The sequence below is a fragment of the Artemia sp. Qi Xiang Cuo genome, chromosome 4, assembly GCF_049724085.1.
Source record: "Artemia sp. Qi Xiang Cuo chromosome 4, ASM4972408v1, whole genome shotgun sequence".
Classification (NCBI taxonomy): domain Eukaryota; kingdom Metazoa; phylum Arthropoda; class Branchiopoda; order Anostraca; family Artemiidae; genus Artemia; species Artemia sp. Qi Xiang Cuo.
The window spans coordinates 60,500,488-60,572,576 of NC_142797.1; the positions used below are offsets into that span (position 1 = coordinate 60,500,488).

The 72,089-nt window shown below is 34.3% G+C and overlaps 1 protein-coding gene across 1 annotated transcript; it reads left to right on the plus strand.

Moving 5' to 3' along the window:
• Window positions 1–7,602: 7,602 nt before the first annotated feature.
• On the plus strand, window positions 7,603–44,089 carry LOC148953295 (uncharacterized). The gene is made up of 7 exons (XM_089088469.1): window positions 7,603–7,753; window positions 28,719–28,809; window positions 33,069–33,194; window positions 37,313–37,596; window positions 38,354–38,444; window positions 41,455–41,580; window positions 43,589–44,089. Exons 1-7 carry the CDS (start codon window positions 7,661–7,663, stop codon window positions 43,897–43,899), a joined length of 1,122 nt encoding a protein of 373 aa, XP_088944595.1. The 5' UTR covers window positions 7,603–7,660; the 3' UTR covers window positions 43,900–44,089.
• The last annotated feature ends 28,000 nt before the right edge of the window (window positions 44,090–72,089 follow it).

Here is a 72,089-nt window from a genome sequence, read left to right on the forward strand (position 1 = left end):
CTGGGGGCATATAAGGTTTTTATAGAAGGCATTGTCATAGAAACTTCAAAACAGGCACATTCGATTGAACATTCATAGTGCTAGTGCTCCCTTTAATAGTTGAAAGTGATTGGACAGTAACGAACCCCCCTCTCATGCCAACCATTTTCTCAAACACATCAAATCAAAATTTTGAGACAGCCATTTTGTTCAAAGCAGTTGAATGTTATGGAAATTATGTCTTTGGGGATGACAACCCCCTCAGATCCCTCAGGGCAAGGGTTGTAATTTATGCCCTTGGAGCATATAAAGTTTTTACAGAAAGTGTTTTCGTAGAAACATCAAAAAGGGTTCATTCGATTAGAAATTGAAATGGCTTGTGCTTTTTTAATAGTCATAAGTAATTGGGAGGCAACTAACACCCCTTCCAATCCCACCCTTTCCCCAAACACATCCAATCAAAATTTTAAAATAGCAATTTTGTTCCACGCAGTTAAAGTTCAGGAAATTATACCTTTGAGCAGGACACTCCCCTCACTGTCTTCAAAGCAAGGTTTATAAGTTATGCCCTGGGGCCATATAAGTTTGTATTGAAATCTTCGTCGTAGAAACTTGAAAAAGGGCTCGATCAATTGGAAATTCAAAGGTATAGTGCCCTTTTTAATAGTCGAAAGGGATTTGAGGGCAACTAGCCCCTCTCTCTCGCCCAACTTTTCCTCAAACACATCCAATCAAAATTTTTGTTCAGTGTTGTGGATTTCTAGATAGAAATTATGTTTTTGAGGAGGACACTCCCCCACAGCCCTCAGGGCAAGGGTTGTAAGTTATGCCCTTGGGGTATATAAGGTTTTTACTGAACGCGTCGTCGTAGAAACTTCAAAAAGAGCTCATTCGATTCGAAATTGAAATGGTTAGTGCCCATTTTAATAGTCGAAAGTGATTGGAAGGCAACTAACACCCCTTCCACGCCCACCATTTCCCCGAACATGTCCAATCAAAATTTTGAGATGGTTATTTTGTTCCACGCAGTTTAAAGTTTAGGAAATTATACGTTTGAGCAGGACACTCCCCCCACAATCTTCAGGGCAAGGGTTATAAGTTATGCCCTGGGGGACTATAAGGTTTTTATTGAAATATTTTTCGTAGAAACTTGAAAAAGGGCTCATTCGATTGGAAATTCAAAGGGCTAGTGCACTTTTTAATAGTCGAAAGTGATTTGAGGGCAACTAACCCCCATCTCACGCCCACCTTTTCTCAAAACACATCCAATCCAAATTTTTAGATAGCCATTTTATTAAACACAGTTGAAAGTTTTGGAAATTAGGTCTTTAAGGATGACTACCCATCCCCCCCTAATCCCTCATGGCAAGGGTTTTAAGTTATGCCCTGGGAGCATGTAAGGTTTTTATTGAAATTGATGTTGTAAAAAAATCCAAAAGGGCTCATTCAATTGAAAATTGAAAGGGCTATTGCCCTTTTCAATAGTCGAAAGTGATTGAAGGGCAACTAATCCCCCTCTTACGCCCACCTTATCCCCAAACACATCCAATCAAAATTTTGAGATATCTATTTTGTTCAACATATTTGAAAGTTCTGGAAATTAGGTCTTTAAGGATGACAACCCATCCCCCCCCCCCCACCCCTCCGGGCAAGGGTTGTAAGTTATGGCATCGGGGCAGATAAGGTTTATATAGAAAGTTGTTGTATAATTTTCAAAAGGGGCTCATTTGATTGAAAATTGAAATTGCCCTTTTTAATAGTCGAAAGTGAGTGGAGAGTAATTAACCCCCTCTCTTACGCCCCAAAAACAGTCAATCAAAGTTTTATGATAGCCATTTTATTCAACGTAGTTGAAAGTTCTGAAAATTATGTACTTAAGAATGACAAATCCCCCAGAGCCCCAAGGGTGAAGGTTGTAAGTTATGCCCTTGGGGCATATAAGGTTTTTGATTGTAGAGTTGTCGTAAAAACTTCAAAAGGGGCTCATTCAGTTGGAAATTGAGAAGGCTAGTGTCCTTTTTAATAGTTGAAAGTGATTGGACAGTAACTAACCCCTCTCTCACACCCACCATTCCCCCAAACACATCCAATCAAAATTTTCAGATAGCCATTTTGTTCAACGTAGTAGAAAGTTCTGGGAATAAGGTTTATGAGGATGACACCCCCCCCCCCCCGCCCGCAGGGCGTGGGTTGTAAGTTATCCCCTGGGGGCATATAAGGATTTTATTGAAAGCGTTGTCGTAGAAACTTCAAAAGGGCTCATTTGATTGGAAATTGAAAGGGCTAGTGCCTTTTTTAATAGTTGAAAGTGATTGGAGAAAGAATAACGCCCCTCTCACGCCCACCATTTTCCCAGGCACATCCAATCAAAATTTTGAGATAGTCATTTTGTTTAACGTAGTTGAAACTTCTGGAAATTACGTCTTACAGGATGACAACCACCCTCAAAGGCCTTAGGGTTGTAATTTTTACCCTGGAGGAATACAAGGTGTTTATAGGAAGTGCTGTCGAAGAAAATCAAAAAGGGGTCATTCGATTGGAAATCGAAAGGCCCAGTGCCCTTTTTACTATTCGAAAGCGATTGGAAGGCCTGATATTTTTATAGGCAGCGCGCTAGCGCTGCCTAAGTAAAGAACGATGTGGGCACAATGTATTGTTTTTTTGTTTTTTTTTTGTTTTTTCTCTATACCCGGGCACTTCGTATCGAAGGAGTCGTCGCAGAAACTTTGAAAAGGGCTCATTCGATTGGAAACTGGAGTGGCTAGTGCCCTTTTTAATAGTCGAAAGTGATTGAAGGGCAACTACCCCCCCCCACGCCCATCATTCCCCCAAATATATCCAATGAAAATTTTGAGATAACCATTTTATTCAGCGTAGCTGATTTCCAGATAGAAAATATGTTTTAGAGGAGCACACTCCCCCAAAACCCTCAGGGCAAGGGCTTTAAGTTATGCACTAGGGGCATATAAGGTTTTTATAGAAGGTGTTTTCGTAGAAACATCAAAACAGGCTCATTCGATTGGAAATTCAAAGGGCTAGTACCCTTTTTAAAAGTCGAAAGTGATTTGAGTGCAACTAGCCCCCCCCCCCCCACTCCCTTCATTCCCCAAACAACATCCAATCAAAATTTTAAGATAGCCATTTTGTTCAGCGTAGTTGATTTCCAGATAGAAAATATTTTTTTGAGGAGGGCACTTCCCCATTTCCCTGAGGGCAAGGGGTTTAAGTTATGCCCTGGGGGTATATAAGGTTTTTAAAGAAGGCGTTGTCGTAGAAACTTCAATATAAGCTCATTCGACTGGAAATTCAAAGGGATAGTGCCCTTTTTAATAGTTGAAAGTTTGATTGGAGGGCAACTACTCGAAAGAAGCCTCATTTCACCCACACAGTTTGGATTTCATAGGCAGCGCGCTAGCGCTGACTAAGTAAAGAACGATGTGGGCACAATGTGTTGTTTTTTGTTTTGTTTTTCTCCATACCCGGGCACTTCGTATCGAAGGAGTCGTCGTACAAACTTCGAAAAGGGCTCATTCGATTGGAAATTGGAGTGGCTAGTGCCATTTTTAATAGTCAAAAGTGATTACAGGGCAACTAGTCCCCCCCACGCCCGTCAGACCCCCACCCAAATTCCATCACAATGTTGAGATATCCATTTTGCTCAGCATTGTTGATTTCCGGATATAAAATATGTTTTTGAGGAGGACACTCCTCCCCAACCCTCAGGGCAAGGGCTTTAAGTTATGCCCTGGGGGCATACAAGGTTTTTATAGAAGGCGTTGTCATAGAAACTTCAAAACATGCTCATTCGATTGGAAATTCAAAAGGCTAGTACCCTTTTTTATAGTCGAGAGGGATTGGAGGGCAACTAGGCCCCCCTACGCCCATCATTTCCCCAAATACATCCAATTAAAATTTTGAGATAGCCATTTTGTTCAGCGTAGTTGATTTCCAGATAGAAAATACGTTTTTGAGGAGGACACTCCCCAATAACCCTCAGGGCAAGGGTTTTAAGTTATATCCTGGGGTATATAAGATTTTTATATAAGGCATTGTCATAGAACCTTCAAAAGGGGCTCATTTGATTGGAAATTCAAAGGAATAGTTCTATTCTTAATAGTCGAAAGTGATTGGAGGGGAACTAACCCCTCCCCCACGCCCATTATTCTCCCAAACCCATCCAATTAAAATTTTGAGATAGCCATTTTGTTCAGCGTAGTTGATTTACAGATAGAAAATACATTTTTGAGGAGGACACTCCCCAACAACCCTCTGGGCAAGGGTTTTAAGTTATATGCTGGGGTATATAAGGTTTTTATAGAATGTGTTGTCATAGAAAATTCAAATGGGGATCATTTGTTTTTAAATGCAAAGGGCTAGTTCCCTTTTTGATAGTTGAAAGTGATTTGACGGTAACTAGCCCCCCCCCCCCACGTCCATCATTCACCCGAATACATCCAATCAAAATTTTGAGATAGCGATTTTGTTCAGCGTTGTTGATAGAAAATATATTTTTGAGGAGGGCACTCCCCCACAACCCTTAGGGCAAGGGTTTTAAGTTATGCCCAGGGGGCATATAATGCTTTTATAGAAGGCGTTGTCGTAGAAACTTCAAAAAAAGCTCATTCGATTGGAAATTCAACAGGCTAGTGCACTTTTTTAATAGTCGAAAGTGATTGGAGGGTAACTAACCCCCCCCTCCCGCGCCCATCATTGCCCCAAACACATCCAATCAAAATTTTTATATAGCCATTTTGTTCAGAGTAGTTGATTTTAATATAGAAAATATGTTTTTGAGGAGAATACTCCGCCACAGCGCTCAGGGCAAGGGTTTTAAGTTATGCCCAGGGGGCCTATAAGGTTTTTATAGAAGACGTTGTCGTAGAAACTTCAGAAAAAGGCTCATTTGATTTGAAATTCAAAGGGCTATTGCCCTTTTTAATAGTCGAAGGTGATTAGTAATATTTTTTGTTGTTGTTGTTGTTTAGACAAGGGCACTTCGTATTGAAGGAGTTGTCGTGGGAACTTCGAAAGGGGCTCATTCGATTGAAAATAGAAAGGGCTGATGCCCTTTTTAATAGTCGAAAGTGATTGGAGGGCAATTTATCCTCCTTCCACTCCCACCCTCCCATTTTCCCATTATGTTTAAAAACTAAATGTTGCCTTATGATTAAATCAAAATGCACTGTGATAATGCTAATTCCCAATAAGGCATCTCAGCAGTATCCCAAGAACGACTGAGGGTATTATGCTCAAACTTTCGAGGCTACTTCTGCTCTTAAAATTTAACCAAATCAAAATAGTGTAAGTGTATCAAAGCTGCCAAAGAAAGCAAATAGATTTTTTTGGCGAATGGTATCAAGTTTTCCATTTCAGGTCAAGTAGAGGAGGTATGAAACTAAGTTAAACATTACTATCTGTGTCCAGATTTTTAAAATGGTGTATGTTGTTAAAAATTGCTGAAAATTTTTCTCCAGCATACAAATAGCAGGCCAAACTATAAAGTTATAAAAAACGAACAAATTTAAAGTGTTATTTTCTATTTCCCTGAAAAGATTATGTCAATATAAAACGAACAGAAATTAATTAAAAAATTTTTTTCCACAAAATAAGGTTTTCAAAGAAAAGCAAAGTACTCCATTAAACCAAAAATGAGCAAAAATAAAATCAAATAATCCACCAAGGTAGAAACTACCACAAATCAGCATCAATGAATAAATGAAACTCAAAACGAACAGAAATTAAAATAAATAACCGAGTCAAACTCAAAACGAGAAGAAATTAACATAAGTTGGGCGCAAAACCCTTATGCCTTCCCAAGGCCAGAACAAAATTTGCACTTTCCTGAAAAAATTTACATATTTTTACTTTTATAACTTTAATAAATCAAATGATTTTAACATTTTGATTACTAAATAGCAGTACATAAAAATTAAACTGACAATGCACATTCATTTGTATTTTTTTCAGTAAAGTGCAAATTTTGTTATATATTTTATTTTGATATAAATTGAAAAGCACTGGGACATCCAGTATAGTTGACCACCCAAAACACACCACAACATTTTCAAATTTATGCAACAAATCTCGTCGAAAAACACACACTTCATTAAAAGTTTATTACTCTTATTCAGTCAAGAAAAGACTGTATATGCTGCTGTTATTTCAAAACATAAAATTCTTATATATATATATATATATATATATATATATATATATATATATATATATATATATATATATATATATATATATATATATATATATATATATATATATATATATATATATATATATATATATATATATATATATATATATATATATATATATATATATATATATATATATATATATATATATATATATATATATATATATATATATATATATATATATATATATATATATATATATATATATATATATATATATATATATATATATATATATATATATATATATATATATATATATATTTATATGTTGTTATATAGCCTATTCGTGGAAGCTTAGTCTCAGAAGTAAGGAGTACGAGTCGATCTAGTTTTGTAATTAGAAATTATGCAGTTAATTTGTGGAATGCTTTCCCAGAGAGCATTAGGGAGTCAGAAAACCAGTTTCAGTTTAAAATTAGATTTAAAAAGTTTTTGTTGGGTTGGAATTTTTTTTTTTTTTTTTTTTTTTATTTAAAAAAATATTAAATTGTAATTAAGTTGTAAAATAAAAAGTTAAAAAAAAAGTTAAATTGAGTTAATTTGTATTGAATGGTATGAAAAGAGTAGAAAGAGTGAATGAGTTTTGGTTTATGATAAAAGATTGTGTGACGCTGCTCAAGTAACAATAGTGGCTTAATAAAACGTCATACGTTCTTACTGTTTCTACGTTTGTTGATAATGTTATTCATAAAATGTGTTGTAAGTGCCATTTAAGTATGATGTATTATGAGTTGAAAATAAAAGTAAAAAAAATATATATATATATATATATATATATATATATATATATATATATATATATATATATATATATATATATATATATATATATATATATATATATATATATATATATATATATATATATATATTTATATGTTTTATTTTGCTGCATAGTCCTAGCCATGTGGTTAGTGTGCTGGGCTACAAATCCTTTGTTTGTGAGGACAGGGTTCGAGTGCTGGTGTGGCTGGTTATTTTTCTTGGAACGCGGGTCAGCGGTGTGACTCTGTAAGCTCAACTGAGAGTCAACCTATCTCTAGATGTTTACCAAAAAAATATGGGGGGAAACACGGGAAGCGTCGGATGATATGCCCCCAGCCACGCATTGCTTTCCCGGCAAAAGGCAAAGAATTTGGAGATCGGTACCTGCGCTACGCAGATCATTAGTCAGATTGCGAAAATGTTTTTTAAAGTTCAAGCATCCTAGTTGTTGTTGACATTACCATAAACGTTTCCAGGAATGAAGGTAATGTATTATTTACTTACCTCGGTGCAAATATTCTTGCTGTCTTAGGGATTATAAGTAGTATTTCCTAATATCTAAGTTTATTGAAATTTATTGTTTAGGGTGTAATTAACGTCGTTGCCGCAATAGCCTTATCTGGAGATAAAAATTTAGACTAGAGTGACTGTGCTTTTAATATAAAAGAACACTCACAATTACTGGGAGTACTGCGTTAAAAATGATCTGTGGGTGGATATTCAGTGCTTTGATTGCCTTAACATTGGCTTTATGTCCGGATGTTAAAACAAAGCCAGATTTTGATTTAACCATGGTACGTACTGTAACAGCCAGGCGTTAGCTATTTTATTGACTTCTTTTTTCACTGAAAGTTTCTAGCCATTACTTCAATCGAGAACTGTATTAATTTTTTTTTTTCGGAGGTGTGGGTTTCATGAAGATTTTTGTTTCAAGGGAGTGGCTACCAAAACAATTTTGGTTGGTAAGGGATTAAAGTGTTTGTTTTACCTTTTTAAAAAGACCAGTTAAAAAAAAAAAATAATAAATTTTTTTAAGGCATTTTTAAATATTTATAAAGGAATATTTTTACTTTTTTTTTATATTTTTCTTATAGAAGACATACTCCTCTTATCTGTATTTTGGCGACAAATCTACAAAATAGATTAATTTTTTGGGGGGAAAGGTTCAAACCTGAAGCCCAGCCTCAACCCGCCTGGCTTAGCACTGCCTCGATAAACGAATATTTATTCAACAAGCCTTATAGCTTTGATGATATGACTTCAAATTAAGAGGTGAAAAAATCTTACATCAGACTTTTTCTCATTGTTGAAAACAATGACAAGTCCTATTTTCTAACTTAAATCTTCTTTTCAAAGTTTCATATGTATATTTAACCTTGAGATGGAGCCCTAAACTCTCGGATGCTAATATTTTCGGATCCAAAATGTACATAAACTAAATTAAGCCCAATATTCTTTTATTCGATATACTTCCTCGGTTCTAAATCCTTCTGAATTTGGTTAGTACCAATTTGTTATTCAAGTTAAACATACTAATGCCCACACAATGTTAATCTCTAAAGGACAATTTAGAACATCACAAACAAAACCAAAAGATAAATTATAAAAACAGGCTGATCCAAACTTACACAATTATAGCTTTATTTGGCATAGGAATCAAGGCTGTAAAAGGTCCTGTTTAACACTCAAGAATTACGCAGCTGCAATATCCTACAAAAGTTTTGTGTATCCAGTTGAGAATTTAAAGGAGTGCCGGGACAGGACAAACTTATCTAAAACATTCATTTGGGGGAGGGGGCAGAGGAGAAGGTGTAAAGATTTTAGTTTCCAGTCTGTTAAACAATTTTGAATCCTTAGGCCCCTGTATGACTAGAGCCTATACCCGGTAAAATGTTGAAGTAAACAGAAAGACACTACGTGAATCCAGATTATTAAAACAGCGTATCTGCAATAGGTCAAGATGCTAAGATAAGTCGAAAGAGCCTGTACGTCCAGGCTATCGAAATAATATACAAGGAAAATCCTGGGGAGGTGGAACTGAGCTGAAATTTCCGAGTGTGGGCAGGAAAAGTGGTAAATTTATTAGTATTTCGTGTTTAGAGAAAGGGATTTCATGGGCTGAGGGCAACAAATCTTTATCTCTAGTCTGCCTAAAAATTTTTGTACTGTTAATGATAGTGCAACTTCGAATATGTTCTCAGTGAAACAGCGAGGTAAATTGAACGACAAAATTTGCACATAGGTTATCAAAGTAATGTATCTGTAATATCTGAGGAACAAATAGATGGATTCAGTTACCACTTCTAGGGTAGTGTTTTAGGGAAGGTTGGGAGTGCTTAAAAAGGGAAAGGGGTAAAATAACTTCATATTCTGTGTTTAGAGGAATGTGAATGGAGTTGGGGGAAAGGGCAGATTTTCGTCCCTAGTCCTCTTAAATTCTGGGCATAGTTACAATTTACTCTGCCCAATTTAAGTTACAATTTAGATTTTGTAACTTACAGGACATGTGGACTGGGCTATGAAGACCACAATGAAAACAAAATATTTTAAAAATAGGTTGCCTTGATATGTGACACCTGAAACTGGGCCAGTAAATTTCGCTTTATAAGAATGGCTTGAACTTACAAAAAATGTTGACAAAGATGAAAAGATCTTAAAGTGCTTAGGAAAAAATTTAGATGCAATTATTTAAAGAAATAACACAATTACAACGAAATATAGCATAAAATGATTATTTAAAAAAAATAATGGGCTAAGATACGTGTTTATTAAAGGGTGTCTAGATGATGGGGTCAGAATGGCTTCAGCCCAATAAACGAACAAAAACAACGGATTTTCAATTAATATGAATAGTTAACACCTCATGATCCATCTAATATTCATCGAAAATCATTATAATTGATTATTACATAATTATTAAAAAACTAATAATGATCGAACATTTCGACTAAATGCTAAAAATTTGTCCATAATTAAAATTACAGACAAATATTTGAACTCTCTTGCAAAAAAAAAAAAACACTTTACAGATATTCTTAATATTATCCAGTAATAAAACTATGTCAATTGAAAACCAACAGAAATTAATTAAAAAAAAATTAATAAAAATAATTAATAAGAAAATAAATTAATTTCTAACAGAGAAGTTTTTCAGCGAATAGTAAAGAACCATATTAAAGACGAGCAAAAAAAGAAATTCAAAATTCAAACTTAAAACGAAAAAAAATTGCTATGAGTGAATAAATCAAATCCAAAGCAAACAGAAATCCTAAATGAATAATCAGATTAAACACAAAGATAAAAGATGCTCCTATAGAAGAACAGATGAATTCTTAAGAACATTAAAAAAAAAAAATTTCTGAGGGAAGTAAAGAGCGAAGTTGAAACTTCAAACAAACAAAAAATTATTGCCTCACAGTCTATCCAACATATATCGATAAAAATAGTGCAGATAAATAAACTGATGATACTTGATTATAGAAAACTTTCGCTTTACTAAATCAATGTACTAAATCACTTTCGCTTTACTAAATCTATAAATCAATGTAGTACTTTTTCGAAAAAAATTTTAATTTTTTTTTAAAAGAACACCTTTTCAAAAAAAAAAATTCAGCCTTTTAGGATTTTTCCCTTTTTTCGTTTAATTTGGTATTACTTATGAATAATACAATCAATCCAATGATTGGATCTTGTTTTGGTTCTGAAATGAACAATTTAATGATTAGTTTTTAGACAAGTCCGAAGTGAAGCCATCTTAATAGTATAAAGACCATAGACTAGCCTTAGAATTTGTATCGAAACTCGAAATTTACCGTTGTATATAGAGAGGAATAGCCGGGTTTCCAGAGATCATATTGTGGTTTATTTGTTTCTCACTTCAAGTAACTAATTTAAAAAACGATTTCCACAAAACAAGTTTTTCAAAGAAAAGTAAAGAGCTCGATTAAGCCAAAAATGAGTGGAAATAAAATCATATAATCTTCCAATCATAAATCTACCACAAATCGCTATCAATAAATAAATGCAATTCAAAACAAGCAGAAATTGTAATAAATAGCTGAGTCAAACTCATAAACGAGCAAGAATTAACATGAGTACGGTTGATAACCCCCATGCCTTCTCAAGATCAGAACATAATTTGCACTTTACTGAAAGAAAAAAACAAAACAACAAATGACTGTGGATTGTTAGTTTAATTGACATATACTGATATTTATTCCTTAAAGTTTTGATAATTTTTTGTTTCTGAAAGTAAACAAGTGAAAACATTTAAAAGGTGTTTTGTTCTCAGTAAAGCGAAAATTCTGTTCTTGTCTTGAAAAGAAATGGTGGTTATCATCCCTAGCCTACTCATGTTAATTTTTGCTCGTTTTGAGTTTGACTTGGCTATTTAATGTAATTTCTGTTCGTTAAGAGTTCCATTTGTTTATGATAGTGATTTGTGGTGGTTTTATAGTTGGAAAAATTTTACTCTTTATTTTTCTTTGAAAAATCTGTTTTTTGAAAAAAGTTTTTATATTAAGTTCTGTTTGTTTTTTATCGACATAGTCTTTTTCATGGAAAATTTCTTTAATCTTTTCAGTTTTTTTCTATAAGAATCCTTCGTTTGGGTAGCTATTTGTATGTTGTAAAAACTTTTCCAATAATTTTAAATCCTGACACAAACAGTATTTTTTTTATATAGTTTTATAGCTCCTGAAGTCGACCTGAAAAATAAAACTTTATATAATTTCCAAAAGATTCCAAAAGACAAAAACCAAAAGATAATTTTTAATCCTGCCCCAAATAGTATTGTTTAATTTAATTTTATAACGCCCAAAATCTCCTGGACTTAGATTATGCTGATGATTTATGCATCCTAGATGAAAGTGTGAGCAAAGTGAATGAACTTTTTGAGGTTTTGCAAGTTCAGGGTGCTAGAATAGGTTTGGAAATTAATGTTAAGAAGACTAAGTCACTAAGACTATGAATAAGTGAAGGTGAAAAGGTGACGTTGGGTAATGAATAGATTGATCAGGTGGGCAGCTTCACTTACCTTGGTAGTATTAATAGTAAAGACGGTGGGAGCAGTAAAGCTGTTAAAAGTAGAATAGCCAAGCCTCAGGGTGTTTTTTACAGTTAAAATAAGTTTGGAAGAATAGGAAGATAAGACTGCTAACAAAGATTATAATACTAGAAGAAAGTGATGACAGGGGTCAATATGGCTCTGAAGCAAGGGCGCTCCAAAAAACGGATGAAGATTTGCTAAATGTTTTCCAGAGAAATTGCTTACAGATTGTTCTGGGCATTCGGCTGACTCACCATATTTCAAACAGCAGGCTGTACGAAAAATGTGGTTTAATCCCACTTTCTAGGGCTATAATGAATGAAAAGCTGAGATGGCTATGACACGTTGTGTGGATGAAGAATGACAGATTACTGAAGATTGTCCTTTTTGGACAACCGTCTAGGGATAAACTGAAAGCAAGTCGTCCTCGTCTGGGGTGGGAGGCCGTCATAAAGAAAAATTTAAAAGAAATAGGAAGTTCCTGGCAGGGTGTTAAAAGGTAGGCTTGGAATAGATTTGGATGGAGGAGGAGCGTGTGTAGCTGTGTTTGCCTCAGGTGGCTTGGTGCTGTGGTGAATTGTTAGTAGTAGAAGTAGCAGTAGTAGAAGTCGACCTGAAAAATTAAAGTTTATATAATACCCAGAAGATTCCAAAACACAATTCCAAAAGACAATTTTTAATCATGACAAAAATAGTATTGTTTAATTTGATTATATAACTCCCGAAGTCGACCAAAAAATCAAACTTTATATAATTCCCAAAGGATTTCAAAAGACAATTGCAAAAGACAAATTTTAATCGTGACCCAAATAGTATTGTTAATTTGATTTTATAACTTCTAGGGTCGACCTGATAATTCCAAAAGACAATTTTTAATCCTGACACAAATAGTATTGTTTAATTTGATTTTATAGCACCTGAAGTCGACCTGAAAAATAAAACTCTATTTAAATTCTGAAAGATCCCAAAAAACAATTCCAAAAGACAATTTTAATTAGGACACAAATAGTATTGTTTAATTATATTTTATAACTCCTGAAGTCAACCTGAAAAATAACACCTTATATAATTCCCAATAGATTTCAAAAGACAATTCCAAAAGACAATTTTTAATCCTGACACAAATAGTATTGTTTAATTTGAATTTTTAAGTCCTGAAGTCGACCTGAAAAATAAAATTTTATATAATTTTCAAAAGATTCCAAAAGACAATTCCAAAAGACAATTTTTTATTCTGACACAAATAATATTGTTTAATTTAATTTTATAGCTCCTGAAGGCAACCATAAAAACAAAACCATAAATTCCCAAATGATTCCAAAAGTCAATTACCAAAATGAAAGTTTTTTATTCTGACAAAAATAGTATTGTTTAATTTGATTTTATAACTCCTGAATTCGACCTGAAAAATAAAATTTTATATAATCAAACAATTCGTGGTAACGAATTGTAAGTAAGGAGCGACCCGGCTCAATGGTAACCGAAACTCTAGAAAACGGTATTTTGATACAAATAGATGCATCAAAAGAATCAGATTTTAATACCAATTTTAAATATATAAGTTTCATCAAGTTTAATCCTTCCCATCAAAAGTTAGGCAGCTGAGAAAACTTGGCTGATTTTCGAAAAAAGGGGGAAAGACCCCCTAAAAATTATAGCACCTTAATGAAAATCACACCATCATATTCCGCGTATCAAAGAACCCTACTGTAGAGGTTTCAAGCTCCCATCAACAAAAATGTGGAATTTTGCATTTTTTGCCAGAAGAAAGATCACGGGTGCGTGTGTTTTTTTCCCCCAGGGGTGATCGTATCGACCCAGTTGTCCTAGAATATCATGGGAGGGCTCATTGGAATGGGAATTGAAATTTCTAGTGCCCTTTTTAAGTGACCAAAAAAAATGGAGGGCAACTAGGCCCCCTCCCACGCTCATTTTTTTCCCAAAGTCACCTGATCAACATTTTGAGATAGCCATTTTGTTCAGCATGTTCGAATACATTATAAGTATGTCTTTTAGGATGACTTAATCCCCCGAAGTTCCCGGGGGGAGGGCTGAAAATTATGAACTTTACCAAATGTTAACAGAAAGTATTGGTTATTTGGAAGCCCACAGACGGTTTCAGGGGGTAATTTTACGAGGAGTCGGGGGGAGGGGGGGGGGGGTCGGGGATTAGGTGGGAATATCCTTCCGTGAAGGAAGTTTTCATGGGGGAAGGAACATTGCAATGAAGGGGACGCCGGACTTCCCATCATTATTTAAAAAAAGATCAGAAAATTAATATAAAAAAACAAGTATTTCAACTGCAACATTGAAACTTTAAACGAACAGAAAATATTACATATATAATTGGGTTCACCCCGTAGTCAATGCCTCGCTCTTTAAGCCAAAGATTTTTAGTACTTTCATAAGAGCTATTTATTATAATTAACGGCCTTTGTGATTAAGGGGTCATTTTTGAAGAATTGGAACAAAATTCGAACTTTAGCTTAAAGAACAAGGTATTGACGAGGGGATGAACCCCCTAATATACGTATTAAAAATATATGAATATAGAAGTTCGTTACGTTAGTTAATTCGTAAGTTACGTATATTTATTACTAATAAAAACGTTCGTAAATAAAATTAAACAAGTTTCGAGAAAACCATTTAACTAAATAAAAGTAAATTAATATGAAAATTTTGATTTAATTATTCATGTACGGTGAGCCAAGATCAAAACCTGCATTTATTAAAAAATGTTCAAAAATTAAATAAAAAAAAACAAGTTTTTTAAACTGAAAGTAAGGAGCGACATTAAAACTTAAAACGAACAGAAATTATTCCGTATATGAAAGGGACTGTCCCCTCCTCAACGCTTCGCTCTTTACGCTAAAGTTTGACTCTGTCTCAGAACTATTTTTTAAAACAATAAAAAAGTTTAGCGTAAAGAGCGAGGCGTTGAGGAGGGGACAGTCCCTTTCATATACGGAATAATTTCTGTCCGTTTTAAGTTTTAATGTCGCTCCTTACTTTCAGTTTAAAAAACTTGTTTTTTTTTTATTTAATTCCCAAAGGATCCAAAAGACAATTTTTAATCCTGACACAAATTGTATTGTTTAATTTAATTTTATAACTCCTGAAGTCAACCATAAAAATTAAACTTTATATAATCCCTAGAAGATTCCAAAAGACAATTTCTAATCCTGACACAACTTGTACTGTTCAATTTAATTTTATAACTCCTGAAGTCAACCATAAAAATAAAACTTTATATAATTCCCAGAAGATTCCAAAAGAAAATTCCAAAAAAACAATTTTTAATCCTGACACTAATTGTATTATTTAATTTAACTTTATAATTCCTGAAGTCATCCATAAAAATAAAACTTATATAATTCCCAGAAGATTCCAAAAGACAATTCCAAATATATATATATATATATATATATATATATATATATATATATATATATATATATATATATATATATATATATATATATATATATATATATATATATATATATATATATATATATATATATATATATATATATATATATATATATATATATATATATATATATATATATATATATATATATATATATATATATATATATATATATATATATATATATATATATATATATGGCCTCCCCTAAGACACTCAGCGTGTCCGCAGGTGGCGATAGGGAAACGCCCTACAGATATGTAGGGTACCTCCATAGGAGGCACTGGCCAAGGAGGGGCCTTGTCCCTGGGGGTCCATAATAGAAGCTGGGGCACCTTCACCCGGGGCTATAAATACAGGTGTTGGAGGAAGAAGGCCCCTCAAACGTACACTAAAAAGGGCCCACTGGATTGTCCACAAGTCCCATGAGCTACAAACCTTCTCCCAGTAATGGGTTAAATTGCATGGTGATGCAGAACACCATCGTGGGAGAATCCTCTATAGGAGGACAACTGCGGCAGGGCGTAAGATCCAGATATATGGACAATGGCCTCTTCAAAGGGCTGCCTCGGCTCTTTTGGGGTACCTGCAAGACTAGGGACCTTGCGGTAAACTCTATTCCCACTTGAGGAGTGGCGCCCCTCAACGAATTTATAGCCTAGTAAACAACACAGCATTTGCACAGGATTCTGACTAATGGCCAGTTCTTCTGGGCTTGTTATGTTTTAACGGGCGTCTTCGGGCTGAAAGAACCTCTTCCTAGCTAATTTATCTATTATAGGCTGCCTCCCTGTAGTAGCATAATATTTATAGACATGAATGTATAACGAGTCGGAGGTAATAGGCTTGAGATTGTATGTGCACGATTTCGACTCTTGTTTATAGAAGAGCATCGCCAAGCGCTGAAAACCATGTTGTGACCAAGATGGGCCCAGGATTGCACAAAGTCTCCATTCATGGAGGTCCCAGGGACTTCTTGCTGTCCGGTTCTAAGCTGGACTTGAGAAGATATGTGATCCCCGTCCTGCACTGGTATTTGGGATCATTGCTTTTCCTGAGGCGAAAATAATTTCAATGATTTAAAGAACATGAAAATTGGAGCTTGGAATGTTAGGACGTTAAAAAATGACCATCGTATCAACATTTTGACTGACGAATTCAGACAATTCGAACTGGACTTATTAGGTGTTTCAGAAACTCAAAAGCCAGGGGTAGGAAGCCTGAAATTAGGTGATATAGAATTTGTTTACTCGGGCAGGAAGGGTGGGGTACATAGACAGGAAGTAGGGCTCGTGATGAATAATGAAGCTGCTAAGTCTTGTTTAGGCTAGGAAGGTATTAATAATAGAATACTAATTGCTCATTTTACCACTAAAAAGTTCAGGGTATCAGTTATAGTAGTATATGCCCCTGTAGAACCGACTGACGGAGATACTAATGACTCAGATGAATTTTACTTACAGTTACAGGAGCAAATAGACAGGGTCCCAGGTAGAAATATGATGTTTTTACTAGGAGATTTAAATGCCCAGGTCGGTAGAAATAGAGATAGATGGTATCCTCGCCTAGCTTAATTTGGTGTAGGATAAGAAAACAGTAATGGATACAGACTTTTGCAATTTTGTAGGTATAACAATCTAGTTATAACCCATACGGTGTTTGGTCATAAAATGGCTCATAAGCTAACATGGTATTCACGTGATGGTAACGCAGCAAACCTTATTGATTATGTTATAGTAAACCGAAGACTGGCAGGATCAATACAAGATACTAGGGTATATAGGAGTGCTGTTATTGATGTTAAAAGTAAAGATCACCATCTAGTAGTGTCAAGGGTTAATTTAAAGCTGAAATATCGGAAGGGTAACTTCCTCCCGGGAAGTTATGATGTTGGAAGACTCCAGGATGAGAATTGGAGAGAAACGTTCCAGGAAAAGTTGAATACTAATTTTGAGAGTTTAAAATTTGATAATGTGGAAGATGGTTGGAATAATTTTAGAAAAAAATTTTCTGAAGTTGCTGAAGGTGTCTTAGGGAAGAAAGATAGAACTGCAGCTAAGAATATAAGTGAAAAAGCTTTATGATAAATAGAAAGGATAAAGGACTTGTAGAAGAATTATCTGAGAGATAGATCATATGAAAACAAAATAAATGTAAAGAAAGCGGAGAAAGTATTAGAATATGAATTAAGGACGTGTGAAGTGGAGGCCATGGATCAAATTGTCGAGGATCCGGAAGATACTGCTTGATGGCATACCAGTAGAATATTGCACTCGCATGTTAACAAATTAAGAGGGAGTAGTCAATGTGGACTTGTCTTAATTAAAGATAGGAATGGGGCCACAATTAGCAATAAGGAATGAATTAAAGAGAGATGGGCCGAACATTTTGAGAATTTACTTCACCGCGATAGAGTTGCAGGAACATATGGAAGAGAAAATAAAAACGTTTGCTAGACCTTGGATGTGAATGAAGATTTGTTTCGTGAGGAAGAATTAGCGACACTACTAAACGGATTAAAAAATAAACAGGCTCCAGATGCTGATAGTGTGGTAAAGGAGTTTCTGAAATACGGTGGCTCTGAGGTTCGAAATAAGTTACTGAAGATTATGAATATGATTTTTGAAAAAGGGGAAGTACCTAACGAGTTTAGAAAGACCATAATTAAGCTACTTTATAAGAAAGGTGATAAAAGTGAGTGTGGTAATTATCGAGGCATTAATCGGGTCTCTGTAGGTACTAAACTAATAAGTAACATGATACTTTTTAGACTGAGAGATGCTCTACACAAAGTTTTAAGAGAAGAACAGTGCGGTTTTAGAAAAGGTAGAGGATGGGTCGACCAAATTTTCACTCTTAGGTAATAATTGAGAAGTGTCAAACACCTTTGGTCCTAAGTGTTATAGATTATGAGCAAGCGTTCAATTCTGTTGATAGAAGAGCTTTAGTAATGGTTTTATCCTTGTATGGTACCAGAGGTTTTATCCTTGTACCAGACAAATAAATTAAAGTGATTAGTGCTATGTACGAGAATAACACTACTGCAGTTAAGGTAGGAAATGAGGTTAGCAGCTGTTTTTGTATTAAATCAAGAGTTAGGCAGGGTTGTGTTTTACCCCCCTTTATATGGATTATTTTGATGGACTTCGTCTTAGGAGCACAGGAAAGGCAATGTGAGACCTTGGAATCAAATGGGAAGGAAAAAGTATTCTGGACTTAGATTATGCAGTTGATTTAAGCATCCTAGATGAAAGTGTGAGCAAAATGAATGAAGTTTTAGAAGTTTTGCGAGTTCAGGGTGCTAGAATAGGTTTTAAAGTTTATGTTAAAAAGACTAAGTCACTAAGACTAGGAATAAGTGAAGATTAAAAGGAGACGTTGGGTAATGATAAGGTTGATCAGGTGGGCAGCTTCATTTACCTTGGTAGTATTATTAGTAAAGATGGTGGGAACAGTGAAGATGTTAAAAGTAGAATAGCTAAGGCTCAGGGTGCTTTTCCACAGTTAAAAAAAAAGTTTAGAAGATTAGCAAGATAAGTCTGAAAACTAGGACTAGAACATTATAACCTACAGTGATGGCAGTGGTCATATATGGCTCTGAAACATGGGCGCTCAGGAAAGCGCATGAAGATTTGCTATATGTTTTCCAGAGAAATTGCTTAAGGATTGTTCTGGGTACCCGGCTGACTGACCGTATTTCAAACAATAGGCTATACGAAAAATGTGGTTCAATACCACTCTCTAGGGCTATAATGAAAGAAAGCTTGAGGTGGCTAGGGCAAGTTGTGCGGATGAAGGATGACAGATTGCCGAAGATTGTTCTTTTCGGCTAACCGTCTAGGGCTAAACGGATAGCAGGTCGTTCTGGTCTGGGGTGAGAGGACGCCATAAAGAAAGATTTAAAGGAAATGGGAACTTCGTGGGCGGGTGTAAAAAGGGAGGCTTTAAATAGATTGGGATGGAGGAGAAGCGTGCGTAGCTGTGTTGGCCTCGGGCGATTTGGTGCTGCGGTGAGTTGTTAGTAGTAGTACTTGTAGTAGTTTTAAGTTTTAATGTTACTCCTTACTTTCAGTTGAAAAACTTGTTTTTTTTATTTAATTTTTGATCGTTTTTTAACTAATGCCAGGAAATCTGGCCCCACCTCCACGGAGAAACCCTTCTTCACAGATATGTCCTCTAGACAATTCAATCCCGGTGAATATTTACCTTGAACAATTACTCTTAACCACTCGGCACGTCAAATTGAGACGGAAAAGAGAAAGCAAGACATATGAAAAGAGTTTTGTATAAGAATTCTTGCAAATTTCCCAACTGTATAATTTCCCCTTATAAGTTCACACCCTGAAAAATTCCCTCCTCCATGGAAAATTACCCCGTGGAAAAACTCCCTGCAAGAAATTTGGCCCCCATCCTCTCATCCAAAAATGTATGCATACATCCAAATAACAATTACTATGCGCAAACAATGGGCAAATTTAAAACTTAAAGACCTTTTCCCAGGGGTTGTTAGGAAGAGGGGGATATGTTATACCCAAATGCATAGTTACTGGGCCTTTCAACTATGATGAATAAAATAGCTAACTCAGAATTTTGATCGGACTATTTTGAGAAAAAGGAGGTGGGGAGGGGGCCTAGTTGCCCTCCAATCTTTTTGGACACTTTAAAAGGGCACTAGAACTTTTAATTTCCGTTCGAATGAGCCCTCTCACTATATTTCAGGACCACTGGGTCGATACGGTCACCCCTGGAAAAAAAAAAAAAAAAACACGCATCCGTGATCTTTATTCTGACAAAAAATACAAAATTCCACATTTTTGCAGATAGAAGCTTTAAACCTCTACATAAGGGTTCTATGATACGCTAAATCTGATTGTGTAAATTTCATTAAGATCACTTGACTTTTAAGGGCGTTTCTCCATTTTCTCAAAAATCACAAAAATTTTCTCAGGCTTGTAAATTTGGTAGGTAAGACTCAACTTAATGAAATTCATATATTTGAAATCAGCATAAAAAAAGGCGATTCTTTTGATACGTGTATTGGTATTCAAATTCCGTTTCTTAGAGTTTTGGTTACTATTGAGCCGGGTCACTCCTTACTTACAATTGGTAACCACGAACTATTTGATAATAGATAAGCATCGTAATTTGATACACCCAATCAAACTTATCCAAACCATGATCATAAATAAACTGCTCTGAGTACTTCCTTATATAGGGGCACAAAATCAATTACAAATAATTTTTAGGGGTTTTTTGAGCTTTTGATTCGAATGCGCATAGTCAAAATAGTAAAAGTCATGTTTGATGAAAAATTAGTTATTGAGACAATAAAATTTCCCATGCTAAAAAAACTGATAGAACACCTATTACTAGGCTATTACAATAACTACCTTTGATAAGTCAAAATCTATCTTTGTTTTAACATCAGGACATAACGCCAGTGGTGCATCATATTGACAGTCTTCCCCTTGATAATATTTTTGGAACTGACTAATATTGACGCCTAAGTCAGCAAAGTCTTTCATCACTAGGTCGATTTGATCCTGAGGAAGTGTTTTATTTCTTGAATAGAGCCTTCCCTGCTCTATTTTTCCTTCCGAAGTTTTATCACAAGAATATACTGCTACAAATGTGGTATAGTCCTTGTCTAAAATAAGGTAGGATCCTGGTGAAACTAGGAAAGAAAATTAGTGTCAGTTTGCATTTTTACATCCTTACAGTTTTGAAAAAACTGTAGACGTTAGATAGACGTTATTCAGTTCAACAGTTTTATTTTAGACAAGCAGCAATAAAAAGTAACATAAAAGAAACAAAATAACTAGTAAAATAAGTTAAAACTAGTAACAACAAAAATAAAAACATTTAAAATGCAGAAAAAAGCTTAGCCTTAAATGACTTATTAACGTTTTTTTTAAACTATGTGTCAAAATTGTCGCTGGACTAGTTTTTTTAATGAATGAATTTAGACAAAAAAAATGCAGCGGAAACGTCATTATCCAAGAAATAACCTCAAATATTATTTTATTGATTTTTATTAATTTTTGATTATTTCATGATTTAATTATATATTTTTCTTATTCCTTATAATTTTAATTGACATTAACTTTTTACATTAAATTCTATTAACTTTTATTTATTTGTTTTTATTTTGCATAAAATTCTTTTTCTCAAAAACTAAGTTTTCTCTAGATATATTTACTTTTGATTTAAGTCCCATTAGTTAAAGGTTCGCGCAAATTTGGAAAAAAGTGTGAAAGTTGGTCAACAGGGGCAGTTTGATGTGCTCTTTCGAATGAGACTGAGACACAGACGATCCGAACACTTTAAGAGGGGGAAACAGGGGGTAAAAATCACCCAAAAGGGGGAAAAGCAAAAAAAAATATTTTTCCATATTTTAGCTTCATATTCGGTGTGTATGCTTGGTATTAGACAGAAATTGAAGCAAAGTGATGGAAAAGGTGCTTGGAGTGTTTCACTATCAAATGGAGGGTGGGGGGGGGTGAAATTCACCTAACAGGGGGGAAACGGGCAATATTTATTTTTGCCTTTTTCAAATTGGTATTCGGCTTGTTGATTCAATTTTATATAGTCACTGATTTAGTGCCATGGCAAAAGTGCAGAGGATGTCTGGGGAGGGAGAAACAAGAGAAAATTTTTCCCCCGGGGTAAATGCTAAGGAAGGGAAATTTCTGATCTACTGTCTCTAATTTTGTTCTCGCCATTTCGGGAGGCATTCTCAAGATCGAGTGGTACAGTATTACATCCTAAATCCTGGATAAGAGAAAGAAAGGAAACTGGGGGGAGGAGGGCAGGGGAAAATGCCAAACTGAGATTCTTTTAAATTTTGGCTGTGGCGGTTATGATGACTGTACTGGGAGTAGGTGGCAGACACTGGACAAAGGAAGCCAGCGATGACAGCTGTGACGCTACAACAGGGTAAAAACTACGACTGCCTCCCCCAGCTCATTTCCTCTCCTTTAAGAATCAAATGCACTACTATAACTTTTGTTTAAAGATATGACTTTAATCACTGAAGGGAGAAATAAAGACAATTTCTAATCCTGACACAAATTGTACTGTTCAATTTAATTCTATAACTCCTGAAGTCAACCATAAAAAAAAAACTTTATATAATTCCCAGAAGATTCCAAAAGAAAATTCCAAAAAAACAATTTTTAATCCTGACACTAATTGTATTGTTTAATTTAACTTTATAAATCCTGAAGTCATCCATAAAAATAAAACTTTATATAATTCCCAGAAGATTCCAAAAGACAATTCCAAATGACAATTTTTAATCCTGACACAATATGGAAGGTTTAATTTAACTTTATAGCGCCTGAAGTCAACCATAAAAATAAAACTTTATATAATTTCAAAAATTTCGAAAATACAATTCCAAAAGACAATTTTTAATCCTGACAAATTGTATTGTTTAAATTAATTTTATAACTCCTGAAGTCAGCCAAAAAAAATAAAACTTTATATAATACCCAGAAGATTCCAAAAGACAATTCCAGAAGACAATTTTTAATCCTGATACAAATTGTATTGTTTAATTTAATTTTATAACTCCTGAAGTCATCCATAAAAAGAAAACTCTATATAATTCCCAGAAGATTCCATTAGACAATTCCAAAATTTTTTTTAATCCTGACACAAATTGTATTGTTTAATTTAATTTATTAACTCCTGAAGTCATGTATAAAAATAAAACTTTATATAATTCCAATAAGATTCCAAAAGGAAAGTTTAATCCTGAAACAAGTAATATTGTTTAATTTAATTTTATAGCTCCTGAAGTCTTCCTGATTTTTTTTTATATATTTCCCAAAAGATTCCAAAAGACAATTTCCAAAAGACAATTTTTAATCATGAAAAAGATAGTATTGTTTAATTTTTTATTTTGTAATTCCTGAAGTCCACCTGAAAAATAAAACTTTATATAAATCCTAAAGCTTCCAAAAGACAATTTTTAATCCTGATACAAATTGTATTGTTTAATTTAATTTTATAACTCCTGAAGTCAACCATACAAATAAAACTTTATGTAATTCCCAGAAGATTCCAAAAGACAATTCCAAACAACAATTTTTAATCTTGAAATTAATTCTATTGTTTAATTTGATTTTGTAATTCTTGAAGTCATCCATAAAAACAAAACTTTATATAATTTCCAGGAGATTCAAAAAGTCATGCATAAAAACTCCTGAAGTCATGCATAAAAATAAAACTTTACATAATTCTCAGAAGATTCCAAAAGACAATTCCAAAAGACAATTTTTAATCCTGATACAAATTGTAATGTTTAATTTAATTTTATAACTCCTGAAGTCATCCATAAAAAGAAAACTCTATATAATTCCCAGAAGATTCCAAAAGACAATTCCAAAAATTTTTTTAATCCTGACACAAATTTTATTGTTTAATTTAATTTTATAACTCCTTAATTGATGCATAAAAATATAACTTTATATAATTCCAATAAGATTCCAAAAGAAAAGTTTAATCCTGAAACAAATAATATTGTTTAATTTAATTTTATAGCTCCTGAAGTCTACCTGAATTTTTTTTTTATATATTTCCCAAAAGATTCCAAAAGACAATTTTTAATCATGAGAAAGATAGTGTTGCTTAATTTCATTTTGTAACTCCTGAAGTCCACCTGAAAAATAAAACTATATAATTCCAAAAGCTTCCAAAATACAATTTTTAATCCTGATACAAATTGTATTGTTTAATTTAATTTTATAACTCCTGAAGTCAACCATACAAATAAAACTTTATATAATTCCCAGAAGATTCCAAAAGACAATTCCAAACAACAATTTTTAATCTTGAAACTAATTCTATTGTTTAATTTAATTTTATAATTCTTGAAGTCATCCATAAAAATGAAACTTTATGTAATTTCCAGAAGATTCGAAAAGACCATTTCTAAAGACAATTTTTAATCCGAACAAAAATTGTATTGTTTAATTTAATTTTATAACTCCGTAAGTCAGCCAAAAAAATAAAACTTTATATAATTCCAAGAAGATTCCACAAGACAATTTTTAATCTTGAAACAAATAATATTGTTTAATTTGATTTAATAGCTCCTGAAATTGGCCTGAAAAATAAAACCTTATATAATTCCCAAAAGATTCCAAAAGACAATTTCCAAAAGACAATTTTTAATCATGAGAACGATAGTATTGTTTAATTTGATTTTATAACTCCTGAATTCGACCTGAAAAATAAAACTTTATATAATTCCCAAAGGTTCCAAAAGACAATTTTTAATCCTGACACAAATTGTATTGTTTAATTTAATTTTATAACTCCTGAAGTCAACCATAAAAATAAAACTTTATATAATCCCCAGAAGATTCCAAAAGACAATTTCCAATCCTGATACAAATTGTACTGTTTAATTTAATTTTATAACTCCTGAAGTCAACCATAAAAATAAAACTTTATATAATTCCCAGAATATTCCAAAAGAAAATTCCAAAAAAGCAATTTTTAATCCTGACACTAATTTTATTGTTTAATTTAACTTTATAATTCCTGAAGTCATCCATAAAAATAAAACTTTATATAATTCCCAGAAGATTCCAAAAGACAATTCCAAATGACAATTTTTAATCCTGAAACAATATGGAAGGTTTAATTTAACTTTATATCGCCTGAAGTCAACCATAAAAATAAAACTTTATATAATTCCAAAAATTTCGAAAATACAATTCCAAAAGACAATTTTTAATCCTGACAAATTGTATTGTTTAAATTAATTTTATAACTCCTGAAGTCAGCCAAAAAAATAAAACTTTATATAATACCCAGAAGATTCCAAAAGACAATTCCAGAAGACAATTTTTAATCCTGATACAAATTGTATTGTTTAATTTAATTTTATAACTCCTGAAGTCATCCATAAAAAGAAAACTCGATATAATTCCCAGAAGATTCCAAAAGACAATTCCAAAAAATTATTTAATCCTGACACAAATTGTATTGTTTAATTTAATTTATTAACTCCTGAAGTCATGCATAAAAATAAAACTTTATATAATTCCAATAAGATTCCAAAAGGAAAGTTTAATCCTGAAACAAGTAATATTGTTTAATTTAATTTTATAGCTCCTGAAGTCTACCTGATTTTTTTTTTATATATTTCCCAAAAGATTCCAAAAGACAATTTCCAAAAGACAATTTTTAATCATGAGAAAGATAGTATTGTTTAATTTTTTATTTTGTAATTCCTGAAGTCCACCTGAAAAATAAAACTTTATATAAATCCTAAAGCTTCCAAAAGACAATTTTTAATCCTGATACAAATTGTATTGTTTAATTTAATTTTATAACTCCTGAAGTCAACCATACAAATAAAACTTTATGTAATTCCCAGAAGATTCCAAAAGACAATTCCAAACAACAATTTTTAATCTTGAAATTAATTCTATTGTTTAATTTGATTTTGTAATTCTTGAAGTCATCCATAAAAACAAAACTTTATATAATTTCCAGAAGATTCAAAAAGTCATGCATAAAAACTCCTGAAGTCATGCATAAAAATAAAACTTTACATAATTCTCAGAAGATTCCAAAAGACAATTCCAAAAGACAATTTTTAATCCTGATACAAATTGTAATGTTTAATTTAATTTTATAACTCCTGAAGTCATCCATAAAAAGAAAACTCTATATAATTCCCAGAAGATTCCAAAAGACAATTCCAAAAAAATTTTTAATCCTGACACAAATTTTATTGTTTAATTTAATTTTATAACTCCTTAATTGATGCATAAAAATATAACTTTATATAATTCCAATAAGATTCCAAAAGAAAAGTTTAATCCTGAAACAAATAATATTGTTTAATTTAATTTTATAGCTCCTGAAGTCTACCTGAATTTTTTTTTTATATATTTCCCAAAAGATTCCAAAAGACAATTTTTAATCATGAGAAAGATAGTATTGTTTAATTTCATTTTGTAACTCCTGAAGTCCACCTGAAAAATAAAACTATATAATTCCCAAAGCTTCCAAAATATAATTTTTAATCCTGATACAAATTGTATTGTTTAATTTAATTTTATAACTCCTGAATTCAACCATACAAATAAAACTTTATGTATTTCCCAGAAGATTCCAAAAGACAATTCCAAACAACAATTTTTAATCTTGAAACTAATTCTATTGTTTAATTTAATTTTATAATTCTTGAAGTCATCCATAAAAATGAAACTTTATGTAATTTCCAGAAGATTCGAAAAGACCATTTCTAAAGACAATTTTTAATCCGGACACAAATTGTATTGTTTAATTTAATTTTATAACTCCTGAAGTCAGCCAAAAAAATAAAACTTTATATAATTCCAAGAAGATTCCACAAGACAATTTTTAATCTTGAAACAAATAATATTGTTTAATTTGATTTAATAGCTCCTGAAATTGGCCTGAAAAATAAAACCTTATATAATTCCCAAAAGATTCCAAAAGACAATTTCCAAAAGACAATTTTTAATCATGAGAACGATAGTATTGTTTAATTTGATTTTATAACTCCTGAATTCGACCTGAAAAATAAAACTTTATATAATTCCCAAAGGTTCCAAAAGACAATTTTTAATCCTGACACAAATTGTATTGTTTAATTTAATTTTATAACTCCTGAAGTCAACCATAAAAATAAAACTTTATATAATCCCCAGAAGATTCCAAAAGACAATTTCCAATCCTGATACAAATTGTACTGTTTAATTTAATTTTATAACTCCTGAAGTCAACCATAAAAATAAAACTTTATATAATTCCCAGAATATTCCAAAAGAAAATTCCAAAAAAGCAATTTTTAATCCTGACACTAATTTTATTGTTTAATTTAACTTTATAATTCCTGAAGTCATCCATAAAAATAAAACTTTATATAATTCCCAGAAGATTCCAAAAGACAATTCCAAATGACAATTTTTATTTTACAATTTATATATATATATATATATATATATATATATATATATATATATATATATATATATATATATATATATATATATATATATATATATATATATATATATATATATATATATATATATATATATATATATATATATATATATATATATATATATATATATATATATATATATATATATATATATATATATATATATATTATATTTATATATGTATACGTATAAATACACACATACATGCATATACACATACACACATACTTAAAACTACTTAAATACTTAAAACCAACAGAAATTATTACATATATAAAGGGGGTTGTCCGCTCCTCAACACCTCGCTCTTTACGCTAAACTTTGAATTCTCTCCCAATTCTTTAATAATGACTCCTGAAACACAAGGGCCTTTAATTAGAACAATAATATACTTTGTTAAAAGTACTAAAAAGTTTAGCGTAAAGAGCGAGGTGTTGAGGAGGGTGCAACCCCCTTTATATGCATAATAATTTCTGTTCGTTTTAAGTCTTCATATAGCTCCTTACTTTCAGTTGAAAAACCTTTTTTTTCTATTTTATTTAATATTGTGTTAAGTCTGGTTTAGTTTAGTCTAGTTTGTCTAGTCTGTCTAGTCTGTCTAGTCTGTGTAATCTAGTCGGTCTAGTTTAGTCTGTCGCGTCTGTCTAGTCTGTTTGGTCTGTCTCGCCTAGTTTAGTCTATCTATTCTAAGTCTAGTATGTCTAGTCTTTCTAGTCCAGTCTGTCTAGTCTATCTAATCTAGTATAGTCTGTCTAGTTTGTCTAATACAGTCTGCCTAATCTAGTCTGTCTAATCTTGCACATTATTTGCAAAAAAAAACCTAATAAATATAATCTATTTATATACCACTTCATTTAATTTGCTTCTGAAGTACAACTTTTCTAAATATACAACTTAAACTTATATATTATTATTGTCGTTGAAATGCTTACAAGTTTTGAAACCAAAGCTGTTTTCAATCCAACAAGACCTAATGTTAGTATACGCAATTAAACAAACATCGAGCCCAGTAAGTGCACTCGTATGTGACTAATCATTTACAGAAAAAAGCTGCTGACTGAATAATGTATTTTTAAACAAACTTCCTTGATCTTTGAAACAAGATATGTAGCCGACGAATATTCGACACAGCTTTAAACATGTCTGAGAATCCAAAAATTAAATGCTAAATTTATCAAAAATTAATCTTCTTAGCAATTATAGCAGCACTAGGCTTAATATTTTTTATTGTAGACTAGTGAGAGTTATTAGTCTTCTATAACTATTCTGTATTTCTATAGTATGTTGGTGATTGGTATGAAATCCAAAGAATTGACGCTGCATTTCAGTTCGATGCTCAGTGTGTACGAGCCAGATATGCAGCCTTGGAAGGTAAGCTCGTCTGTTTTATTGGATATTGTTGTCAGCAAAAACAGAGTAGATTAGGGCTATGATGTGCCAAAGACAGATGTACAGTATTCTTAGGCTTTTAATCTCCCCTTGCTCTGTTATTCTTATTATTTGATCCCACCCCTATGTCAGCAGGTATTAATATGTAAGTGATTATTACACTGTGAATAAGAAATGCGTCAGCAAGCTTATGGTATGAAATGAAGATGTTCGGCCTGAACTATGCCGTTGCAAGATACTAACTCCTGCTGAAAGAGGGGAATCACCAAGCACTTGAAACAATTAAAATAGGAAGACTGAGCCAAAGCTTGCAAGAACATTCCATTAAATTAAATAAAAAACAAACAAGGTTTTTCTTTAAACTGAAAGTAAGGAGTGATATTAAAACTTAAAAGGAACAGGGGCTGTCTCCTCCATAACACCTCACTCCTTACACTAAAGTTTGACTCATTGTCACACCTCTACTTTTTGAAACAATAAAAACTTTAGCGCAAAGAGCGATGCATTGAGGAGGGAACAGTCCCTTTCATATACGGGATGATTTCTGTTCGTTTTAAGTTTTAATGTCGCTCCTAACTTTCAGTTTTAAAAAAATTGTTTTTTATTTAACTTCTGAACATTTTTCAACTAATGGGGGTTCAAATTTGGCTCACCGTACAAAAAAAAAAAAATTGTATATTAATTTTGAAAAATTTATTCCGTATATAAAGGGTTGTCCCCTTCTCAGTACCTTGTTCTTTACGCTAAGGCTGTTACCACTTTAAAAAGTTTCCTATTCTAATTAAACGAGCCCCGTGTTTCAGTAGACACTCTTTAGCGTAAAGATCAAGGTATTGAGGAGGGGGCAGCCCTTCATACATGGAATAATTTTCTTTCGTTTTTCAAATAATTCCGGTAAGTCTGGTTCACCCTCTATGAAATATACCACTCTCCCTCACGGAAAACTCCTCCGTGGAAACTTCCCTCCAGACATTTCCATCCTCTCCGAGAATCCCCCTCTCTGTAAAATTGCTTGCGGACGATTTAGCCTTAAAAACTCTCCTTAGCATTCTTTCATTTGATTAAGATTTTAATCTCTAATCAGTTTCTCGATCACTCCAGAAATGGCCCCTTCCGTGGAAATTATTTCTCGGAAATTAAAGCACAAGAAAAAAAGCCCCTGGATAATTCGCTCGGTTCGTCTCCAAATGAAAAATTTGGCAAATAGAATGTAAGGCAATTAAAAAGAATTTCGTATAGTTATTCTGTCAAATCCCCCCAGTGAAACATATCCCCTGGAATATTCAACCCCACAGAAATTTCCTTCCCCGAGGAAGATCCTCCCTATAGAAATCAATTCCAAGTACAATCCCTCGCCCCAAAAAATGTCTGTATACCTCGCAATATCAAATACTGTACCTAAACAGTTGGAGAATTTCATAACTTAAAGGCCTCTTCCCACGGACTGTGGGGGGATCATTTTACACCTAAAGACATGATTATTTGATCTTTCAAATATGCTGAACAAAATGGCTCTCTCAAAATTTGGATCAGATAATTTTGGGGAAAAAGGTGGCGTGGGAGAGGCCCAGTTACCTTCCAATATTTTTCTTCACTTAAAAGAGCACTAGAAATTTTTAATTTCGGTTTGAAAGCACCCTCTCCCGATCTTCTACGACCATTATTTTGATACAGTCAGCCCTGAAAAAAATAAAAATAAACACGCATCATTGGAACTTGATAAGGGCCATCATAGGAGCCCGCAGAAAGGAGCTTGAAATTTCTACGGTAGGGTTTTCTGGTACGCTGAACCTGATGGTGTGATTTTCATTGAGATTCCTGTATTTTTAGGGGTTGTCTCCCCTAAAATTTCAAAAATTAGGCAAATTTTCTCAGGGTCTTTACTTTTGATAATTTGATGATTATATTTGGAATTAGAATTATGAGCTGATTCTTTTAATATATCTATTGATTATAGTATTTCGTTTTTTACAGTTTTGGTTACTATTGAGCTGAATCACTGCTTACTCACAGTTCGTTACTACGAACTGTTTGAAACACTGCAGGTAACAGGGAGAAATCTGTACTTACCAGTAAGCCGGCTTAAGTGTTTTGTGCAGACTTGAGAAGAAATAATTTTGACTTAAAAGGTACATGCTAATTTTCTAGGACCTCTTATTCTCCCCAAAATTCGAAAAATATAAAATGAAACGCTGTCTATTAAAAGATTAAATAATCTCATTTATATGGGTCGGATGAAATTATTGTGGTGAACATGTTTCAGAGGATATCCATAGGCAGTGAATCGATGATGGAAACATACAGATCCATCAAGTTTAGGTTGATATTCTACTTTGGGGTTAATCATCAAGAACGGCTTAAAATTAAACTGAATAGTTCGTTCAAGGTTTGAAGAAACAAAGGAACAGATAACCGTGGTGATCCTAAAACACTTAGTATTAAAGAATCTGTACCTGGAGGTAGACAAGAATTCAAAAATCCATCTTCAATTCTAGATAAATGACCTTTACACAATCTTGAAGATTAGGTATATAATGTCGACAAAGAAGCGAAGAAAACAAAATGAAAACAGAAGAAAATTATTCAGCGAAGACCTTCACTAAGCCGTCGTTATGTTTGCTTCGACTATCGTTTTTTTTCATTGCCTGAAAATCACCCTAGTTTGATGTCTTAATTATTTTTTTCTTCATTTTCCTCGTTTTTTGACATCATATTGGGCTCTCAGAACGTATTCACGAGATACAAAGACAGTAAGACAGAAGTCAATTCAATAGTTCCACTAGACACACCCAAAAACCTTTTATTATCTGACCACGAAAACTCTAAATATCACCTGGGAAGCTCTTCACGAACTGCTCACCTATAATCAATCGATGACAGAGACCCTGAGTGCTTAACTTGAGTATAAATGAATTATTTTCAGGATTGATTTGTTTAAGCATATTTCCATCACTTCAACATACAGTAATTTCATTTGGCTTCATATTGACTTATTTTACAGCTTAAATGGGAAACCATGCAGGAAAAAAAATATCCCTTGAAGTCAAATGAATTTACGATTTTTTTTTTTTTGTAGCCAGAATGAACTTGCCTATTGAAGATCAACCTGTGTGGTTCAGCTTCAATACATATACATAGAAAATGAGGGAATATGAGGAGAAATAGCTGAGTTACACACAATTGAGCTACGTTTAATAACTGCATATACCCAACAATATGTTCTGAGGTGACCAATAATATTACATAGAGACTCATAAATGGAAAAATAACCCAATATATAAGAAAATTAAATATACATGGTTGTAATGGAATGGTAAAGACTATGATTATTAAAAATCTAATGGACAGGTTTAAGACGACAAGCATTTTACATTCAAAACAGATGAATCAAGCTTGAGATAAGGTGAGAAAAAGTTAATTGAGCAATCGTAATCATTTTTAGAATATGTTTCTCACATACCCTTAACAAAACTGTCAAGATCACATAGAAGATTCTTAACATAGCTATAAAAAGGAGACTAAGATGGAGAAGGGGGGAAGCGTATAAAACAAACAATTACTGTGAAGTGGTGGGTTAGTACAGCCTATAAAATTAGTTTAAAGTGATGTAGCATTTCTTATAACATCAGACCTCCTGCCTTAATTCAAATGGTCTGCTTATTCAATAACATTTATCAAATAGGAAACATCCTTTAGCTTAGATTTGGAGAAGGGTAGAACTTGATTCGGGAATTATGACTTGAAATTTGCAATTTTAACAAGTTTTATATTTACCATGTTTAGTTTTAATATTTGGATTTCTAGAAAAAAATGTGCAAGATTTAATGAGAAACTTCTAGATCAACACCAAAAATAAAAAACATTTGCAGTTGTAACATTTTGCTAAACTCTTTAAAAAAATCCTCCTTACACAGGTCTTCTGATCAATCAGGTCCTGTTTTCTGGTTATCAGGTCATAACTGAACAATCAGCAATATAATATAGTCTGCTCTTAAATTCTCCCTCTGATTGGAGTGTTTCTGGAGCAGTGGTTTGACTTATTTATATGATAAAGCTGATTTAAAAGTTACTTTGCTATTTAATACAGTAAGCAAAGGTTCAATTTAACAGTAGGGGACGCCCTAACCAGTATTAAGTAACCCAGAAACTTCTAGTTCGAATGACAATCCTAGCTTTTTCCTCGCAGCTTTTTTTGTACTGGATAATTTTCTTTTTGTTTTTATTTTCTGTTCTTATTTTAGAACCCGGAACTTTCAGTGTACTCAATACTGGAATAATGGGTGATGGCACATACCTTAGTATAACAGGTGTTGGAACCCAGACCAATGAAAGTGCACCGGCAAGTTTGACAGTTCAGTTTCCTCAACGTAAGTAGAATGATAAATAAATTCATTAATTGAAATTGAAGGTATGAACGTTCTAACTACTACTAGCACTATCAATTCACCGCAACACAAAGCCGCCTAAGGCCAACACAGCTACGCACGCTCAACCTCCGTTTCGATCTGTTCAAAACCTCCCTCTTTGTACCCTCCTAGGAAGTTCCCATTTCCTTGAAATATTTCTTTATGACATTCTCCGACCCCAGACGAGGATAACTTGCTTTCCGTTTAGCCCTAGACGGTTGGCCGAAAAGGACAATCTTCGGTAATCTGTCATTTTTCTCAGGCAGAGCGTGCCCTAACCATCTCAACCTTCTTTTAATTATAGCTATAGAAAGTAGGATTGACCCACACTTTTTGTATAGCCTACTGTTTGAAAAATGTTCAGTCAGCCAGGTACCCAGAACAACCCGTAGGCAATTTCTCTGGAAAACATCTAGCAAATGTTTGCAGACTTATCTTCCTATTATTTCAACTTTTTTTAACTGTGAAAAAACACCCCGGGCCTTAGCTATTCTACTTTTAACATCTTCACTGCTCCCACTGTCTCTACTAATAATACTGCCAATGTAAGTGAAGCTCTCCACCGGATCAATCTATTCGTTACCCAACGTCACCTTTTCATCTTCACTTATTCCTAGCCTTAGTGACTTAATCTTCTTACCTATTCTAGCACCCTGAACTTGCAAAACATCTAAAAGTTTCTTCATTTTGCCCACACTCTCATCTACGATACTTAAGTCGTCACCATAAACTAAGTCCTTGAAGGTTTTTCCTTCCCATTTGATTCCGTGGTCTCCCATTGCCTTTGCTGTGCTCCTTAAGACAAAGTCCATCAAAATGATCCATATAAATGGGATAGAACACAACCCTGCTTAACACCTGATTTAATACAAAACCAGCTGCTAACCTCATTTCCTACCTTAACCGCAGAAGTGTTATTCTTGTACATAGCACTAATCACTTTAATGTATTTGTCTGGTATACCATACAAGGATACGACCTTTGCTTATCAACAGAATCGAACGCTTGCTCATAATCTATAGAACTGAGGACCAAAGGTGTTTGGCAACTGAGGCACTTCTCAATTATTAATCTAAGAGTGAAATTTTGTCGACAAATCCTCTACCTTTTCTAAAACAGCACTGTTCTTCTCTTAAAACTTTGTCTACAGCCTCTCTCAGTCTAAACAGTATCATATTACTAAATAATTTCCTGCATACAGAGACCAGACTAATGCCTTGACAATTACCACACTCACTCTTGTCAACTTTCTTGTACAGTTGTTTAATTAGGGTTTTCCTAAAAATCGTTAGGTACTTCCCCTTTTTCAAAAATCATATTCATAATATTTATTAACCTATTTCTAATGTCAGAGGTGCTATATTTAAGGAACTCATTTACCACATTATCAGCACCTGGAAAACAAAAACACGACGAACAATATTTGTAAGACAGTAACAATTCTTTTTGTAAGACAGTGAAGATAATATTCACTGTCTTAAAAAAGGAATTCCCTATTGTTCTTTGTGTTTTTGTTGTTTGTGATGGAAAGGCAGTGTGGTCTTTGTCGCTATTTTAGCATCTGGAGGCTTATTATATTTTAATACTTTTAGTCATGTCGCTAGTTCTTCCTACAAGTTCTTCCTTCTATGGTATCACAAACTTTTTCATTTTCCTCTAGATCTTTTCCTGCAACTCTAACTCGGCTTTGCAAATTCTCAAAATATTCTGCCTATCTGCTTTTAACTCTTTCCTTATCACTAATTGTGGTCCCATTCCTATCTTTAACTGGAAAAAGTCCAGATTGACTATTACCTCTCAATTTTTTAACATGCCAGTACAGTATTTTACTGTTATGCCGTCTAGCTGCATCTTCCAGATCCTCGGCAATTTTTTCCATGGCCTCTACTTCACACATCCTTAGTACATATTTTAATGCTTTCTGCACTTTCTTTACATTCATTTTATTTTCATATTATCTATCACTCAGGTAATTCTTGTACAAGCGATTTCTCCTCTCTATTAAACATGAAGTCTTTTCACTAATATTCCTAGCTGAAATGCTAACTATCTTCCCTAAGACACCATCAGCAACTTCACAAATTTTTTATCTAAATTTATTCCAACCATCCTCCTCATTGTCAAATTTTAAACTCTCAAGTTTAATATTCAACAGTTCCTGGAAAGTTTATCTCAAATTTTAATCCTGGAGTCTACCAACATCATAACTCCCCTGGAGGTAGTTACCATTTCGGAATTTCAGCTTTAAATTACCCTAGATACTTCTAGAAGGTGATTTTTACTTTTAAAATAAATATTAGCACTCCTATATACCCCAGGATCTTGTATTGATCCTGCCAGTATTCGGTTTATTATAACATAATCAATAAGGTTTGGTGTCTTACTATCCCGTGAATACCATGTTAACTTATGGGCCATTTTATGACCAAACACCGTATTGGTTATAACTAGATTGTTATACCTACATAATTGCAAAAGTATGTATCCATTACTATTTTCTTCGCTATTTCTACCGACCTGGGTGTTAAAATCTCCTAGTAAAACCCATTATTTCTACCTGAGACCCTTTCTATTTGCTCCTGTAACTGTAAGTAAAATTCATCTGAGTCACTATTATCTCCGCCAATCCGTTCTACAGGGGCATATACTACTATAACTGATATCCTGAACTTTTTAGTCATAAAATGAGCAATTAGTATTCTATTATTAATACCTTTTCAGTCTAAACAAGACTTAGCAGCTTCCTTTTTCATCACGAGCCCTACTCCTTGTCTATGTACCCCTCCCTTCCTACCTGAGTCAACAAATTCTATATCACCTAATTTCATGCTTCCTACCCCTGGAATATACGTTTCTAAAACTCCTAATAAGTCCAGTTGGAATCGTCAGAATTCGTCAGTCAAAATGTCGATACGATAGTCATTTTTTAACGTCGTAACATTCCAAGCTCCACTTTCATGTTCTGTAAATCATTGAAATCCTTTTGGCCTTTTGGCCTTTTAGAACCGGACAGTAAGAAGTCCGTGGGGCCTGCAGTATGAATGGAGACTTTGTGAAATCTTAGACCCTTCTTGGTCATAACATGGTTTTCAGCACTTGGCGATACTCTTCTATCAACAAGAGTCAAAATCCTACACAGACAGTCTCAAGCCTATTACATACGAATTATTATATATTCATGTTTATATATTATATACTACTACGGGGAGGGAGGCAACCCATAGTAGATAAATTAGCTAGGAAAAGGTATTTCAGCCCGAAAACACCCGTCAAAACAGACCAAGTCAAAAGAATTAACTATTAATCAGAATCCCGTGCGAATGCTGTGTCATTTACTAGGCTATAATTTCGTCGAGGGGTGCCACGTCTCAAAGGAGAATAGAGTTGACCGTAAGGTCCCCAGTCTTGCAGGTACTTGGGCAGCCTTTTGCAGAGGTCGCTGTCCATAGATCTGGATCTTACGCCCTGCTGCAGTTGTCATTCTATAGAGAATCCTCCCACGATGGTGTTCTGCGTCACTATAAAATTTAACCCATTACTGGGAGAAGGTTTGTACCTCAAGAGACGTGTGGACACGTCGGTGGGTTCTGTTGAGTGTACATTTGCGCTACTCTTTTACTATTGTTCGGCTTTTTCTTAGTTAGAACCCAATTTTTTTTGTCATTTCCGCGTGTTGAAGCTATCCTCTTTATAGATATAATTGAAATTACCCACTGAAGTTAACTCTCTATTGAAAGTAATTTATTATGATGCAATGAAGTCATACGTAGCGTCATGTAAGAAATAATGAGGAAATAGATCAAAAGAAAAGCAGGTATTGTAAGAAATTGAGCTATTGAAACGAATCTTTAAAAGGACCATAGCTTATAAATCAGTCACTAAACATTTTCTACGACCTTGTGCGGTCTGCTAACCATGGCGACAAAAAAAAGAGAAAAGGAGAAACATCCCTGTTAATTATAAAAAAATTATTTTCTTTGTTTTCAAGATGGAATGCTCTGAATATCCAGTTCAGGATTATTGTAGATACACATTCTTAATGAACAAAAACATTAACTGGTGTCCATTTTGTCTTGCAGTCCCACCTGGATCCTACCTTGTTTTGGATACAGACTACACGACGTTCGCAACAGTGTATTCCTGTGAAGTAGCTTATGGACAGAAAATAGAGCAGGGGTGGCTCCTTTCAAGAAATAATACACTTCCTCAAGATCAAATTGACAGAGTCATGAATGATTTTACTGACTTAGGCGTCAATATTAGTCAATTCCAAAAATATTATCAAGGGGAAGACTGCGAATATGATGCACCATTGGCTTTATGTCCTGATGTTAAAACAAAGCCAGATTTTGATTTATCAGAGGTGGGTATTGTAAAAAACTAGTAATAGCAATTTTATCAGTTTTCTTAATATGCGAAATTTTGCAATAGAAATAATCACAATAATATTTTTTTTCTCAAACAAGAGTTTTACTGTTTTGGCTATACGAAGTCAAATCAAAGTCTCAAACAACTTCTTAAAATTATTTGTCATAAATTTCGTGCCCCTATATAAGGAAGCACTCAGAGCAGTTAGGTTATTTATGATTGCGGTTTGGACAAATTCGAGAAATATCGAATTACGATGCTTATTTATTATGTTATGTTAATTACTGAAAAAATTTTATGAATAAAATATATTTATGCACCATTTCATTCAATGTTGCTTCTGAAGTAAAAATTTTCCAGAAATAAACTTTAAACTTATTTATTATTATTATAGTTGAAATGCTCATAGGTTTTGAAGTCAAAGCTGTTTTCAATCCCACAAGACCTCATGTTAGTATAAGGGGCTAAACAAAGATAGAGCGCTGTAAGTGCACTCGCATGTGACTGATCATCTACAGAAAAAAACTGCTGAATGTATAATGTATTTTTAACTCACTTGCTTAATCCTTGAAAAAAGAAATGTAGCCAACGAATCTTCGACGTATTTTTCAATATGTTTGAGAATCCAGAAATTAAAATGATAAATTTATGAAAAAATGATTTTCTAAAGTCATAGCAGTACTAGGCATAATTTATTTTGGTGTAGACTTGTGGGAGTTATTAATCTTCTATAACAAATCTGTATTTTATAGTATGTTGGGGATTGGTATGAAATCCAAAGAATTGACGCTGCATTTCAATTTGATGCAGAGTGTGTACGAGCCAGATATGCAGCCTTGGATGGTAAGCTTGTCTATTTTATTGCATATTGTTTATAGAATAGATGAGGGCTAAGACGTGCCAAGGACAGACCAACGGTAGTTTATGTACGGTAGTTATGTACAACGGTAGTTTATTTTACCCCTACTTCAGCAAATATTGATGTGTAAGTGACTTTGACACTGTGAATAAAAACCGTGTCAGAACGCTTGTATATTAAAACGAAAGTGGTAGGCCTGAACTAAGCCGTTGCAAGATAATAACTTTTCCTGGAAATGTGGATCACCAAGCACTGAAAAGAATGTAACAGCGAGATTGGGCCATAGCTTGCACGAAGCTTCCATTAAACTGGAGGTGACACGGAGCTCTCTCTACCTACTCCTAAGTCTGTTAAAGCGTTTTGTGTAGGCTTGAAAGGGGATATTTGTGACTTATAGGGGACATACTGATTTTCTAAAAACTCTAATTCTCCCCAAAATTTGAACAATGTAAAATAAAACGCTGTCAATAAAAAAATAAGTTGGCCCAGTTATACGGATCAAGATATACACGGTTGATGAAATTATGAGTATTATAGCGAGTATATTTGAGAGAAAATCCATAGAAAGTGAATCGATGATGGACACTGATCGATGATCAACGATGGACGATGATCGATAAAGGACTAATAATCGATGATGGAGAAAATCCATAGATGGATTTTCTCCATTTCCATGGAGAAAATCCATAGAAAGTGAATCGATGATGGACACAGCCAGATCCATCAAATTTAGTTTGAAATTCAACAATATGGTGAATCCTTAAGAACGAGTAAAATCAAATTCAGTAGTTCGCTTAAGATGTGAAAAAAAATAATGGAACAGACAACCTCGGTGACCCTAAAACATTGTGTATTACAAAATCTGTACTTGGAGGTATAATTTTAGTAGATAAGAATTCAATAAGGGTCAATCCTCAAGAACGACTTAAAATCAAATTCAGCACTTCGTCTAAGATTTGAAAAAGCATTGGAACAGACAACCTTGGTGACCCTAAAACATTGTGTATTACAAAATCTATACTTGGAGGTATAATTTTAGTAGATAGGCTAATGATTCAAAGCCCCATTTTCAATTCTAGATAAATAGCCTTTAATATTAAGAGGTTTATAAGTTCGACAAAGAAGAAAATAAAACGAAGAATGAAAACGGTAAGATAACAGAAGCGAGTGATTTTTGCCCTGTGAAAAAACAGAAATGAAAAGATAAATAAAATAATTCAGCAAAGACTGATTTGAGGTTAATCCTTAAGATCAGATTCAATAGTTCGTTTAAGATTCGAAGAATTAATGGAACAGATAGCATTAGTGATGGTAGGACATTATGTATTACAAAATCCGTACCTGGAGGTATAATATTAGAAGACAAGGATTCAAAACCTTATCTTCAATTCTAGATAAATGAAATTTAAAAATTAAGAGGTATATATATTCGACAAAGAAGCGAAGAAAACGAAAAATAATAACGATTAAGAAACTAGATGCGGGTGACTTTCTCCCAGTAAAAAAAAGGAATGGAAATATAACGTAAATAATTCAGCGAAGACTTCCACTAGGCCGTCATACGATTTGCTTCAACTGTTGTTTTTTTTTCATTGCCTGAAAATCATCCTAGTCTGATTTCTTATTTATTTTTTTCCTCGTTTTTTTACGTAATATCGTGCTCTCAGAACATATTCACGAGATACATAGACAGATCGATTTTCTTGTTTTACAGCTGAAATGGGCAACCATGCGGTAAGAAAATATCCCTTGAAGTCAAATGAAATGATGAGTTCTATTTATTATTTTTTAAGCCAAAAGGATGTCTCTTTTTACAACTTAACCCATGTAGTTCAGCTTTAACATATATACATTTAAACTGAAGAAGGACAAGGAAAAATATTGGAGTTACACACAATTGAGCTGCATTCAGCAGCTGTATATACACAACAATATGTTATGATGTGACCAGTAATATTAAACATTAGTGATGACATACCACTAATAAATGAATTTCCATAAATGATGAAATAAGCTGAAACTAAAGAAAAGAAATATTCACGATTGTAATGAAATGGTAAAGACAGTGATTATTAATATATATATGGATAGGTTTAAGACGCCCAGCTTTTGACATCCAAAACAGATGAATTAAGGTTGTGATAAGGTGAGAAAAAGTTAACTGAGCAATCGTAATCATTTTTAGAAATTACTTTTAACAAATCTGTAACAAAACTATCAAGATCACATAGAAGATTCATAGTGTAGCTATAAAAAAGGAGACTAAGATGGAGAAGGGAGGAAGCGTAAAAAACAAACAATTACTGTCAAGTGGTTGGTTATTAAGGTCTATAGAATTAGTTTAAAGTGATGCAGCATTTCTTATAACATCATACTTCCTGCCTTAATTCAATTAGTCTACTGATTTAATAACATTTTATCAGATAGAAAAGATCCTCTAGCTTAGATTGGAAGAACGGTAAAACTTGCCTCAGAAAATTGGAATTTTAACATGTTTTATGTTTACAATATTTAGTCTTGCTGTTTGGATTTATAGAAAAAACGTGTAAGATGTAGAAAAAGATTATTAATCTTATAATGTGAAGCTTCTAGATCAACATTAAGAACAAACACATTTGTAGGTGCAATATTTGGCTAACCTCTGTCAAAAGATGCTCCTTTTCTCAAGTCATCTGACCAATCAGGTCATGTTATATGGCTATCAGGTCATAGCTGAACCAATCAACAATATAATATCGTCTATTCTTAAATTTATGGTGTAAGAGGGGTATTTTTGGAGCAGTGGTCTGACTGATTTATATAATAAAGCTGATTTAAATGTAACTTTGCTATTGACTACAGTGAGTAAATATTTAGTTTAACCAATAGAGGATTCCTCACCAATATTAAGCGACCCAGAAACTTTCATACGACGGACAATCCTAACTTTTTCCTCGCAGCTTTTTTTTGTGCTGGATAATTTTATTTTGGTTTTATTTACTATTCTTATTTTAGAACCCGGAACTTTCAGTGTGCTCAATACTGGAATAATGGGTGATGGCGCATACCTTAGTATAACAGGTGTTGGAACCCAGACCAATGAAAGTGCACCGGCAAGTTTGACAGTTCAGTTTCCTCAACGTAAGTAGAACTATAAATAGATTTCTTACTGGATTTTAAAAGTATGAACGTTTTAACAATTCACAGAAATATAAAGAAAATATTACTAAAAAAAAATATGAAAAAAACAGGGTAAGGTATAAAACCTCAAGCAGAAAAGCAAACAATTGCGAACTATCGTATAGTAGAAGCAAATAAATTGGGTAGAAAAAAAAGTGTATAAATCGTTAATAAGATGCATATTAAGACGGGATACGAAGTTTTTTTCCTTGTAATTATCATAACTGGAAAGACTACAACTCGAACCTCTCCACTTTATGCTTTTTAAACCTTTTATGTGGAAGATGTACAAGAAACTCTTCGAAATTTGATAGGAGAAGTTGATGAAAGTCAGAGTTAAAGAAGGTTCCGTGAAGAAGTTGAAGAAGGTTCCGTTGATGAAGGTTCCGTACTATTAATTCAACTGCTTACAATTCACCGCTGAACCAAGTTGTGCCAGCTCCCCTCCCAACCCAATCTATTGAAAGTTTTTCTCTTTTACCACCTCCTATGAAGGTCAGATTTTCTGTAAATCTTTCTTCATAACATCTTCCAACCGCAACCCAAAGCAGGGCCTGGGGACGACCTGCTTTTCGTTTGGTCCCAGATAGATGACTATCTGATAAAGTAAATGGCATTTTGCCAACCTTAGAATATTTGGAAAATTGTCATCATTCCTGCGTAAAAATACAGCTTTTCTTTTACATGCACTCAGATAAACGGATACCTAAAACTATCCGTAGACAATTCCTCCTTAAAAAATTTAATATATTTTCCTCTGCCTTTTAAAGCCCCTACGCTTCAGAATCATGTTTTAAACTGTCAGTACCGTGGCTTCTAAAATTATTATCTTAATTTACTGACTGATCTTTTCATTGTTTCAAACTTCTTTAAACTATGAATATTTTTACTAATTTCAACTTTAACCCATCTTTACTAATAATTAATTTAGAAAACCTTTTTCCATTAAAGTGTTTTTTCAAAGAAAAAAAACAAACAAAACAGTTACATTAAGACCAAAGACCAGCAGACAAAAACCGAAAATGATTGAATAGCGAACATAAATCACGGACATAACCACCATCAATAATGAACGTAAATAACCATTAATAATAAAAAAATTAAACCGAAAACAAACAGAATTATAATAAATGATGACATCAAAATTAAAAAAAGCAGAAGCTATGACAAACTGAAGTAAGGCCAAGTCCCCTAAGCCTTTTAAGGATCACAACGGCATTGGCGCATTACTAAAAACAATTTTGATTTGGAGGTGCGAGTTTTTATTCGTCATCGGACCAAAATTTTTTTTTTATTTATATAATCAATTATAGTTCAGAATAAAAATTTTAACTAAATGGCGTTAGCACTTACAACGAAAACAATAAAAAACCATATTATAACTTATTACGCACTGACTTGTAAAAAGAAACGAACGAATTGACAAAACGGTTTGTTCTTGGAGTAGGCATTTTCAGTCTCACTTTGTTAGCTGACCTTGTGTTTATTTTTTTCCACATAACTGGTGGTAGAATCTCTCTATGTTTTTCACTGCAAAAGAGAAATTGGCCGAATTTGCTGATCAATCCCAATCGACGTTCGTTAAGGGACGGTAGTTCCAAGACAGATAATGCCGATTCATTACTTACATACGAGTCTGAAAGAATAACTTTAAAGGTTTTTTTTGTAGTGACTCAAGTTGATCAGTTAGGTAGCTTATGTTGTTGAATTGAAGGCCCCATACAGGGCAAGCATACTCGAGAATTGGTCGGATGTATGTAAGATAATATTCTTACTAAACGGTAACTAAACGGTTACATATAAGCGGTTTTATAATGTAACCATGATTTTCTTCCTTTTTGCCGCTACGTTACTAATCAATTATATGTGTGGCTAGCTAAAAGCTAGTTGAGACACAATGAAAACTAGGATACTAGATGCACATTATAAACGGCCAAAATCATTAACTGGTGTCCATTTTCTTTTGCAGTCCCACCTGGATCCTACCTTGTTTTGGACACGGACTACACAACGTTCGCAACAGTGTATTCTTGTGAAGTAGTTTTTGAACAGAAAATAGAGCAAGGATGGCTCCTTTCAAGAACTAAGACACTTCCTCAAGATCAGATTGACAGAGTCATGAATGACTTTACTAAATTGGATGTCAATATTACGCGATTCAAAAAGTATTATCAAGGGGACGACTGCCAGTATGATGCAGAAAATTCAGCTTCAGTTTCTAATGTAGCCTATGTATTTTCTTTTACATTAGCTAGTACAATTGTCAAAAGACTCTTCTAACTTCCTTCGTTACAGTGCATCTCTAATTGCTTTCAAAAGGAACCAATGTTTGAATTAAAAATTTCTTATTTGTTAGAGATTTAAATAATTTATGTTATGTAATTGTACCCTGCGATTTTACCGTGGTAAAAGCAATGCTACGGGGATTCCTCGGTATTAGATTATTTTAAATTAGAAGCTGGTATATGTTGTTTGGTGTATGATAGCTGTTACGAATACGACAGAATGTCGTATTACCCTGGTTTATTTCTTTCGAGACTCCAACACAGGGGTTTCAAGAATCGTGGTTGAATTAGTAGCTGCCACTTAGTAAAGGGCGAACCACGGTCCATTGTAACCAACAATTACAATGTTAACAGTTAAAACGCACAGTAAAAAAAAAAATGCTAAGTATGGAAATGGCCATTTCCAGCTGATTCAGGAATGTTAGCCATTATCTAAACTAGCCTGAATAGTAAAAGTTTTCTGAAAACAAATTTAAGGGAATTTCAAAACTTCCATCAGACCCCCTAAGAAGTGGCGATGGGTCGAAACAAAAGTGAAGTATTGGAATTGTCAGAGCAAAAAATACTTCACAAAAAACCTACAGTCCCCTGGGTTGAACACCAAGGAAAATTATTATTTTTCATGGGTAGCACTGATCTGTCCATTTTTGTTTCTTTTTTACTCCACAGCTAGTGGGGCACTGAAACCTGATAGAAAGCTGTTTAAGGACTCATTTTAAAGAAAATTGCTTTATTTAGTGTTTTTTGTAAGTACCAAATCATAATATGAAAAAGAAAATTCGTTTAATCGACAAAACTACATCTTCTTATATAAGATGATATGTGACATCATAAACGTAGTAACAACTCTAAGTGACACTACATTAAACCTATACGACAAGGTCAGTTACGATGACGGCAGTACCAATAGAAAAGCCTGAAAGGTGAACTCAGTGAAAAAGCTACCAATACAAATTTAAAAGGTCTCCGAGGCTGCATTAAATGTACTTCAAAGGGTGTCATGGTTAACAGTGTTGACTGCGTAGTTTGTTTTTTACTAATTCCGGCTAAGTCATACTAGGTAGAGGTTCATGCCATCATAAGTTTAAGGAAGAAAGGGAGTATTGTGAAAGTTAAAATGGACTTAGTAGCACTAGATCATGTTTCGTTATTGGCATTCTATATGAAAACAACCTTTCTAGGGGGGAAATCTAGCTTCTTTTGAAAGCATTTAAAGGAACTACAATTTACATATTTAATTCTTTAACAGAACTTCCTGCTAGCGCTTGAAATCAATGCAGGAAATTTTTTTTATCGACACATAAAATTTATCTTATTTATCAGAGTCTTTCCAATTCCTGTTGCAATAGAAAACTCTCTAGAACGTTGTGCATACACCGAATTGGTCTAAGAGTGAAAGTTTGCTTGACGCAAGTAGAATCCTAGGTCATAGTTGGTTGGAGCACTTTCCCTGGCTTCTTTCCAAGGTACTTTTGAGGCCAATGAGCTCTATTATTGGCCTCTTGCCCCTTGCCTGTTCCAGGTTTATGTACTTTTGATGGAAGCCACTTTTGATAGCTTTTGGACGGATAGGAATCAGTGAATCGTATCAGGTCCATTACCTGTTAAACGGACGTGGTTTTTTTCGATGGGCATAGTTTTTTAAATTAGTTAATTGCTTCCCGTTATCCCAAGCCAATGTATTGAAGTGAGTTTTGAGCGACATTATTCTTATAAACAAAGTTTTTTTTATGGATTATAATAAACAATTGGATGAGATCTTGTTTTTGTACTCTAATGGTATCACACCAGTTATTGATTATTGACTATAGATTATTGATTATGACTAAACTGGGCAGGCATCATTATTGTAATGAAATAGCCCTGTGCTTTCATTAGATGAAAAGATTCTTACTCTTTTCTTCCTTAGTGATCTAAGATCATGAAGAAGGTTTAACGGCGATTCCCTCCATTCTACCGACTAAATAATCAAAGACATAGATGCTGTTATTGTGAAATTTAGTTATAGATGGTGATATGTATTCTATTTGCAACGACACATTTTCAGCTTTCAAGCAACCCTCCATTGATTTTTATGAAATTTGTGTTTTGATGTACGAATCGAACTTGAGACCCATGACTTCCTAAGGTAAAAGAGCGACACGTTACTCGACTGACCCAGCAAGCAATTGAAACTGTTACGATTTTAGAAATAGATTCTAATGCACACAATTTATTGTTTCCGGGACGTTGTCCAACTGATGTTAAGCGTCACAATACCGTAACATGTTATTTGAAATTCGATTTATTGATTGTATTTTTCCCAAGTCCCTCACCAGTGCCTCAAGTCCCACACCAGGGCCCCGAGTCTCAACTCCATTCCCCCGCTTCAGGACCCCCTTCCAGACCCCCTCCAATTTTTTAATTGTTTTTTTTTCACTTTTTTTACATGTCTTAAAATGATATGAAATATAATCAAAACAAAAAAACTCATTTAATATTTCTGAAATACAGAATGAGAACGATATAGACATGTTAGTCGTGATTTTCACTATTATTAATTAAAAAAAAACTTTCCGAAAAATAAGTTTTTCAAAGAAAAGTAAAAGCCATTTTAAACTTAAGCACAGAAGTTACAAAAATCTGTCAAAATTCAAACTCAAAACGACCAGAAATTACTATTAAAGAATAAATGAAACCCAAAACGAACAAAAATAAAATAAACAATCATAGGAAAAAACATACAACAAGTAATAGTATAAATGAATAAAAAGATCTTAAAGCGAGTAATGCTTAGACTGAATTTGAAAATCTAGCTTAAAACGAGAAAAAATATTTTGCTATTGAAGCATAAATGAAACTTAAAGCGAACAGAAATTAAAAAAGCAATCAATGCAAACAAACATATAATAGATGTCAATGTGAATGAATAAATAAATCTTAAAACGAGTGAAACTTAAATTGAATATGCAAATTAAGCTTAAAAAGGACAAAAGTCACTACAAACAAGAATTTTGGTATCGCCTCCTTCTCTCACTGTAGAAGTCTAAAACCTAATGCGTCATTGGCACTTTACTGAAAATCAATTTTATGATAAATATTTTCTTTTGTACTTAATATTGAAAATAAACATGGAAATTATTTTAAAATTTTAAACTGATGAGCTTTCAGCAATTAATATCATTATGCATCAAATATTCAGTTTAATTTATTAGTTCTTTCGAAAGTTGTTCAAGACGAATATAGTATCACTACAAACAAGGATTTGGATACTGCCCCCTCGCTTAACTGTAAATAAAAACCATAAGCCTACTTCGCCATTAGCGCTTCACTGAAAACGAATTATATTACAAATATTTTCTTTTCCAGTTCTTTCAGCATTGAAAATAAAAATAAATTAGAGTGAAATAAATTATTGAACTGATGGATCTTTCAACAACTAATATCATTATATACAAATATTTAATTACATGTTGTTTATACTTTCCAAGACTGTTCAAGTCGCATATAAGGGCTGTTTTTTTTAGCACTAGGATCTTACATCTAAGATCATGCATTTTTCTGCAAAGATTATATTTATTTAACTCATCTTTGTTCTAGGATTAATTAAAAAAAACTTTTTCTATGAAATAAGTTTTTCAAAGAAAAGTAAAGAACTCCATTAAACAAAAAAAGAGCAAAAATAAAATCAAACAATCTACCAAGCGTGAAACTACCACAAATCAGCATCGATAAATAAATGAAACCCAAAACGAACAGAAATTACAATAAATAACCGAGTCAAACTCAAAACGAGCAGAAATTAACATAAGTTGGGTGCAAGACCCCTATGCCTTCCAAAGGCTAGAACAAAATTTGCACATTACTGAATAAATATAAATGTTTTTACTTTTATAACTTTTATAAATCAAATAATACTAACATTTTGATTACTAAATATCAGTATATGTATATTAAACTGACAATGCACATTCATTTGTTTTTTTGTTTTTTTTTTCAGTGAAGTGCAAATTTTGTTCTGGCCTTGGGAAGCCATAGGGGTGTTGCGCCCAACTTATTTTAATTTCTGCTCGTTTTGAGTTTGACTCGGTTATTTATTGTAATTTCTGTTCGTTTTGGGTTTGATTTATTTATCGATGCTGATTTGTGGTATTTCACGCTTGGTAGATTATTTTATTTTTGCTTTTTTTTTGTTTAGTGGAGTTCTTTACTTTTCTTTGAAAAACTTATTTTATAGAACAAGTTTTTTAATTAATTTCTGTTCGTTTTTTATGACATAGTCTTTTCAGCAAAAAAGAAAATAATCAATCAATCAATTTATTAATACTAAAAACAAAACAATTACAAAACTAAAGTTTATACACGCCCAAGAAGCTCAGCTTGTAAAGGTTGACGGAGGACAAGGGAAAGGGTATGAGTTACATGGGGCTTAATAGAAAGAAAACAGTCAAGATACACACCAAGAAATTTCACTATAGTAGATTGCAGTATAATATCATTCCCGTAAGTCAGGATGGTTGGCTCCCTTGCGTCTCTCATACGATAAGGGGTACTAAAGTGTACAATGGAACTTTTTTGGCTGTTGAGAGTCATACCATTTGACCAGCACCAATCTTTTACTTTTACAAGAAGACCTTGAGCTAGGGAAGTGGCAGTTGGCAGGTTCACTGCAGCAATGAAAAAGTTACTGTCATCAGCAAAAAGAATAGGGTGCACAAGGGGATGAAGATCATCAACAAGATCATTAATATAAATTAAAAACAAAAGCGGTCCAAGCACAGAGCCCTGTGGGACACCTTTCAAAATAGGCAAGGAAGAAGAAGAAGTACCATTTACCGAAACATACTGAGATCTCCCTGAGAGGTAAGACCTAAACCATTCAAGTGGGACTCCATGCCCTCCAAATGAAGATAATTTAGACAAAAGAACAGAGTGAATGACCATATCAAATGCCTTTTTTAAAAGTCAAGAAATAGACCCAAAACGCACAAGCCCTTGTCAAGGTTAACACACACAAACTCTGTTGCATCTGAAAGTGTATCCAAAGAGGAAAAACAGGGACAAAAACTATACTCATGGTTAGCTATGAGAAAGATTCCTGCTGTTGTATTAGTACTGAGCACAAATGAAGAGAGTGTACACTACAGCACTTTTTCATCAGCCAAAGAGATTACACGAAGAAAAGAAACATGCATATAGTTTTTAATTCGAGATGAATAATCTTTTTTATACAAAGGTACAACATTAGCAACCTTAAATAAATGAGGAAAACACCAGAAGAAAGAGAGAGGTTAGTTGTGTGTGAGATGGGGTTAGAAACAAACTGACCAATTTTTTAAAGAATATTACAGCTCAAACAAAAACCATCAACTGAACGGCTACTTGTAAGCTGAGAAATAATGTTACAAATTTCGGTATCACTGCATGGGAAAAGGAAAAATGACTTTTCTGCTAAGGGAAAACTACTTACTCTGCTGTAAGGTGGATTAGGTACTGAAGGAAGTGAGGTGAAATACGAATAAAAGGCGCTTTTCTTAAGAATTTTTTTCCACGAAAGATCTATCATCTTTTCTGTAGCGACAAGGGAGGGACAGTTTGAGTTTCTTGCAGGATAGAGCTTCATTAACTACAGTCCAAACCTTTCGCAAATTCCCCTTACACTCATCAATTCGACGCGAAAAATAGAGCTTTTTGGCTGCACGTACTGAAGAAGTAAGCACATTTTCATAAAGTTTATACTTCAAAAGATCATCCTGTGTCTTACTTTTACGTGCAGCCTTGAACAGAGATGCCTTCATATATGTATCATTCATCAGACCTCTAGACATCCATGGACGTTTGGGTATGGAACTCCTTGGCCTCTTTCTAAGAGGAAAATGCTTATCCAACAGAGCTCCCATACGACACAAAAATAAATTCGATGCACAATAAACATCATTAGCTTCAAGAACACTAGACCAATCATTACTCTGAAGACTATGTTTTAAATTAGAAATTTCTTTATCTGTGGAAGTTCTAAAAGAAAACTCACCCTGGTCATCCACAATAATCTCAGTTTGAGGCACAAAAAGTGAAACTTAAATATGGAAGTGATCAGAAAGATCAGTGAAAATAAGACCAGAAGTAAACTTCAAATTAGGAGAATGAGAAATGAAAATATTATCCATTAAAGTGGCAGAATTTCTAGTAGGGTCAACACGAGAAGGAAAAAAAATTGAAGGAGGTAGCCCAGAAGAAGAAAGCATATCAAAGAGATGGTCACATTCATCACTTGATCCAATATTTAATATATTACAATTAAAATCTCCCAAAACACAAATACGTTTTTTAGAGAAAGACCCCACACAAGAAAGTTGATCAAGCAAATCGCAGAACAAATGTGTTGGAAAATGAGGGGGCTTATTTATTTATTTTTTTTTTATTCCCACCTCCTCTCCTCTCGGTGACTTTCAAATTTTCTTTAACAATATCTCATAATTTATTTAATGTCACCTACTCTTTTCTTAAAAAAAAACTTCTTCAAAAAAAAATCCATATATTAAATTTATATAAAATTGAGCATTCCAAAATATATCAGGTTATAAAAATAGAGGTATACTACATTTCAAATTTCATATATCTTTTAGGTTCATCCGATATCTCAGGCTGCCCTTCCCCCTTAGGGCACCCCTTCCATCGTGACCTTCAATTACACTTTTCAAATCCTTTTTCATCAACCTCTATTTACCCCGATATATAATCGGGGGCTTATAAAACAAACAAACAGTATCACATGCAAACTGGCTTTTCAGATAATTAACAAGAGAATAAACTGTCCTATTATTTGACACTACTGATGTAAACAAGGATTCAAGGTCAGATCTTCTTCTAAACTCAATATCAGACTTTATAAATAAAGAAATACCCCCTGAGCCCTTTGTTACCATTCTGGGTAACAAACACATTCTGGGTTATGGACAGCAACATAACCATACATATCATAGGCTGTAAAATTTTCACCATCAGATAACCATGTTTCTGTTAAACCTATTACATCAAAAGGGCAAGAATTATCACACCACAAATATGATTTCAGACAATCCCACCTATCTCTTATCCCACATATATTCAAACAAAATACATTGAAGCTACTATTTAAAGACAGTGAGGGTATAATTTTATCACAATAATCAATGGTAGTGTGATAATTGCACGTAGAATTAACCATAGATTCAAGGAGAGGGTCAAACTTGTGTGCCTCTTGTTTACCAGCACTACTTGGTTGATCAAATATAACTGAATTAAAAATAGAAGAATTCAAAAGGAAAGATAAATTACCCATATTTATCACTCATAACAAATGTATAAATAGAATTATAAGTGGGATGGCACAAGTTATCCAAAGTATTGGACCAAAGTATAATGTGACAACAGTTGCTATTACATGAGCTGCAGGTGTGCTGGACTGACGAAAAAATAATAGAAATTAGGCTACATGAAGGTGAGAGGATCACAAAAGGCATAAAGAGATATGGGTGTATGGGTAGTAAGAAATTATGAGAGCTCTATATGTACTGACATGACAAAAATATGATAGAATTCAGGGTGCACAAGGGTGATAGGATCAAAAACAAAGATAAAGAAAAATCAATGAGATGGCATATATTATTCAAAATATTAACCAAAAGTATAATATGGGACTAGTCAAAATTATGTGAATTGCATCTGTGCTGACATGAGAAAAATATGATAGAATTCAGGCTACAGGAAGGCGATAGGATCACTAACCTATAAAAGGAAATAATAATGGCATGGCACATATTCATCAAAATATTGGCCCCAAGTATAATGTGAAACCAGTCAAGATTATATGAGCTGCAATTATGCTGAAACGACAAAAATATGAAAGAAATCAGCCCGCATAAAGGTTATAGGATCACAAACAAACATAAGAAAATAAATAAATAAATAACAGTGGGATAGCATATATGATTCATAATATTCGCCCAAAATGTAATATGTGTCCACTCAAAAGTGTATGAGCTGCAAGTTTGCTGACAGGACAAAAATATTATAAAAACCAAGCTGCATGATAGTGATAGGATCATAAACAAACATAAAGAAAAATCAATGGGAAGGCAAATATTATTATAATTATTGAGAAAAACAATAATGTATGACCAGTTGACATTATGGGGGTTACAAGTATATTGATACGACAAGAATATAATGTAAATCAGACAACATGAAGGTTGCAGAATCACAAAAAAACATAAAGAAATATTAGCGGGAAGGGACATATCATCCAAACTATTGGCCCAAAGTGTAATATGGTACCAGTCAAAATTATGTAAGGACAGTAAAGAATAATAGAGGAATATTTTAAGAACAGCAAGTAAATTACTACAGAAACAATGCAATATATTATAACAAAATAAATCTAAATCCATCACTTTAATTTTCTGCATTTGCAGCACATAAATCAATTTCATTCTGATTATTAAACTTAATCACTCTTCCAGATTGGGTTTTATACAGGATATCACCTTTACTGGACCAAACATTATGTAAGCCAAGCTTTGACTTGGCATATGAAAGAAGTTGTAGGCGCGGTTCTGTAAGCATCTCAGAAAATAGAATCCCTTATCCTTTCAAATCCTTCTTTTGTCTGAGAAGCAGTTGACGAACTCGTAAGTTGCAAAATTCAATAACTATGGGTCTGGGTTTTGCAGATCGTTTGCCAATTCTTTTGGCTGATACAACATCAGACTGAATGATTGGTATGCCAGAAAATTTCCCAGCACATAGTGACAAGAATCGATTTTCAGTGTTTTCAATGGAGGCATCCTCTTTCACCCCAAAGACAATAATTTGGTTGCTCAAAGCTTACTGTTCAAAACGGTCATTTAATCTTGCCAGGTTGGACTGGATAGGCTGGAAAGAGTTTTTAAGGTATATCATGGATGACTCTAAAGTAGCCAAAGAAGATTCAACAGAAAATATGCGTCTGTTATAGCTTTCAAGGGGTATAGGAGGGACATTAAGAAAAGAACTTGCTCTGAAATGCCCTTTGAAAAGTATTGCTTGGTGTTGAGGTATCCAAAAAGCTGTAAAGTAAAGTTGGGGGTGAAAAGGATGGATGCTTCAAGTTGTAGAATGGGTTTAGGAGGGACATTATGAAAAGAACTTGCTCTGAAATGCCTTTTGAAAAGTATTGCTTGGTGTTGAGGTATCTAAAAAGCTGTAAAGTAAAGTTGTGAGTGAAAAGGATGGATGCTTCAAGTTGTAAAATGGGTTTAGGAGGGAAATTAAGAAAGGAACTTGCTCTGAAATGTCTTTTGAAAGTATTGCTTGGTGTTGAGGTATCCAAAAAGCTGTAAAGTAAAGTTGTGGGTGAAAACGATGGGTACTTCAACTTGTAAAATGGGTTTAGAAGGGACATAATGAAAAGAACTTGCTCTGAAATGCCTTTTGAAAGTATTGCTTGGTGTTGAGGTATCCGAAAAGCTGTAAAGTAAAGTCGTGGGTGAAAGGGATGGATGCTTCAACTTGTAAAATTGGGTTTAGGAGGGAACATTAAAAAAGGAACTTGCTCTAAAATGCCTTTTGAAAGTATTGCTTGGTGTTGAGGTATCAAAAAAGCGGTAAAGTAAAGTTGTGGGTGAAAAGGATGGATACTTCAAGTTGTAAAATGGGTTTAGGAGGGACATTAAGAAAAAAAGTTGCTCTGAAATACCTTTTGAAAGTATTGCTTGGTGTTGAGGTATCCAAAAAGCTGTAAAGTAAAGTTGTGGGTGAAAACGATGGGTACTTCAACTTGTAAAATGGGTTTAGAAGGGACATAATGAAAAGAACTTGCTCTGAAATGCCTTTTGAAAGTATTGCTTGGTGTTGAGGTATCCAAAAAGCTGTAAAGTAAAGTTGTGGGTGAAAAGGATGGATGCTTCAACTTGTAAAATTGGGTTTAGGAGGGAACATTAAGAAAGGGACTTGCTCTGAAATGCCTTTTGAAAGGTATTGCTTGGTGTTGAGGCATCCAAAAAGCTGTAATGTAAAGTTGTGGGTGAAAAAGATGGATGCTTAAACTTGTAAAATGGGTTAGGGAGGGACATTATGAGAAGAAGTTGTTCTGAAATGTCTTTTGAAAGTATTGCTTGGTGTTGAGGTATCAAAAAAGCTGTGAAGTAAAGTTTGGGGTGAAAAGGATGAATGCTTCAAGTTGTAAAATTTGTTTAGGAGGGATATTATGAAAAGAAGTTGCTCTGAAATGCCTTTTGAAAAGCATTGCTTGGTGTTGAAATATCCAAAAAGCTGTAAAGTAAAGTTTTGGGTGAAAAGGATGGATGCTTCAAGTTGTAGAATGGGTTTAGGAGGGAAATTATGAAAAGAACTTGCTCTGAAATGCCTTTTGAAAAGTATTGCTTGGTGTTGAGGTATCTAAAAAGCTGTAAAGTAAAGTTATGAGTGAAAAGGATGGATGCTTAAAGTTGTAAAATGGGTTTAGGAGGGACATTAAGAAAGGAACTAGCTCTGAAATGTCTTTTGAAAGTATTTCTTGGTGTTGAGGTATCCAAAAAGCTCTAAAGTAAAGTTGTGGGTGAAAAGGATGGGTACTTCAACTTGTAAAATGGGTTTAGGAGGGACATTATGAAAAGAACTTGCTCTGAAATGCCTTTTGAAAGTATTGCTTGGTGTTGAGGTATCCAAAAAGCTGTAAAGTAAAGTTGTGGGTGAAAGGGATGGATGCTTCAACTTGTAAAATTGGGTTTAGGAGGGAACATTAAGAAAGGAACTTGCTCTGAAATGCCTTTTGAAAAGTATTGCTTGGTATTGAGATATCTAAAAGCTGTAAAGTAAAGTTGTGGGTGAAAAGGATGGATGCTTCAACTTGTAGAATGGGTTTAGGAGGGACATTATGAAAAGAACTTGCTCTGAAATGCCTTTGAGAGTATTGCTTGGTGTTGAGGTATCCAAAAAGCTGTAAAGTAAAGTTGTGGGTGAAAAGGATGGATGCTTCAACTTGTAAAAGTGGGTTCAGGAGGGAACATTAAGAAAGGAAGTTGCTCTTAAATACCTTTTGAAAGGTATTGCTTGGTGTTGAGGTATCCAAAAACTTGTAAAGTAAAGTTGTGGGTGAAAAGGATGGGTGCTTCAACTTGTAGAATGGGTTTAGGCGGGAAATTAAGAAAAGAACTTGCTCTGAAATGCCTTTTTAAAAGTATTGCTTGGTGTTGAGGTATCCAAAAAGCTGTAAAGTAAATTTGTGGGTGAAAAGGATGGATACTTCAACTTGTAAAATGGGTTTAGAAAGGACATTATGAAAAGAACTTGCTTGAAATGCCTTTTGAAAGTATTGCTTGGTGTTTAGGTATCCAAAAAGCTGTACAGTAAAGTTGTGGGTGAAAGGGATGGATGCTTCAACTTGTAAAATTGGGTTTAGGAGGGAACATTAAGAAAGGAACTTGCTTTGAAATGCCTTTTGAAAAGTATTGCTTGGTGTTGAGGTATCCAAAAAGCTGTAAAGTAAAGTTGTGGGTGAAAAGGATGGATGCTTCAACTTGTAAAATGGGATTAGAAGGGACATTATGAAAAGAAGTTGCTCTGAAATGCCTTTTGAAAGGTATTGCTTGGTGTTGAGGTATCCAAAAAGCTGTAAAGTAAAGTTTTGGGTGAAAGGTATGGATGCTTCAACTTGTAAAATTGGGTTTAGGAGGGACAATTAAGAAAGGAAATTGCTCTGAAATGCCTTTTGAAAGGTATTGCTTGGTGTTGAGGTATCCAAAAAGCTGTAATGTAAAGTTGTGGGTGAAAAGGATGGATGCTTCAACTTGTAAAATGGGTTTAGGAGTGACATTATGAGAAGAACTTGCTCAGAAATGTCTTTTGAAAGTATTGCTTGGTGTTGAGGTATCCAAAAAGCTGTAAAGTAAAGTTGTGGGTGAAAAGGGTGGGTACTTCAACTTGTAAAATGGGTTTAGGATGGATATTATGAAAAGAACTTGCTCTGAAATGCCTTTTGAAAGTATTGCATGGTGTTGAGGTATCCAAAAAGCTGTAAAGTAAAGTTGTGAGTGAAATGGATGGATGCTTCAACTTGTAAAATTGGGTTCAGGAGGGAACACTAAGAAAGGAACTTGCTCTTAAATACCTTTTGAAAAGTATTGCTTGGTGTTGAGATATCCAAAAACCTGTAAAGTAAAGTTTTGGGTGAAAAGGATGAATGCTTCAACTTGTAAAATGGGTTTAGGAGGGATATTATGAAAAGAACTTGCTCTGAAATGCCTTTTGAAATGTATTGCTTGGTGTTGAGGTATCAAAAAAGCTGTAAAGTAATGTTGTAGGTGAAAAGGATGGATGCTTCAAGTTGTAAAATGGGTGTAGGAGGGACATTAAGAAAAGAACTTGCTCTGAAATGCCTTTTGAAAGTATTGCCTGTTGTTGAGGTATCAAAGAAGCCGAAAAGTTAATTTGTGGGTGAAAAGGATGGATGCTTCAACTTGTAAAATTGGTTTAGGAGGGTCATTATGAAAAGAACTTGCTCTGAAATTCCTTTTGAAAAGTATTGTTTGGTGTTGAGGTATCCAAAAAGCTGTAAAGTAACGTTGTGGGTGAAAAGGATGGATGCTGCAAGTTGTAAAATGGGTTTAGGAGGGAAATTACATAAAGAACTTGTTCTGAAAAATATGTTCGAGGGGAACGAAAAGATTGGGGGAATGGGTCACTTCTGTGTCTCAAATGCGCAAATAAAAAAGTATTAAAAAAATGGGGGGCAAAAAAGTTGGGGGGGGGGGCTCTTTGGGGCATTTGGTGGATCGGAGGGGCCCTTGGGTTGGGGTATGGGGGGTCGGGCTCCTTTGGGGCTGGGGTAGAGGACCTCACAACACTGTTCAAATACAACTTGTGTATTATAACGACCACAGAGTTTCACCCTCAAATCCTCTTCTAAAATCATCTTTTAAAATGTCACTAACTGTTTCGCCGAAATAATTCCCTAAAATGTCTAAAATTGTTTCGCCCACATAACCCCTAAACGTAATTTCTGCGTGTTCCTTTTTTTTGGCATCCCTGCGCTGTCACATTTGAAATTACTAGTAAACCCTTTCCCTTGTTAATCTCTTCATCTCTAAGATCAAAATATCTCTTCCCCACCGTTAAAGCGCTTTTGCAAACTTCACCCGGAAACAATTCTCCTGGACGAGCACCAAAGACATTAATAAACTTCGCCCGGGGACAATTCTCCTTGAAAATACATCAAAGTGAGAAAAATCCTGTTTTTCATTCTCAGTGAAAAAAAACCATCTCCCTAGGGACTCTATGCCCATATATGGTTCCCCGTCACGAGCTCATGAGGTTAGGCTAGGTTACGCAATCAATTTCTCGGAAACGTGTTCTCCCTGGGGAGGCTATGCCCATAAATGGTGCCCCCCGTTGGACTGACAGCACAGGTGTTCTCCCTAGGGAGTCTATGCCCATATATGGTGTACTGTCAGCATTAAACTAAATTGTAGATGGCAGCAGGGGTGAGAGATCGGAGATATTAGGGCTTCTCTACTACTTATATATATATATATATATATATATATATATATATATATATATATATATATATATATATATATATATATATATATATATATATATATATATATATATATATATATATATATATATATATATATATATATATATATATATATATATATATATATATATATATATATATATATATATATATATATATATATATATATATATATATATATATATATATATATATATATATATAGATAGATATATGTATATATGTATATATATAGATATATATATATATATCATAGTCAGCTCGATACCACTGCCTAAGTAAAGAACGATGTAGGCACAAAATAGCATTTTTCATTTTTTTATTTATTTTATTTTTTATTCTCCATACCCGGGCACTTCGTATCGAAGAAGTTGTCGTAGAAACTTGGAAAAGGGCTCAATCAATTGGAAATTGGAGTGGCTAGTGCTGTTTTTAATAGTCGAAAGTGATTGGAGGGCAACTAGCCCCCCCCCCCCACGCTCTTCATTCCCCCAAACACATCCAATCAAAATTTGGGATAGCCATTTTGTTCAACGAAGTTGATTTCCTGATAGAAAATATGTTTTTGAGGTGTACACTCCCCCACAACCCTCGGGGCAAGGGTTTTAAGTTGTGCCCTGAGGGCATATAAAAACGATGTTGGCACAATGTATCACTTATTAGTTTTTACCTTTAGAGCAGAGCACTTCGTATCGAAGAAGTTGACGTAGAAACTTCGATAAGGGCTCATTCAATTGGAAATTGGAGTGGTTTGTGCCCTTTTTAATAGTCGAAGGTGATTGGAAGGCAACTAACACCCCTTCCACGCCCACCATTTCCCGAAACAGATCCAATCAAAGTTTTGAGATAGCCCTTTTGTTCAACGTAGTTGATTTCCAAATAGAAATTATGTTTTTGAGGAGGACACTTCACCAAAGCCCTAAGGGCACGGGTTGTAAGGTATACCCTGGGGGCATATAAGATTTTTATAGAAGGCAGTGTTTGAGAAACTTCAAAAAAGGCTCATTCGATTGGAAATTCAAAGGGCTAGTGCCCTTTTTAATAGTATAAAGTGATTGGACGGCAACAGGCCTCCCCACTACGCCCATCATTCCCCGAAACACATCCAAATAAAATTTTGAGATATCCATTTTGTTCAACGTAGTTGAAAGTTCTGGAAATTAGGTCTTTTAGGAAGATAATCCCCTCAGAGTCCTCAGTGCAAGGGTTGTAAGTTATGCCCTGGGGGCATATAAAGTTTTCATTGAAAGTGTTTTCGTAGAAACTTCAAAAGGCCTCATTCAATTGGAAATTGAATGGGCTAGTGCGTTTTTTAATAGTTGAAAGGGATTGGATAGCGAGTAATACCCTTCTCACGCCCATCATTTTCCAAAACACATCCAATCAAAGTTTTGAGATATCAATTTTGTTCAACGTAGTTGAAGGTTCAGGAAATTAGGTCTTTTAGTATGATAACCCCCTCAGAGCGCTCAGTGCAAAGATTGTAAGTTATGTCCTGGTGGCATATAAGGTTTGCATAGAAAGTTGTTGTATAAATCATAGGCAGCGCGATCGCGCTGCTTAAATAAAGAACGGGGACACTCGAGAACGAGACAAGAAACGGGGACTATGTAAAGAGGAGGACACTCCCCCACAGCCCCCAGGGCAAGGGTTTTAAGTTATGCCTGGGGGCATATAAGAACAATGTTAGCACAATATATTATTTATTATTTTTTTCCTTTAGAGCAGGGCACTTCGTATCGAAGAAGTTGTCGTAGAAACTTCGAAAAGGGCTCATTCAATTGGAAATTGGAGTGGCTTGTGCCCTTTTTAATAGTCGAAAGTGATTGGAAGGCAACTAACACCCCTTCCACGCCCACCATTTCCCCAAACACATCCAATAAAAATTTGAGATAGCCATTTTGTTCAGCGCAGTTAGAAGTTCAGGAAATTATATCTTTGAGCAGAACACTCCTCCACAGTCTTCAGGGTAAGGGTTATAAGTTATGCCCTTGGGGTATATAAGGCTTTTATTGAAATATTTGTCGTAGAAACTTAAAAAAGGGCTCATTCGATTGGAAATTCAAAGGGCGAGTGCCCTTTTTAATAGTCGAAAGTGATTTAAGGGCAACTAATCCCCCCCCCACTCACGCCCCTCTTTTCCCCCAACACATCCAATCAATATTTTGGATAGCCATTTTATTCGACATAGTTGAAAGTTTTGGAAATCAGGTCTTTAAGGATGACAACCCCTCCCCCCTGTAATAGTCAAAAGTGATTGGAGGATAATTAACCCCCCTCTCACGCCCACCATTCCTCCAAATACATCCAATCAAAATTTTAAGATAGCCTTTTTGTTCAACGTATTAGAAAGTTCTGGAAATTAGGTCTTTGAGAATGACACCCCCCCCCAGCACTCAGGTAAGGGGGGGTAAGTTATGCCCGTGGGGCATATAAGATTTTTATTGAAAGTTTTGTAATAGAAACTTAAAAAGGGCTCATTTGATTGGAAATTGAAATGGCTAGGGCCATTTTTAATAGTTGAAAGGGATTGGAGAGCGACTACCGCCCCCTCACGTCCACCGTTTTCCCAACCACATCTAATCGATATTTTGAGACAGCCATTTTTTTTAACTTATTTGAAAGTTCTGGAAATTCAGTCTTAGAGGACGACAACCACCCTAACAGACCTTAGGGTAAGGGTTGTAATTTATGCCCTGGGGGCATATAAGGTGTTTATACAAAGCGTTGTCGTTTCCAAAAGGGCTCATTCTATTGGAAATCGAAAGGCGTAGTGCCCTTTTTAATAGTCAAAAGTGATTGGAAGGCTTGACTTTTTTATAGTTAAGATCGATGTGGGTATAATGTATTATTTTTTGTTGTTGTTGTTGTTTAGAAAAGGAAACTTCGTATCGAAGAAGTTGTCGTGGGAACTTCGAAAGGGGCTCATTTGATTGAAAATAGAAAGGGGTGAGGCTCTTTTTAATATTTGAAAGTGATTGGAGGGCAACTAATTCCACTCCCACCCTCCCACGCCTACCATCCCACGCCCACCCTCTCATTTGTACATTATTTTTAAAAACTAAATGTTGCCTTAAGATTAAATCAAAATGCACTGAAATAATGCTAATTCCCAATAAGACATTTCAGCAGTATCCCAAGAACGACTGAGGGTATTATATTCAAACTTTCGGGGCTACTTCTGGTCATAAAATTGAATCAAATCAAAATAGCGTAAGTCTATCCAAGCTATCAAAGAAAGTAAACAGATTTTTTTGTAGAATGGTATCAAGTTTTCTATTTCAGGTCAACTAGAGGAGATATGAAACTAAATTAAACAGTACTATTTGTGTCCAGATTTTTAAAAGGGTGTTTATTTATAAAAATTGCTGAAAATTTTTCTCCAGCATACAAATAACTGATCAAACTATAAAGTCTTAAAAAACGAAAAGATTTAAAGTATTATTTTCAATTTCCTGAAAAGACTATGTCAATATAAAACGAACAGAAATTAATTAAAAAAAACTTTTCCCACAAAATAAGTTTTTCCAAGAAAAGTAAAGAACTCAATTAAACAAAAAATGAGCAAAAATAAAATCAAATAACATACCAAGGGTGAAACTACCACAAATCAGCATCGATAAATATATGAAACCCAAAAAGAACAGAAATTACAATAAATAACTGAGTCAAACTCAAAACGAGCAGAAATTAACATAAGTTTGGCGCAAAACCCCTATGCCTTCCCAAGGCCAGAACAAAATGTGCACTTTACTGAAAAATATACAAATGAATGTACATGTGAGTTAAATATACATATACTGATATTTAGTAATCAAAATGTTAATAGGCTATTATTTGATTTGTTAAAGTTATAAAAGTAAAAATATTTATAATTTTTTCAGTAAATTGCAAATTTTATGACAAATATTTTCTTTTGTACTTAATGTTAAAAATAAACATTAAAACTATAGCAACATTATGAATTGATGAGCTTTCAGCAATTAATATCATTATACGTCAAATATTCAGTTTAATTTATTAGCTCTTTTTAAAGCTGTTAAAGATAAATATAGTTTCCCTACAAACAAGTGTATGGATACTGGCTCCTTTCCTAACTGTAAATAAAAACCAAAAGCGTCATTGGCGCTTAACTGAAAACGGATTATATTACAAATATTTTTTTTCCAGTTCTTATAGTATTGAAAATAAAAATACAATTACAGTGAAATAAATTCTTGAACTGATGAATCTTTCAAAAATTAATATCATTATGCATCAAATATTCAAATTGATGTTGTTTATACTTTCCAAGACTGCTCAAGACGCATATAGTTTTCAGTAAAGCGCCAATGACGCAGTAGGTTTTAGACTTTTACAGTGAGAGAAGGAGTTTATGCACAAACTCTTGTTTATGGTGATTTTTGTTCGTTTCAAGCTTGATTTGCATATTCAATTTAAGTTTCACTCGTTTTAAGATTTATTTATTAATTTACATTAATATCTATTGTATGTTTGTTCGCATTGATTGTTTATTTAATTTCTGTTCGTTTTAAGTTTCATTTACACTTCAATAGGAATTTTTTTTTTTCGTTGTAAGCTTGATATTCATACTCAATCCAAGCATTACTCGCTTTGAGATCTGTTTATTCATTTATAATGTTACTTGTTGTATGTTTTTGCTATGATTGTTTAATTTCTGTTCGTTTATTTAATTTCTGGTCGTTTTGAGTTTGAATTTTAAAAGGCATTTGTATCTTCTGAGCTTAAGTTTAAAATGGCCTTTACTTTTCGTTGAAAAACTTATTTTTCGGAAAGTTTTTTATAATTAATTTTTGCTCGTTTTTGATTGCAAAAAAATTGCAAGTTTTTAAAAATTCCTTATTTCAAAATCAAACTTAAAAAAAAATCAAATATTCATCAAAGTATCAAAATTGATATCAAAATAACAATATCAAAGTAAAAATTGGGTTTTTGTCAACCTCGGAGTTTTTATTATCTGATGTTTGAACTATTTTTAACATAATTGATATCTTAAAATTTTTATCGGATGGGCTTGGGGGAAAAGGGCATGGGGGGACTAGATTAAGCTTCGGTGTATTTTGACTCTTTAAAAGTGAACTAGAGCTTTCTATTTTCAGTCAAATGAGCCCTCTCTGAACTTTGTACGAGTATTCCTTCTATAAGAACCATATACATCCCCAGAGTATGAATAACAACGCCTATCCCTGGGCCCTGGGGGGTTGTGTCTACCCTGGATCTTTAATATCTGATGGTTGAACAATTTTTATCAAAATGGTCACCTGAAATTTTTATCTGATGGGTTTATCCATCCGATACAGCCAAAGGCGTGGAGGGCGGTAGGGGCTAGATGCTTTATGATCTTTTTTCACTCTGAGAAAATGAATTACAACTTTTAATTTGCATTCAATTAAACCCTCTCTGAAGTTTATAGAGCATAGCTTCCATAAGAACCATATATGCCCCCAGAGCAATGCTTACAACGCCTGCCCCAGCCCTCTGGGGGGGGGGTTAATACAGGAGTTTTTCTTATCTGATCTTTGAACTAGTTTTAACGAAATGACCCTACGTAAAGGAGTTTTTGTTATATGATCTTTGAACTATTTTTAACAAAATGCCTACCTCAAATTTTTTATTAGATGCATTTGGGGAAAAAGGGCTTGGGGGTTCAGTTGCCCTCTGATCACTTTTGACTCTTAAAAAAGGCACTAGAACTCTCAATATCCAATTGAATGAGCCCCCTTTAAAGCTTATACGACAACCCCTTCTATATGAAGTGTCACTGGGGAAAAAAAAAATGGAGTGTGGGGGGAGGCTAGCTACCCTCCAATCACTTTTGACTCTTAAAAAGTGAATTACAAATTTCAATTTCTAATCAAATGAACCCTCTACGAATTTCATACGAGCATCCCTTCCATAACGATCATATATGTCCCCAGGGCCTAACTTACAACGTCTACCTATTGGCCCTGGGGGGCTGTGTCAACACCGGAGTTTTTTGTTATCAGAACTTTGAACTATTTTTAACCAAATGTCTCTCAAAATTTTTTATCTGATGCATTTAGGGCATCGAGGGGGGGGGATTAGTTGCCCTCCGATCTCTTTTGATTCTTAAAAAGTGAACAAGAACTTTCAATTTCAAATCATATGAGCCCTCTCCGAAGTTTATACGAGCATCCCTTCCATAAGAACTATATATGCCCCTAGAGCATTAGTTATAACGCCTGCCTCCGGGCCCTGACGGGTTCCATTGACACAGGAATTTTTCTTATCTGACCTTTGAATTATTTGTAATGAAATGACTATTATGAAAATTTTATCGGATGGGCTTGGGGAAAAAAGGGTGTGTGGAAGGAGGGGCTAGTTGCCCACGGATATTTTTTGACTCTTAAAATTTGAACTAGAACTTTCAATTTCCAATCAAATGAGCCCCCTCTGAAGTTTATACGAGCATCCCTTGTATAAGAACCATATACGCCCCCAGGACAACACTTGCAACGCCTATCCTCCGGGCTCTGGGGGGGCGTTTTGTTATCTAGTTTTTGAACAATTTCCAAAACACTGGCTATCTCAAAATTTGTAGCGGACGGGTTTGGGGAAAAAGAACGGTCGGGGGGGGGGCTAGTTTAACTCTCTTGACTCTTAAAAAGTGAACTAAAACTTTCAATTTCCAATCAAATGAGCTCTCTATGAAGCTTATACAAGAATTCTTATCATAAGAACCATACATGCCCTTAGGGAATAACTTAGAACGCCTTCCCCTGTGCCATAGGAGGTTCTATTGACACCGTATTTTTTCTTATCTGACCTTTGAACTATTTTTAACAAGACGTTTATCTCAAAATTTTCATCAGATGGGGTTGAAAAAGAAGGCGTGGGTGGAGGGTGGGCCAGATACCCTCAGATCTCTTTTGACTATTAAAAAGTGAGCTCGAACTCTCAATATCCAATCAAATGAGTCCTCTCTGAAGTTTATACAAGCATCCCTTTCTTACGAACAATATATGCCCCAGGGCCTAACTTACAACGCTTGCCCTCGGGCCCTGGGGGGCTGTGTTGACCCCCTGAGTTTTCGTTATATGGTCATTGAACTATTTAAAAAAAAAGTTATCTCAAAGTTCTTATTGGATGGGTTTGATGTAAAAAGGGCGTGGAGGGGGGGGGGGGCTAGGTGCCCTTCAATATCTTTTGACTCTTAAGAAGTGAACTAGAACTTACAATTTCCAATCAAATTATCCGTCTTTGAAGTTAATACGAGCATCCCTTTCATAAGACCCATATATGCCCCCAGGGCATAACTTACAACACCTGCCCCCGGGCTCTGGTGGGTTTTGCAGACACCAGAATTTTTTTTATATGATCTTTGAACTATTTTTAACAAATAGTTATCTTAAAACTTTTATTGGATGCATTTGGGAAAAAAAAGTCTGAGGGGCGGAAGCTAGTTACCCTCCAAAATCTTTTGACGCTTAAAAAGTGAACTAGAACTTTCAATTTCCAATCAAATGAGCCCTCTCTGAAGTTTATACGAGCATCCCTTCCATAAGACCCATATATGCCCCCAGGGCATAACTTACGACACCTGCCCCCGGGCTCTGGTGGGTTTTGCTGACACCAGAATTTTTGTTATATGATCTTTGAACTATTTTTAACAAATAGTTATCTTAAAACTTTTATTGGATGCATTTGTGAAAAAATAGTCTGGGGAGTGGAAGCTAGTTACCCTCCAAAATCTTTTGACACTTAAAAAGTAAAATAGAACTGTCAATTTCCAGTCAAACGAGTCCTCTCTGAAGTTTATAAGAGCATTCCTTCCATAAGAACCATATATGCTCCCAGAGAATAACTTATAACCCTTACCCCTGAAGACTATGGGAGGAGTCTTATATAATTTCCAGAACTTTCAACTACGTTGAACAAAATGGCTATATCAAAATTTTGACTGGATGTGTTTGGCAAAATAGTGGGCGTGGAAGGGGCATCAGTTGCCTTAGAATCACTTTCAACTATTAGAAAGGGAACTAGTCATTTAAATTTACAATCGAATGAGCCCTTTCTGAAGTTTCTACGACAATGTTGTCTATAAAAAACCTTATATGCCCCCAGGGCATAACTTACAACCCTTGCCATGAGGGCTGTGGGGAAGTTGTCATCCTCAAAGACTTAATTTCCTGAACTTAAAACTACGTTTAATAAAATGGTTGTCTCAAAATTTTGATTGGATGTGATTGGGGAAAGGTGGGCGTGAAAGGGGGGTTAGTTGCCCTCAAATCACTTTCGAATATTAAAAAGGACACTAGGGCTTTGAATTTCCAATCGAATGAGCCGTTTTTGAAGTTTCTACAACAACGCCTTCTATAAAAACCTTATATGCCCTTAGGGTATAACATAAAACCCTTGCCTTGAGGGTTTTGGGGGAGAGTCCTCTTCACAAACATGTTTTCTATCTGGAAATCAACTACGCTGAACAAAATGGGTAACTCAAAATTGTATGGGATGTGTTGGGGGGAAGGAGGGGCGGGGGGGGGGGGCTTGTTGCCTTCCAATCACTTTCAACTATTAAAAAGGGCACTAGCCATTTGAATTTCCAATCGAATGAGCCTTTTTTGAAGTTTCTACAACAGCGTCTTCTGTAAAAACCTTATATTCCCCCAGGGCATAACTTAAAACCCTTCCCCTGAGGGTTGTGGGGGAGTATCCTCCTTAACAACATGTTTTCTATCTGGAAATCAACTACGCTGAACAAAATGGCTATCTCAAAATTTTGATTGGATGTGTTTGGGGAAATGATGGGCGGTGGGGGGGGGGGGAGCTTGTTGCCCTCCAATCACTTTCGACTATTGAAAAGGGCACTGGCCCTTTGAATTTCCATTCGAATGAGCCTTTTTTGAAAATTCTATGTCAGCGCCTTCTATAAAAACCTTATATACCCCGAGGGCATAACTTAAAACCCTTGCCCTGAGGGTTATGGGGGAGTTTCCTCCTCAAAAACATATTTTCTATATGTAAATCAACTACGCTGAACAAAATGACTATCTCAAAAATTTTGATTGGATGTGTTTGGGGAAATGATGGGCGTGGGGGGGGGGGGGGCTAGCTGCCCTCCAATCACTTTCAATTATTAAAAAGGGCACTCGCCCTTTGAATTTCCAATCGAATGAGCCGGTTTTGAAGTTTCTACGACAACGCCTCCTATAAAAACCGTATATGCCCACAGGGAATAACTTAACACCCTTGCCCTGAGTGTTGTAGGGAAGTTTCCTCCTCAAAAATATACAAATATTTCGAAATATATTCAATATCCTGTAAATATAATAATCCGTACCAATTCTTTTTTTTTGTTCTTTAAGCTAAAGTGATCAAAACAACACGCGTTTCCAACCCAATTACTGAGTTTTAAATGTATTCTCATTCCCAAAACTGTGGCAAATTTGATTGTTTTATTGAGGTTAAATCTAAATTTATTTATTATTTACTATTTTTAATCAGAAAATTTTAAAGATAAAAGAAAGTTATCCAGTAATAGTAAAACTGCCTCTTTGCAAAGTTTGCAGACTACAATATAAATAATAGTATTATTGTTTTATAGTAGAGCTGATAGGCTAAAATGGGCCATTCTGTTTAAGCATGTGTAATTCAATTGCTCAAAAACTGTATAAACACACAAAGTACAAACTCAGGTTATTTAATCTTTAATTGGTGTTTGTTCAGCTTTTGTTTTATTTATTTTTAATCATACCTTTAGTAATTTTTTTGATAAGCCAGTTGATTAATAAATACAAATCAGTTAAAGACAAATCAATGATGGCATAAATGTATAAATAAATGTAAACTAATAAATTGAAACTATCTAATTTAGTGTTTATGTAACTGCCTCTTTCTGCGGCGCGTATCCTACACAGGGCTGCCACCTGGTGAAAAAATTTCATTAGATTCTCAAAAAAAAATTCTTGAATTAGCGCATAAATCACAAAATTATTGACTAGAAATCACTAAAATTTGCTAGAATTATAATTCTCTTTATCATTGTAGTTAATGATTGTCTTGTCTACCTACTATGTTTTATACAGGCACACCTATAGGAAGGGGGTAAAATTATTCCCTTAGATTTGGAAAAATACCTATATATTGATAATTTTTTTCTCAAGTGAAAATTACCCTTAAAATTTGAAAATATGGCTTTTCGTATTTTTATTCAGAGAATAGAATCCTTGCTTCCACCCTGTATTTTACTAAATTAGTACCCTTGGCTTATAATCCAATCACTGAAAATTGGTTATTGGTGGTCTAATCTAAATAGCCTATTTGCTTTTAATTTTTTTTTCTTGTTTATTCAAAACCCGAGTTATTTAAAAAAAAAAGATAGAAACTGTTTTCTTTTTACTCTAGATGAGCTAGTATAATTACTGCCATACCAGCGACAGTTTAAAAAATGGTCTTTTTGTTTTTTCATAGAAAAATAATAACAAATTATCCCTAGCATACTTAAATCCCCAGACTTTTCCTCAGGGGCTGCGTGGGTTATGTTAAACACCTAAGAGTGAAAATTATTGAGGCATAAAACTATTTGTATGGACCAATTGCCATGACCTGCTTTAAACAACTCTTTCTTATTCAGTATGCAGGTGACAGACTTTCCAACAAAGTAGGATTCAGAGAAAGGAATACATCTAAGGCGTATTCAGATCTTTTCTTGCCACTTAGAGAAATAATAGAAAGCTGTGCCAATGACAGTAAGATGACTGTTGTGAAATTTAGAAAGCTATTTCTGCTAGCAGTTTTGTGAAACAACATAAATCCCAAGTGCAAGTCTTGGGAAATCCAGCTTCTCGCTGGATATGTCGAGATGCCCAGGAGTGTCAATGAGACTATGGGAGTTCTGAATAGACTTAGTATTCTGGCTTCTCGAGCAAGGGTCGAGTCTGATGAACACTGCGGTGGAAAATGGAAAAACGGTCAAACGCTCTCTAACAGAAGCTGATTGCATTGTAGTAGCCGACAACAATCAGCAGGCCAAGATTAACCAGGTGAGAAAAGGCGGAAGGTCCGATCTGGAATACTTACACTCAATTACAGCTGCGACGGTCTTTAAACCTAGCTTAGATGCACAATCTTTTCCTTTGCACCCTGTATTAGAGCCAACAGATATTGATCCCAATTTTCTTCTCAGACCGATTCAGAATCATACTGGATGGTAAGGTTTGAAAAATCTCAGCTCAAATGTTCAGCTGAATGGTACAGGATAAAATTAGAACCCGATAAACCCAGTCTTTCACAGCTGCTAGTTAAATTAAAATCAATAGTACACAGCCTTACTTCGAACTTAAAGACTGACGAAGAATTTGAAGATAGGGAAAATATTGAAGAGCTAGATGCTTCATATGCCGGTGATTCCAACTTCATCACAGATGAAAGTGACAATATGGATGTTGAATTTCAGTGCAGCCATTCAATAGACCTTGACTCAGAAGATGATTCAGACAAAGCCAATGAATCGGAAGTTGAATCATCTTCAGCAATTTTCAGGAGATTGTTTTTCAGCTTGCGAAAGATCCATGATGTTCCCGATGAGCATAAGATCATGAAAGTTCCTGCTTTACACATAGAATTGAAAAACGTTCTCCAGGGCATTTCTACTCGTCGTAAAACATTTCGGAGTATGTTCAGAAAGGAAGGTCGAAGACGCACTTTGTTTACCTGAAGTTTTCTTTGATTTGGAGCTACGTTTAGAGGGTCTAACGGTAGTTGTATGTGGCTCATCAAGATTAGCCAAGTCACCACCAGGTCGAATTCCATCACTAAACATCACTTGTTTTTGTTCACAACCGCTCTTAGAACTCGATCCTGCAATGAAAAAAACAACAACATTGAAATTGATCAAACACTAAACAGACTAGTCTATAGTTGACCCTAATCACTAAAGGATGATAAAGATGACAACCTGTAAGTCTACACAGCTTACTAGTATATTTTATGTTTTTATTCATATTTTATTTTTATATATCATTATAGTTTTATAATATCTCATTATCTTTTTACATACTCTTACATTTTACTTTTACATGATCTTGAAGGTGTTGGATTCCAGAAATCCTTAACTGTAGGTGAGAAGCTATATCAAGTAACCCAAGAAGAAATATTGTTAGAAAACGAGGACCTTTTTCATCTCCCTCCCCTTCTCGTTGTTTTTTATTTGCAGTGGAATATAGTGAAAACGGTCATGTCCATTTTCAACGAAGCGGGACTCTGGCAATTGTTTGTTGCGGTTGGATATTACGATGAAAAGGAGTATACGTTCGTTAAGGGGCCTACAAATGTGCATAGGGCACAGTACTGCCTAGAAGAACTATGGTCCAGCCTCCAGATAGAGATGATTCATCTCTTTGTTACAGGGGAAAATCTATGTCCTTTAGACCTCCAGTGTCGACTTTGACAAATTTTACAGAAAGTTTGAAGGATGGCGAATTCGATGACGAAAAGCTGACTTTCAGTTCTCCCTTTGGGGCATTCTCTTCTATGAGCCTGTAATGTCAGCTATGGCTGCATGGGATTCAATATGAACGGAGAACTGACATCTGTACATGGCTAGCAAGAAAGTATCAGAGACTGGAATCCCTGGAATCCCTGGAAAATTTTACAGTTTCAAACGCCCTAACTACCAAGAATCCACTCTTGAGCAGCTGCATGACATAGCTTTTTTTGCCTTGCATAAAAGAAAAGTGCAGGCAATGAGTTTGCTTTGGAATCCTATCTGGTAATGATGGAGCTAGGGTGTCCGTGGGGTATCTTATCGAAATGCTAAATAAAGACCTAAGACAAGGTACTAAACCACTCTTAAGCCATGCAGATCGGGAACAAACCAAAGACAAGCTACCCTTTGTTTCATCAACACGATCCTCCGTTCTTCAAAATTTGGAACTAGAAGACAGCACGACGTATGAACGACATAAGCATGATGCCACCAACATCAATAACTACCGGTACGTCATCCGCAAGCATTTGGTCCTTGTATAGATAGGTTCAAAAAATACTAATAGTTTTTATAACTGGTTTATGCTTGACCCGTTGAATCATAAGTTTTTCGAAGCTGATGAAATGTGAGTTTCAGCTGTGAGAACTTTGGCAGAACAAATAATCCAGAAAAATAAACGTGGAAGTATTTCTTTGCTTAAGAAGGAAGTTAAAACCAAAATTCATCCAGTTCACAACGTACTCCCAGTGCTTTCACGTCAAACAGACAATTCTTTCAAGAGAACTGCTGGCTTTACGAAGCTTAGAAAAAAGGAAAAACGAGACTATATAGTGGAGTTGCGGAAGGATAGTTCAAGTAGGGAGCCATCAGTTTTGTATGCCGACTCCCTTCCTGCAGCATTTGCTTCTGCAAAAGATAAGCTTGTAATTAGGAAGAAGCACGTTTGCCGAGAAATATTGAACAGCAGTTGGAAGTTCATTGCTCGTGAAAGTGAGCTTGAAGTTGTGATTTATGATGGGATGCAACTCCTTTTCAGGAATGCTGGTGCAGGAGCTCAGACCTTAGAGGAATACTGCGATAATTTCCTTAATAGATTCATCTTTCAGCTAGGTAAGGGTGGTATAATAACATTTATTTTTGTGTTTAGCTTTTTTATTTTATTTAGATCTCTTCTAAGGATAAATTTTCTCAGTTCTTGAAGGTTATTGGTAGAGACATTAATCATTTTTTTTTCCGAAAAATTTCCTCCAATCAAGACAATAATGGCTTCTCGCGACTTTCACTATGACCTGATTTATACTATGTGTGACCATCTTCAGAAGAGGAATAATGCTTTTTTCAAACGCCACGGGATGAAGAATGTGCAAATTATCGTGGACGGCTTTAAGCAAGAAACTGAACCATCAATTAGAGCCACAACAATTACTTTTCACCTCTTAAATGAAGGAGAAATTTTGGTCGATAAAAAAAAATTGAGTTTCCTAACTGCCATGCAGAAGCGGATCAGACAAGTATTTTCTAAATTTGGAAAATTAGTTTCCAGTTCAGTTACAAAGCGTTTCCGTATCGTCAATAGTGATACAGATGCCCTCCTTTCTTCGCTTCTGGTTTTCAGAAACTCTAATGAAAAGTGTCCTGGCATCAATATTTCTATCAATTTCCTTGAAAACGCTTGGGAGTCCCTATACGTCAAATATGTTTACACAATTCATGAAGTATTAAAAAATTGTCCTTGACAATCGACTTTCTTCGCTTCAGTTTGCACCGGAGTCTGCTGTAACCAGTTTGGGGATAGGTGAAGCTACAGATTATACGAATGGCTTTCGGAGCTTTGGAATAGAACACTCTTTTAAAACCTTCGTCGAGTACTTTCGAAAGGATTTGGCCACTAGTAATAATCTCTATTAATAAGAAATCTCTATTAATAAGGACACTTACGACTAGATCCTTAACATGTTGCATATAGCCAACAATCAACACTTGTTCCCGGAAATTTCCTTAAAGCGTGATAAAGATATTAGAAAATGGAAAATCCGGGACCTAGACAAATTTATCAAAAATACAATCAAACCAAAAGTAAAAGCCGGACGAGTGAGCAAGGACACTAAAGTGCAGCAAGTCATAGAACTTGTCAAGGAGGAATACTATGGCCTTGAAAAGGTCCGCGATGTCC

Bases quoted from the DNA above. Each gene is read 5' to 3' on its own strand.
- LOC148953295 (XM_089088469.1), top strand. From the start codon at position 7,661: ATGATCTGTGGGTGGATATTCAGTGCTTTGATTGCCTTAACATTGGCT. The intron at 33,195-37,312 runs GTAAGTAGAATG...TTTGTCTTGCAG, and splicing joins GACAGTTCAGTTTCCTCAAC to TCCCACCTGGATCCTACCTT. The intron at 37,597-38,353 runs GTGGGTATTGTA...TGTATTTTATAG, and splicing joins CAGATTTTGATTTATCAGAG to TATGTTGGGGATTGGTATGA.